The sequence below is a fragment of the Zea mays genome, chromosome 7 (genome assembly GCF_902167145.1).
Source record: "Zea mays cultivar B73 chromosome 7, Zm-B73-REFERENCE-NAM-5.0, whole genome shotgun sequence".
In the NCBI taxonomy this organism is placed as follows: domain Eukaryota; kingdom Viridiplantae; phylum Streptophyta; class Magnoliopsida; order Poales; family Poaceae; genus Zea; species Zea mays.
Window position 1 is genome coordinate 181783509 of NC_050102.1, and position 70770 is coordinate 181854278.

The window sequence follows — 70770 nt, forward strand, 5'->3', positions numbered from 1 at the left end:
AAATCATCCTATACCAGTATGCATATCGGGTAAACCTTTCGGGTATTCGGGTATCTATTGCCACATCTAGCTAAGACCGAGCGCTGAGTGGCTGATGCTGGATGACTGCACAATGCACACGCTGGGCTGGGCTGAGATCTACACCAGATGCAAAATACGGTAGATATTCTTCGGAAACGATACTTGGAAATTTCGTTTTTCGTTTTGGATGCACAATTTCGTTTTCGTTTCCGCTTTTTTATCGTTTCCATTTTCGTTTTTGCGGTTACCATTACCGTTTTCGTTTAGGCTAAAAATCGGCAAAATCTCAAAAATGGTCCTCGAAAATCGGAAATTGTCATTTGGTTTTCAGCCCTACTCCTCGGTCAAGCCACCCAAAATACATATGTCATATACATGCCCTTGTTGGAAGCCGGTTTCGTGGGAAATAGTTCATGTTGACAACACATATGCCTATGCATGAGCGTTGTGGTCGATCCAAGAAGCCTCATCCCAAAAGCATAAATGGATCATGGTCAACTAGTATAAATGGGTTAAATCAAGTAGGTCTTGTTGATTACGGACAAATTAGTACAATTTAGATTATGCATAAGATTATGAAGATGAGTGGCGGATCCAAAGGGGGGACTTGGAGTGCTCGAGCCCCTACAACCATAAAACTTTATGGGAGGAGGTGAAGTGTAGAGTAAAATAGAGGGTAAAGAAGGCGAAGAGAGAAAAAATGAGTCTCTATCAGTTCGTAGTACCCTACATTCATAGGACTGAATTGGATAAAATGGTAGATGTTATGAGAGAAGAAAAGAGAAAGAAACTTGTGTTGCCTCTATCAGTTGTCAATAGGAAATCAGCCTTTCCTTTAACTCATTTCTGGATTCACCACTAATTGAGATCATAGATTTGAATAGTGATTGTGTTTGGACAATCACTAGATTATTACAGTGAGTTATTATTGAGCAAAATGAGAAATACCTAATAATCACCCACAAAAAACAAGTCTCGCCCGAATTATATAGAAATATTGTAATTCGAGGTTTTGGTTATAATAATTCACCCTACAATCTCAAAAAGGGTAATTTAATCTGTGAATAGAGCCCACGTACTTGGCTGATCTTAGTCACCAGCAAAGCAACCGAGGCCATTTTGGTAAGAAATAGTAGTACATTGTTCTGGCCCCGTTTGGTTCGTTCCTTATTTGTAAAATCACATTTTAGAATTTCATTATTAACCAAATAACTCTTGAATTTTATATTGGAATTTATGCTAGAATCTCACACTAGTAAGGTCATATACAATCTAAACATTTGGACCGGTTTTCCAAGCATAAGAAATACCTAAACACGACTACATGAAATTCTAGTCTCTAGATCGTAGATACAGTCAAGTCGTGAAGACACAATATACATAGAGTCGTGCAGAGAAAGAGAAACTCTTCGCGAAGAGTCATCTCTTGATTTCTTTTCACTTAGCTATCTAGACCTCTCAATGGCTATTCATTTAATTGGATTGTACATACCCTAATCCCACTATAACTAGATAATAACGGAAGTTGCATTGGATTTTGTGTAGTATCCAAGTTGTCAAAATAAATCAGTGGGAACGAAACGCCACATACAGGTCGAGCTCGACATGGATGCTCGCTCGATCGCATGTTTGACAGGGATCAGCAAAGCTAGGACATGGATTTCAACAATCGGCAGCAGGCCGGGGCCTGCAGCTGTCTAGCTACCTACTGCTGCTGCGTCATCCATGGCCGTGCACAGTAAATTAACACAATGGAAACGGAGAAAGGGGAAAGGGACATTTTGTATCTGCATGCATATTATATTCTGAAATGATATGTACGCGATAAATTGTCATGTCAAACAATAATGCATGCAATTTGCTAATTTTTGGCTGGTAGGCGTTGAAGCGGGAGAATCGGCAATTTGACAAGATCGATCGAAGATGATGCATGTTTTTTCATGCATAGTGTCTTCAACTCTTCATTGGACACAGTATGAACTAGAACATATATGCCTAGCTCTACGTACAGGTACAGCATGAATGACAGTAAATGATCGGTAGTGCCGTAGTGCTCGCCAGTGATCACGAACTAGCATACCTTGGACCTTGCGATATCGATGTCGAACGGCGGCGACGGGTAGGCCGGGTACGCACCGGCCGGCAGGGGTAGGGGTCACTGAACCCACCACCGTACCAATAGCTAGCTTGTGACGATGATCGCGCGACGGGCCATGCTGTGGCAGCGAAGTGAGAAAGAACCGTGATGGAGAAGGAGACCACGTGCGTGCACAGCCAGCATGCATGAGCTCGCTAGCTTATTGCTTCTCCGATCGATCCAGTCCGAGCTACGTACATCCATCCATGGAGATAGCTAGATGCAGTAGTGGTGGAGAGGAGAGATCGAGAATGGCGTATGTGCATGCACGTGCCCTGCTTCTCCAGCGTGGTCCTTCTCACTCATATATATACACATATATCTCGACCTCTCGTCACCTCATCTCATACTCGCTCGTCGTCGGGAACTCGGAACGGTGTGGCAGTAGTGGAGGGAGGAGCAAGGAAGAAGAAGCAAGGTTGGAGGTTGGAGCCCGGCCTCTCCTTTTATGCACCGGGGAAAGGGAGAGAGAGAGAGTGCAGCCGTGTAGCGGTGTAGGTGTGAGGGTCCGTGGGAGTAGCTGATCAGAGGTATGGGCATGCATGGCGTGGGGTGGGCTGGGCCGTGGAGGCGATGGATGGGGTGGATTTGTACTGCTATAGTTATAATTTATAAAAATAAAATACTGTAAAAATAATAGAAATCGTGTATCAGACGAAGCATGGCATAGCCATGGTCTGTGAATTAATTATGCCATGGCCATGACCTGTGAATGAATTTACAACTTCTTTCCGTTTTGGATGTGGCTCGTACCTTGTGCAGCCTGATGTTTTGGTTACTAAATTCTCTTCATCTGCTATTTTTTATCATCGATGTTGTACACACATGACTTGAGCATGATTCTAAACTGACACCTTGACCCATTATTATAGGCTAGCTCAGATCATCGTCCATCATGACCCATTTTTAGGTAGCTTAAAAGCATCTGGCCTGCGGATTCATTCATGCCGCATCATTGGTGTGGCGCTTTCGCGCTTTGGGTTTGTTTGCAAGCTAGCCTGCTTGATGGTGCACTGCACTACGACCTGGTCGGAGAGTGCAAGTCAAGGACTAACCAAAGAGAGAGGGATATATAATAAAGGGAAAGGTCCAGATTACTCTCCCCGTATATGATGTCCAAATAAACCTGTAAAGTATTTTTCAGTTTAATTTATCCCTCCGCATGTTTGAGTTGGTTCAATCTACCTCTTAACAAATTTTTTCATTTTATTTATTTATATATAAACTGAGTTTTTAATTTAAATTTTGTAGGCCAGACTTAATGCCATAACTTAGCCAAAAAAATATATTGTGATTTTCTATAATTATTTTAATAAGAAAAACATAAGATAATAATTTTAATGGTGCAAAACTAAATGTGAAATAATGATAAAAATTCTTAATATATTTTCTAACATATATAAGTTATGGTGTTCTCAATCACCTCAAAAATATTAACTTCAAATTTAACTTTTGTCTTTTTTTTTCTCCACGTTAATGTTGAATTTATTTTTAGATAATTTAAGACATGATAACTTATGTTAGAAAAAATGTTAATATTTTTTTATCATTAATTTAAATTTAGTTGTATATTATTAAAGTTATTACCTTATATTATCTTTAGCCTAACAAAGTAATTATGAAAATCGTAATATAGTTTTCTAGACTAAGTTATAACATTAGCTACTAACTAATAAAATCTGAACCGAAAATTTAGTTTGTACGTACAGGAATAAAGAAGTTTTTTTAAGTGGTAGATTGAAGTATTGAACCAACTCAAACATATGGTGGATTAAATTAAACTAAAATATATTTTTGAGGAACCTATGAACATCGTTCATAGGCGGGGGATAGGGGATAATCTGGACGTTTTCTTATAATAAATACTATCTTCGTTCTTGAATATTGCAATGACGGAGACGAGTATAATTACAATTGTCCCTATTTACCTCTAACTAGTAGTCAATCATCCGAGCTGATGGAGCTAGAACCGACGTCAAACCAAACACGGGATTGATACTAGAACGCCATCCAAAAGCCACGGTAAAACAAACTTTGGCAGCTCTAACATGATCAACGCGCGCATATATCGAAACATAAACATGGTGATGTCACGGATGCGCGCGCAAGAGAGGCAGAGAGGGAGACAAGCAACCATGAGGACCCGTTGCTATCGCTACCTAGGCTGTCCTGTTTGGTTGCAAATATTTTTGTGTGTGTGTGTGTGTGTGTTGTTGATGCGTCGGCATCCATGTGTATTCAAGCAAAATTTGCGCGCGCGAGGGTAGCGAATGAAACCCTGGTGTGGTGGAGGTGGATTTCACTTCACTTGGACGCACACGCAAACACGACAGATTTGATGAATGGGTTGGGTTGCGTATCCGCCCGGCGACGCAAAAGCCATTGACGGACGTGCAATTGATGGACGGACGGACAGCGAGAGTGGGTGTGGAAAACGGCAGGCCCGGCGGAGGAAAAGGGGCAGCAAAGCAAAAGCAGAGCGCGCGCCACCAGCGGATGGATGATGTGGTGAGCGTGATGGACCGACAGTCAGTGGAGCTAATCCCATCCCATCCAATTTATGACCCTCTCATCCAGCAAATTTATGACCGTTTACCCGACGCCATCAAATCAAATCAAACCAAAATCCTTGTGATTCTCGCCAATGCCTCCACAACTCACGATAGCTACAGCCCGGCCCTGGTAGATTAGATTAGCTCAGCCCAGTCCTTAGCAGCTTGCAGTACATTCTCTGGGGGGGTGTCCGTTCAGGCTCAGATTCTACACTGATGCTCTTCTCCTTTAATCACCGCAGTGTAGCTGAAAATGCTGTTGTAATGGTAGACACAAAGAGCATGCATGCATGCATCGCCGTTCAACTCGGTGAGCGCAGACAAAAAATATGCACAAGCACAGGGTTAACAATTGGGTGTAAGCTAGAGGTAGGGTGTGGCGGTGTGCTTAGGGTCTGTTTGGTTGGGCTGTGGCTGTGAAAAAAGTTACTGTGGGCTGTGAGCTGTGGAAAAAGGTGCTGTATGTTGTAATCTGTTAAAAAGCTAAAAACCGTTTGGTGGAAACCACTAAAAGTCGTTAAAAATTCTTCGATATATGTTTTCACAGTTCCATCCGAAAAGCCACTAAAAGCAGGTCCAGGGGTGCTTTCAGATTTGCACTACGAGAAAATCGGCTTTTAGAAAAAGCTGCTTCCTGGATCCAGCCCTTTGGTTGGCTTTTGGCTTTTAAGGGAGCAAAAGCCAAAACCAAAAGTCAAACCAAACACACCTTTAGTTGCTCTGTTCAAGCATGGAAATTGCTAGTGTACGCTGCGACAAAAGCTATGTATGCTCTCGCAGTCTCTCTCTCTCTCTCTCTAAAAAAAGGATATAGATCGTTTGGTTAAAATAACTGTAAAACATATGTACTTCATCTCTATATCTCTCTTGAAACAATTATAAAGACCGTTTTCATCTATTTCATAAAACATGAAAGCTAAAAGCAGGTACCTAGCTATCTAGAAGGCTTCACCTCTAAGAGATCCCAAGAGGGTACCTATGTCCTTCAAAGTTTCAGTGTTGATCAATGATCGGTTCCATGTTACAAGCCAAATTCGAAGCAAAGGCAATTTGGTGTGCAATTTCTTCCGTGACTAAAGTTTAGTCAGTGTCACATCAAATACTTGAATATCAAATATGAGTATTAAATATAGCCTTAATTATGTTTAATAGATTCGTCTCGTCTTTTAGCCTTCTTCTTTGTAATTTATTTCATAATTCAACTATATTAAATATCTGTAATTATCACTCAAATATTCAATATGACAGAGATTAAATTTTAGTTGAGTGGAACCGAACAGCCGTGAAGTTGAGCGATTGCCTGTTTGTTGGTTTGGGGACTGCTAAGATCTCTATTCGGTTAGCGCGAGTCTAGCTCGTTGGATTATGACTGATTCTTGGTCCTTGGTGAAGACCTGCTCTGCTGCTGTGCATAGGCGGGGGTCGTTGGTGACTAGGAATGAAATGGAAGCCCACCAATGTTCGGTTATTAGCAGGCCCCGCAGATTGATGCACATTGAACGTCCAGGCCCTGCTGGCTAATGAACGAATATTTCATGTTGGTTTTGGCCCAGCCCAGCTAATGGAAAATTTGGCCCAGTTTTTTCTCAAGAAAATAAAAATGGCCAGCCCATCTACCTTGGCCATCATCGGCCCCGTATTTAAGTTCTCTGTACGCTCCCATCACTCTCTAGAACCCTAGCGCCCCGCCCGTCCTGCCGCCGCCGCAGCCGCCATCGCACGGCCATGGTAATCTATCTCATCACCTCCTCTTCCTCGTCGTCGTCCTCGGAATCCGCCACTAACTTACACGATGATGTCCTCCTCCTCCGCAGGGTATCGATCTCGTAGCCGGCGGCCGCAACAAGAAGACCAAGCGCACGGCGCCCAAGTCCGACGATGTCTACCTCAAGCTCCTCGTCAAGGTGAGCCCCCTATTTCCCCCCTTTCCGACCCAGTCCTCTCACGCTGTCGCCGTTCAATTGGTGTTCGCGTGTTCAGATTTGACGCGATTCGCTCCTCGCATGCAGCTCTACCGCTTCCTTGTGCGCAGGACAAAGAGCAACTTCAACGCCGTGATCCTCAAGCGCCTCTTCATGAGCAAGACCAACCGCCCGCCGCTCTCGATGCGCCGCCTCGTCAGGTTCATGGAGGGGAAGGTAGGTACCTTGGAATGCAATTTCGGTCTTGGCCAGCACCCTTTTGATGATGTGATGGTTAAATGTGGGAGGCTAATTTCGATCCATGTGCCTTGTGGGGCTGCAGGGTGATCAGATCGCCGTGATTGTGGGCACCGTGACCGACGACAAGAGGATCAGCGAGGTGCCGGCGATGAAGGTCTGCGCGCTCAGGTTCACTGAGACAGCGAGGGCCAGGATCATCAATGCTGGCGGAGAGTGCCTCACCTTCGACCAGCTCGCGCTCCGTGCCCCACTTGGGCAAAACACGGTATGGCTAACTCGTGTTGGAAATTCACCTGTTTTTTTGCTGACGGTAATGCTTGATACAGTACATCGAAGACGTGTAGATAGCAGAATATAATTCTGTCTAGTCTGGTTGTGTTTTGCTGTACTAAAATATGTCTGGAGTATTCTGATGAACCTGTAGATGCTGTTTAATAGGTTGTAAACACTGAATGCTCTGTCCTGGTGCGATGCAATGGCAGCCGCAAATCCCTTGTGATTCTAAAAAAAAGAAATTTAGTTGCGGTAGGAGGCTTTGTTCTTGTCATCATTTGGCTATGAAATAGTTATGTTGTGACCAGAGATTGCATCTGTTACCCTCTTCTTTGGGCTCCTTTCCAAGCCAAGGAGATAAAACTGGTGCATAGACCTACATGGTTGGCTTACCAGCCCATTGCATATTCATTGTGTTGCCCTGGTGCCAAATGGTCCAACCAATATTAGTTTTAGTTTGCTGACTGAAACTGTGCTAGTGGTTGAATAGGAACACAAACATGCTTGTTTGATTACGAAGTTTTTTTTTTTCAAATGTTACTGCCTTGTTTGTCGTTACATTGAAATCGCTGCCCAACGCCCACTACGATAGACTTTTGAAGGCTTGAAGTTCAATGGGAACTTGGCAGGAAAGTTCTTCTCGTTTCTCAGGTTACTTCTAAATTTTCACACTAGACGATACGCTCACTTATGGTGCATATATCATGGTTAACATGTGATCCTGGGTCGCCCTGGTCTCAAATGGCTTGGACCACAATGTGTTTTCTTATGGTCTGTGCAATGTCCGTTTAACCTAGCGGCAGGATAGAAGTACTAATTGATTTTGAACCGTTGGGAGGAGGGTCATTTCACATATCATTTTTGTTATGATTGTAGTGTAGGCTACCAACTACGTTATGTTTTCAGAAGAGGCTGTTTCACCTTTGAACTTGCGCCATGCATATTCAACATTGATGAGATGGTAGTATTCCGTATACTGATGCCATGCATATTCCACACAAGGCGTGCCAGCTAATGCTACTACTCCATGTGTATTGACCGACATGATCATTAGCATTTCCCATCTTTTACTCCTCTAAAGATGAAGAGGCATTTTCTATTGTTATGAAATCATATTATGGTCCCTTGATTTCGTTCCAAGTTCTGGAATTCCCACTGTGCCTCTGTATACTATATTATTAAAAAAATCGGTCATCTTGATTAGGAAAGTTGAGAGTTGTGTAACTGTCCTAATCATTGTCTATGATTTCTTGGCAGGTTCTGCTGAGGGGTCCTAAGAACGCTAGGGAAGCTGTCAGGCACTTCGGGCCTGCACCAGGAGTGCCTCACAGCCACACCAAGCCTTATGTTCGCTCGAAGGGTAGGAAGTTTGAGAAGGCGAGAGGAAGGAGGAACAGCAGGGGCTTCAAGGTCTAAGTGGCCACTGCCTTGCCAATCTAGTGCCGTTTTGCTCGTGTCAGCTCAATATTACCGTTTTGGTGTCATAGTTGTAATGTTTTAGTTGTCGGAATCTCGTGTCATTATCGGATATCGAACCAATCAAATTTCGCTCCTTTTTTGTTTTTGCCATGAGACTTGCCCGTCACGAAGATGCTCACATATCATTGTGGGCCGTAACTATGTGAAAGTCTAGCTGCCCTTTTGCTTTGCTCGTCTATCTTCACTTGTCAGCTGTTCATTTTAATCCAGCGCCTTCACAATTTTTTAACAGTGAGGCCGCCTGAAACGAACTATACTGATACAGTGACATTATAGTCCGTTATTTTGGTTGCACAGCACAATAAATGAGCCGGTGGTAAAATAAAATGGGACTTAATCCACGGCAATTTATTACTGGAGAATTCATCTTTGCGCAAGAACCGCTAGGGCAGGAAGGGAAAGTGTTTGTGAGATGCTAGAGTTGGACTTGGACCCCTAGTATTACATGGGCAGATAAATTGCTCCTATACTAATATATTGCAGGTATAGAAAGCTTGCAACGAATATAAATAAATATTGGAAAGTAGCAACATGTTCATTCATAAGAAGCACAAAGCAGGCCGCACAGCAGCTAGCATATCCGCCCGTTGCCCTGTCGATCACATCACATGGGCACGGGCGTGTTGATGGCGTCGAACGTCCACATGTCCATCCCGGCAGCGCCCTGCGGTTGCTGCGGCGGCGGCTGGTGGTGCACGTACGCGACCGTGGGCACCTGCTCCTGCTGCGCCACGGCGTCGGGCACGTACGCGTGGTGCTGGAAGAAGCCGCCCATGCCCATGACGTCGACGACGTCGTAGTCGACTAGGTGGTCGTCCCTGCCTCCGCCGGCGGACATGGCGAGCATCCCCTGCGCCGCGGCGGCGTGGGCGTGGGCGTGGCCGTCGTCGTCGTCGTCGTACTCGGGCGGCGGGTCCTCGTTGGGGAAGTTGACCTTGGCCTTGGCCCCGCGGATGCGGCGCGCGGCGCGGTCGTAGGCGCGCGCGGCGGCCTCGGCGGTGGCGAAGGTGCCGAGCCAGACGCGCGCGCCCTTGGCCGGGTCCCGGATCTCCGCCGCCCACTTGCCCCAGGGGCGGCGCCGGATGCCGCGGTACATGGTCTTGCGCTCCCGCTTGCGGGCCGGCGGCTCTGCGGTGCAGTATGCATGCATGTCAGCTCTAGCTACGCTGCGTGCATGGCTGGTCGTCGTCGTTAGTTGAATTTACAGAAAGCAAGCGTACGTGCGTACCTTGGTCGGGATGGAAGGAGGCGGCGGCGGCGAAGTCGTCGTCGTCGTGGCCGTGCGCGTGCGCGTGCGCGTGGAGGAGGTCGTCGAAGTCGGCGGCCGCGTGCGGCCAGATGTCCTCGGCGCAGAGACCCCGCTTGGCGCCGCGATGCGGGATGAACTCGGAGATGATCGCGCCGCCGCACATGTTTCCTAGTCGATCTGCTGCGGCTGAGGAGGAAGAGCTAGGATGCCAAGGAAAAGCTAGGAGAGGCAAAGGTGGTGGGGGTGGAGTGGACAGTGGAGTGGGAGGTTGCTGTGTCTCGGAGCTGTGTGGCGGGCGCGCTGCCTTATATAGACAATAGAGGCGCGTCTGGCTGGCGACGAGTGCGTGTGCCGGGGCTGCGGTGGAGAGTGCTGACGCGGCAAAGGCAACGAACGGCGGCAGCTTCCTGACGAGAAGCCGTGGGCCGCTCCCAAATCCGGAGCCGTCGTTCAGTTCAGGCAGCGTGTGTTCCGAGCCTCGCTTCCGGAGCTGCGGTGGCGGTTTTTCAACGGCACAGGACCACCATTACGCTGCTGCTGGACGATGTGCGGACCACGGTTTGGGATCCGCCGGCGCCGATCCGGTCCGGCGGCCTCTGTTTTCGTTTTCTCCGTCGCCACGGCTGTTACTGCTAGCTTTGATGCACGCCTGCAGGTAGCCTGCCACGTGTGCCTAGCACTGTGGCACGTGCTAACCACACGCCCGCCGTTTGTTTTGCTTACCACGCAAACACGTAGTGCTTCATCTGTCAACAAAGAATACAACCCCTAAATTACCTATGGGTTAAAATAGTTTTATGTTTAGCCAACCTTCTAAGTAGTAAATAGTATATTCACAGCTATAGCTTTAAACTAATTTATTATCAAAAATGCAATTCATACTTTAATCTAATAGTATTATATTGTTTTAATACCGTACATACTAATATCTGTTCATATATTATTTACCAAACTTATGATATTCTTATACTATGGTACTACGCTTAAAATTGTATTCTTCCATGGAGTACCTGCTTATTTCACGTGACTGAAGAACCAACTTTTTCGTAGGTACTAGGTTTCTTTTTCACCTGAATACGACGCAGACGATTTAAGATACCAGAGATAACGATGACGTCACGTCGCCTTTTTTCCCCCTATTTGCTTTTGACTACATATATAATATAGTCAAGTTGGAGTATACTTATATATTATATATAGCCTACTTTGTCGTCGGCCGCCGGAAGAGACGGCGACTCTGAAATCTGAAAGAAATAAAACAGCGACGAAAGGAGGTAGCTCCCTCCCTACCTCTCCACTTGAAACGACCCTGTGATCCTCAAACATCGATGTTGTTCTTCAATGTATGCTCTACAACTTTCACTATAAGAGCAACACCAAAACATCAACAGATTTCGGAAGAGAGTAACTCAAATTTTGGTAAAAAAAAAGGACTGAAGTTTGAGTTCAGTTTTAGAGCTGGCAAACCAGTTTCGGTCAAGCAAATTTGAGAACTTAAACAAATGGTAATTACTGTTCCAACATCACAAATAAAGGTGCATAATCAAACCTCAAACTTGAAGCTCTCAAAGGGCACCGGGGTTGCACGAACTTCATGCATGAAAATAAGCTTATTTAAACTCAAAACATGGATCTTTCAAACTGTTCTTTTATGGACAGCCAGAATTTGGGTGTGGAAAACAGTGCTAAATTTTAATCTGGAATAAGTCTACGTAACCTCTGATATTTAGATATGATAAATCTTGCTTTAAAGGTATGAGAAGACACCAATCGGCTCCGATCTGAATATTCAAAGGTTTGTGAATTCAATTGTGGTATGTGCATGTAACTGTGAATTATTGTTTATTATATGGTTTTAAATATGATAAATCTTGCTTTATAGTAAGTGTGTAATATTGTGACATACGTAACCTTTGGCCATCAATAGTTGTGGACCTCAAAGCTGGCGGAGCGCGATTCGTCCACGAAGGGACGAAACAAATTATGTACTCTATCTGTTTTAATCGGTTCTTCTAGATTTATAGTTCTAGCTATACATCTAAGTATATTTATACAATAATATATCGTAATTCTTAGAATCCTAAAGTACTAATTCGTCTAAAATTTTGTACGCAGAAATGATGTCTTTTTTCGTTCATTTGTGCGTTATCTCATCCTGTTCGTTTGACTTTAATCCGTACCGGTTTATACTGCTTCTATATTATTTTTGTCTTTGTGGATTACAGCTGTAGCAGTCTAAACGATCGACTTTAATTCGAAGCAAATATGGTTATATTATTCATTAATCTAGACGATCATCACCCACTGTGAGTAAGTGAACAAAAATCACAAATAATTTAATAATTAATAAAATTTCGTTAAAACATTGTAGGGTGGTAAGGTGACGAATAGCATTATAAATGCTATTTATCATTCTAAGTGATAACCACTACTGTGCAATGACTTTAACAAAAAATCATAAATAAATTACCAATTAATGAAGATCTCTTTAGACCGCCTAGCTAGCCGTCGGTTTATATTTGAGTCGTTTGCTTTAGGTCCCTGGCCGTCGGTTTTATGCCACTTGCAAGTGTGGATGCACTCGATCAGGTGGTTTACTGGCTACTGTCATCCTTTATTTTTTTTCCTAAAAAAGTGTTTGGAGTAATATATTATAAAGAGTACATAAATGATGATGATAATTGGAATGAAGGTGTACCCTAGCAGTACTAAATCCATCCCAGCGATTGATATGAGTGTGCAAAACACTATTTTTTTATCGTAGATTATATTATTTATAAAGTGAAGTTTGAAATAGAAATTGGGATAAAGAGTATGATAGAGAAGCTACTAGAGATAGTCTAAGCCAATTCTCTCGCATAAATAGAATAAATGAATAATCCATGCATGGTTACTGGTCGGTCGGAGGAACGAACTGTGTAACCTAGTGGACGTGTGCCTTTTGACTTCATCATCTAGGGTGACGAGTGATGACACGATATAATTAAATAATCCCTATTATGGTGGGCGTACGGGCGACGACACCATGGCTATGTCTGCCCGGTTACCTGTGCCCCTCGACGCGCTCTGCCCACCGAGCATGCCCCCATACGTAGCCGCGATGCCCGCATATCCCTCCTTCCCCGCAACGACGACGTGATGCGCGAATCGACACGACGCGGGTACGTGATGTGCGGATCGACGCGCGTGGCGTGGGAGCTCGGACGCATGAGGTCCATTATTGACAGCGGCCTAGGGACGTGCCCTCGCCCCAATGCCCCCACCTCGTGTTGCCCACCCGTCGCCGGAGATAATGCCCCGCTCACGAAGTCGCCCCAGCCCCCCCGCATTAGAGCATGTACAGTGGTGTTTAATGTGGGGGCTCTTAAGGTGTTTTAGGGGGTTATTTGCAAAAAAATCTTAGAGCCGTCTCTCCGTGAAGAGACGTCTCTGGCTCGTAAACCAAGTAACAACAGACGCCTCACTTCCCACTGTACAAATTTGTCGTCTGTTCTATCGATCTGATGCTATACAAATACATTTAATTCTGTATTTATTAATAGACTACGTTTATAGACACTCCATTGTACAATAGAGTCTCTTAGTTGTCTCCTGTGCTTGGAGAACCGTTTTGGTGTCTCTCCATTGTACATGCCCTTAGGCCAACCAGAGACGACGCCACACTCGTGAAATCGCGATGCCCCGCTCCATGCCCGCCGCGGCGGGTGCAACCTCCACAAGTGTGGCTTCACTAGTGTCGTCTTCAGGGAGAAGGCCGCTAGGCTCGTGGCCATCATCGCCATCAGCTGCGCGTCAAAGCAATCCAAGGAATTCCAGGCAAGCAACGCCGCGTGAACCGTGAAGTCAACCTTCAAACTCGATCACTAGATACATACCTAAATTCTTTTTTATTGTTTGTTTGGCAACATAAGAACCTTATCCTTCAATTGGCTACCTCGAGGTTGATGGATGTTTGCGGCCTAGTACTGGTAGTTAGTGCCTTGTCATTACAAGGCTCCATTTTTATCTTGGCCAGGTGTCCTTGTTTATGTGATCCCATCGCGGGTCGCAAACTTGGCACATTCAATTTGTCATTTACTAGTTAACCAAAATATACCGGAATGCTCAAATGTTATTGGATCTGGATTAGATGGTTGTTTCAGATCAAATCCGAGCAGTAAAAGCTTCTAAGTTTACACTTCATTAGGACCAACTATTCAAGATTTAAATCATTGTTTAATCTTTACCTCCTTCCTGTAAGATCCACATCACTACATCCATAATTTTGATAATGGAACTATCAACTCGTGATCTGTAGTAACATGGGAAGTAGCATCCAGCAGTCTAATGAAATTCTGAATTTTTATCACCTGAGCTAGCAGCACTGTGATTTGTCAGAAACATTAGGGGTAATACCAAGCAATGGTGACCGAGTTATGAATTTTATGATCTGGTAAGCAGATGATGTATTCTGTATCATATCAGTTTATGTTGATGGCCTTAATATCATAGAAAATAAACTTGATATTGATGAAGCATGTCATTATTTATAGATGGAATTTGAGATGACGGATTTAGGTATAGGTCTTCAACTTAGCATTTACCTTCTAGAATCCTTGTACATCAAAGTACATATACCCAAAACCAACACACATTTAATGGACAGGCGGACGTTATGACTTTTTTTTGTGTGTACTGCAGTACTGCTCGTAGTTCGTGTGCTGCTTGTTGCATTGACACTGCTGGAGCTGCAGAGGGCTAGGATGTAATTAGAGCAAGTTTAATAATAAAATCTATTGTTGGCTCTAACTCTTTACCACGTCATCTATAGCCAACAATAAATACACTCATATAATGAAGCTGACTCTAAGGTTGGCACTTAGATGAATCATTTGTCTCTTTCTTTTTCATCCTTTTATAATGAAGCTCGTGTATCACCTATCTCTTCTACATAAGAAAAATACCATGTAAGCAGGTTTATAACTTATTATTGTACTTGCTCTTAGGCCTGCAACGTGTGCTTTTCTTGTACGGCTAGCGAAGGCGAACCAGAGCCTGCTTAAGCAGCTATCAGTGCGATGCCATTTACTTGCATACACGGTACACGGATGACTAGCCTTAGGCCGTTGTCGATCGTCGTTAAGCAAAGAATCATACAGTAGTAGAAGATGGATGCAGATCCAGCTCTCAGGATTACGTACAGCGAAAACCTGAGTGATCGATGGAGCTGGCAGAACACAGCAGTATACTAGTATTCCAGAAGAAGAACCCGAAGCAAAATCGAACGTTGTAGTACTAGCTAGCTATAGCTACGTAAATCCCAGCGTGTAGGGGAATGAGGTGGCGTTGAGCCAGATGTCTCCCTGGATGAAGTCGAGCGCGGTGAAGTTGGCGGCGTCGGCGGAGTCGTTGAGCACGTGGTATCCCGGCCACGGCACCCTGGCGGAGGTATCGGCGCCGGGCCCTCGGTTCATGTACTCGGCGTAGTAGAGCGTGTCGAGCGCGAAGGTGTCGTTCCACTCGAGCCAGCCGCGCGGGTGGACGAGCGCCTCCAACTTGGTCTGCGCGAAGACGGCGCGGGAGTAGCGCTTCCAGGGGCGGCCGAGGTAGGACGAGACGTTGGCGACGAGCGGGGCCAGGTCGGCGGCGGCCGCCACCTTGCCGCCCTGCACGACGATGCCCGTGCTCTGGTTGGGGTCCTCGCGGCCCTGCGCCGTGACCACGTTCTTCTGCCCCGGGGACGGGCGCCGCGCGTACAGGCTGCAGCCCTGCAGCACGGCGGCCGCGTCGCCGAACACGAAGTCGACGGTGCCGTACACGTCGCAGTCGCGGTAGAACTGGCGCAGCGAGTGCGCGTACAGCGTGTCCTGGTACCCCGCGAACGCGCAGCGGTAGAAGGCGGACAGGTCGGCGTTCACGCGCAGCGCCACCGCCTGGTGCTTGCTCGGCCCCGCCGCGTTCTCCACCGTCAGGTCGCGCGCCAGGAACCCCGTGCCGACCACAGCTGCAACATATTAGTTTTTTTAATTTTTTATTTTGTGGCATGCGACGAGATCTGTCAGTCCACTGTTTAGCTAGCCTATAGCCTCCGCACTTCCGCAGCATTATTATTGCAACTGCAATGTACTGTACGTGGCATCGTATAATGGTGATATGAATGGATGGCAGAGTAACAAATTATTAGAAAGTTGAAAGGAGCATCGAGCACGTACGTACGACGTATCGCTGGTGACGGGTGTACGTGTGCGTACTGCGTACATATATAAGTGGCATGTGGGCGGGCACGTACCGGCCATGCGACGCGCCATCATTGCGGGGTGAGTACTGTACGTGTTCCACCGACACGACACGCACCATCAAGAGGCGAAAGTGGCGTGCCAACCACAGCTGACAACCAGGAGAGCTATCTCGCTGGCAGTGGCTGTGTGTGTCTGCCTGCCTGCTAGTGCTAGCTACCACGACACAGACCGAGATCAACTTTGCAACGCACGCGCTCCCGTTCCCTCGATTTGGCAGTGGGCCAGTGGCCGGCACGGCAGCGTAGAGCCAGCCAGGCCCACGCGCGTTCCGGCGCTTGCTTGGCTCCTCCTCCATTAACCCAAAGCCATTCATTCCCGTGCTGCATAGCTCCAAACGCATGCATGCCAAAGGACAAGGAGAGCGTGTCCTGCACTGCTCCTCCTCCAGTTCTCGAGTGCAGCGCCGACCGCCTGCTTCAATCAATACAGCTAGTACTACCCAGCAGATGGCGTATTTATTTGCCAACACCCATGACCCATTGCATTTGCCTTATTATTATTATTATTATTATTATTATTATTATTATTATTATTATTATTATTATTATTATTATTATTGTTATTGTTGTTGTTGTTGTTGTTGTTGTTGTTGTTGTTGTTGTTGTTGTTGTTAAAGCTGCATAGCATATGGAGGGAGCTGGTATCAGGGGGACAGGGGGTGAGTTTTTTTGCTTTGCGTCGGCGGCAGCAGGGCAAAGGCAAAGGCAGGATCTTGTTCCATTCACCGGTCGCCACGCTCGTGCTCACCTCAACCAGCACTGCAGATAACTTTTTACTACTAGGCCGGGATCACGATGATCTACCGCTGCGCTGCGCGATCGGTACTAGTATTTGCCATCTTGGCAATGCATGCGACGACGTTTTAGGCGCTGACGTGGAGAGTGTATGTATATCACTGACCTAGCGTGGCGGAGCGGAAGGTGGTGGAGTTGTCGACCACGTTCCGGCTGGCCTTGATCACCGTCCTCCACATGCCGTCGCCGACGAACATCAGGTTCGTCTTCTCGCTCCCGACCTCCACGTTCTCGAAGTAGCCGCCCGCCTTGATGTAGATCACGAACCGCGTCTCGCTGTTGTTGGGGGCCGCCGCCACCGCCTCCCCCACCGTCGTGAAGTTGCCGCTCCCGTCCTTGGCCACCACCAGGTCCGGCCCCGGGACCACCTGCTGCTGCTGCAGCCGCCTCCGGTCCGCCCCCGACACCCACGACGGGAACCCGCGCCGCACGCGCCCGTACCCCTCCAGCTCCAGTGCCCCTCTGCCCTGGCGCCGCCGCCGGCGCTGCGGGAGACGCCGCAGCATCGCCAGGGAGTTGGACACGAGGTGGGCCACGTGGTACATGCGGCCCTGGATGTAGGGACGGACGCGGCCGTCCTCCGATGCCGACGGCCCCGCGAAGCCGTCCAGGCACGTGTACTGGTTGGTCAGGGCGGCCGACAGCACGGTCTGGACCGCCGCCAAGGACTCGGACTCCACCTCCGCCTCCGCCGCGGTGAAGTTCCCCGCCGACAGCTCCGCCTCCGCCGTGCCCAGCTGCGCCAGCGTGTGCCCCAGCAGCTCCACGCAGTCGGCCAGCGCCAGGCGGTCGCGCACCCGCAGCGCCCCCGCGGGCCGCCGGAGGTACGCGGAGCAGTTGGACGCCGACGCGCGCACCGCCGACGCCGCGCGCGCCACCACGGCCGAGATCACCTCGCGGGCCGGCTTCCGCGCCAGGTCCGGGATGCTGCCCAGCGTCGACGCGCACACGTCGCGGTGCAGCGTGCCCGCGCAGTGCCGCTCCACGGCGGCCGCGTGCTCGGCGCCGGCGCTGGCATTGGCTGCGGCTCCACGACTGGCACGGCCGTCGTCCTCGAGAAGAACACGCTTGGCTGCGGGCGTCGAGGCCGCGGAGACGACGCCGGAGAATGCCCTGTGGGTGGCGACGAAGCCGAGCGGCAGGAGGACGAGGGAGAGGAAGGTGGCGGTGAGGGGGAGGGGAAGCTTGGCCGCCGCCGCCACTCGCTTGGGCTTGGGCGGCCTTCGCATTTTGTGTGTACGGTGCGATCTGGGCGGTGACGTGACGGTGAGCCAGTGAGAGTGACAAGGACAGTGAGGAGCGTCAGATACTCGGATTGGATTGGAGGGAGCCCAACTTTTATAGTTTTTTTATAGCATAGTCTAGATACGGGACATACGGTATATCTCCTCTAAGAAATTAGAAATCGAATTTAATTGAAGAGTCATCTGTAGCTCTGATCAAATGTCGAATGAGGACACTTTTGGTGTGGCTGTGACCCGATTGCGCATCGCTCAGTATCCCGCGTGATGTTTTTGGATAGGACGACGTTGTTGATCACGACTCAATGGTATATGTGGAAGCACATCGGAAGACAAAATGATTATACAAGTTCGAGCCATCGAAATGCGTAATACCATACATCATATTGGTGCTGAGTACTGAGTTTGCTGATGATGCTCGGGTTACAAATGAGTAATGGATGGTGGTGGGTGAATTCTCTATGTCAATCTAATAGTAGTGAGGTTACTATGAGAGGGATGATCAGATGATGTCATTTTGTAGAGTACCCCCAGCCTTATATAGGTGACCGGAGATATATATCCCTTTACATATGAGACTACTATTGTGCGCCAGCTCTTTCATGGTTGTTACCCTCCGAGCTTGGCATGCAAACAATCCGCTATTTGTTCGTACGCAGGGCGCATTATTCAAAATCTTGTTGGCTCCTATTTGATACATTCACGTGGATAATGCCTTAATGTCGTGCTCTCCAGAATCCTTCTAGTGGAGTTATGTTATCTGCTTCCCTTGTGAGTCTGCTCTTCAGAATCCTTGATGTCGTGCTCTCTGAGGAGGTGCTTTCTTTTGGAAATACCAACCTGAGTTCTATGATAAAATTTGGCTTCTACTAATGATAATTACCTGTCCAACTAAAAGCAACTTCTCGATCTTAACCCCACATACAACTAGACCACTTTAGCCAAACGTGACATTTGCTGAGTACGTTGATGTGTACTCACGCTTGCTAAAACACCAAACACTAGATTATCCCATTGTAAACATTGATGGTAACAGAAGAGCGGCATCGGCGATGGCGACGGCGGTGGCGAGGCGCCACCGGCTTAGGTGGTAGGTGTAGTGTAGGGGGTGGGGTTGGTGGTTCTTTTGTCGGAGTCAGTTCATAATGGACTGATTCCATTTATGTAATGGTGCCCCTATATATAATAAAGTATCCAATTTCCACTTTTGTGTTCTGAGTTGCTTCTTTTTCCTGCATCTCATTTTGTGTTTTTAGGTCCGATGACTGGTAATAAGTTCTGTACTTTCCTTGGTTTCCTGTACCCTTGTGCTCTAGCCTTAACGCAATAACGCCTGACTCCTGTCGTCCGACTTATATGCTGGAAATGAGCTTTCTGCCCGACTCCGCCTAGCCGACTTAACTTGTCTAACTTATCTCCTCCCTTTTTATTCTAGAAAAATGTTTCCCTTGCACTGATGCGGTGATAGTTCGGGGGTACTTATATACACATGCCTGTTGTCGGATGGTTTCTAACAGAAAACCCTACTAGCACAACTTTTCTCCGCGTCTTTTCTCTTTGAAATTCCTGTGCCTCGGTGACTACGCTTGATTCCGTTCTTGCGGGAGGTCTCATGGCGCCCTGAAGAAAAAGCAGGGGGGTGCGGCGACAATCATCCCCCGATCGATCCCAACAGCCAACTCCCCTTCTATGGTAGCTGTGCCTCCGTTGTTTTCGAATCTGATCTGCTTCACCTGGTCCAGATGGTGTTCTCCGTATGAAGGAGTTGAGTTCATGGCACATTTACAACGAATACATGTTGTCTAAATCCTAGGCCGGCCCCGGATTCCAACCTCTCTAAGACCTTGTTCGTTTGTGTTGGATTGCACCCGGAGTCGTTTCAGCTAATCAAAGTTTATATAAATTAGAGAAGCAATCCGATTAGTAATCGTTCGGACTCTCCAATCCGGCACAAACGAACAAGACCTAAAGGGTCAAAAATACTGCACCAGAGTATCTATGCTCTTATTACAGGTCATGTGTGCCATATACTGGCATCATGGCATGTTATGGGTCCTAGCAATCGAGCTCCGTATAGTTATAGCGAGGACCTGTGATCTACTCACGGTCACGGCCGGAGTGTGTGCATTGTATTCCTGCTCTAATGTTGTATCGTACGTGTCTGTGCGTGAGAATGGATGTCGAGTAAATTTTTAGGTTTTAGCTAGATTCTCTGTTTAGCTTAGGCATCAACTCTCCAATGTGAGTATATGTTTAACCATTCTTTCAACATGCTAATACAATAATAGCCGGACATAAACACTGGCGTACATGTGCGCGCACTTGTATATGGATGGCGGATGGATTAACACACAAGACATATCCCGTGGCCTGCGTGTCGTCACGAGCCTTCGTACGTACGTGCAGCGCGCGATGATGTTGTTTGCCTTCAAAGTGGTAGTGCCCCCGTGCCGAATTATAATATTATTTTTTGAGGCAATTAATTATAACATTAATTTATATTATTATTAGTAGCTGGTATAGTATGGGAGTATCCTGTTTCGGTGCCCGAATCTTTTGACTTTGTTGGGTTTACATGTACACTACGCGTACACCAACGTCAGCACGGGCACGTGAAACGGCTTTGCATGCACCGCGCGCCCTGTACGCTGTGTGCCGATGCCGATGCAGCTCGTCGCGTCAAGCCATGCATGCAGGCTTTAGATCATCGTTCTGCGAGCAATGAGCAATTCTTTTAATTCTGTCTGCGACAAGTCCCCCTTCCCTCCTGTCGTGTCGTGTCGTATTATGTAGCAGTATACTCTTAGCAGTACGTGAGTTGTGAGATGACATTGTTCTTTTGTTTGTTTTGTTTTGACAGAGATGAGAGACGAGAGCAGTACGTACTGTTCAGCGCGGAGGTGCGTGCCAGTCACATTATTCATCGCATTGAATCCGCTGCAAATTATAAATAGCTGTAGTATGTTTTTGCTGTCGAGATGAGCTATAGTCCATTTTATGATTATGTACAGTATAGAGACTAGAGAGAGGGGAGGCACACTGTATACGCACTAGGACTGTCCTGCTACTGCCTCTGCCTGGACCAGCGTCAGGGGGGCAGTGCTTGCCCATGCACCACCGACGCACTTGCCTCGCAAATTGCAACTGCTCCAATCCAATCCAGGAAGGCTCATGAATGAGGCATGCAGTGCACAGCAAGAAAGCCTGGAACGCAGGCCGGAAAGCAACGCCACTGACACGTTACATTACGTGCTGTGCTGGTGGATGTGACGGTGTCGGTAACGTGACGCTGCACGTGCTGTTAACGTGGGCATGCCGCTGTGTTGGCCCATGGAAGCCTTTTCAGCCCGCATCGCGCCCATCGTCCCTCGTGACTAAGACAACACGGCCCGTCTTAAATGTTATTACAGCAGCCGCGTTTTTATCAGCCCAATACTACTTCGCTGGCCCAGGTTTCCTTTTTTTGGTAGTCACCCCAGCCCACATGCCCCCCCGCTTTGCCGCCACCACCGCCTCGAACGTTCCTGATGAAATGGCGCGTCTTTCTCCACGGAAGACTCGTGTCTTCCACCTCATTCGCGATTCTCCCCGGAGCCCGCCACGCGTCCACCACCCTCCCGCTCCGGCACACCTCTAGACGATCTTCTCGCCGCCGGGCGGCGGATATGACTATATATATACGTATGTAACCTATCGCCGCCGCAGGCAGGGTAATGTAGTTGTCCCTAGCACCGCCGAGCTGATCCATCGGAAGGAACTAGTCTTGCAACTTGCAAGCAGACAAGTCAGGTGGTCCTAGACTCCTAGTACTAGGATGGCAACGGCACGAGCACTCCGCCTGGTACTCACGAGTTCGTCGGTCCCAGCCGCCAAAGACGGCTTCCTGGTTGCCGCGCGCCGCCGCCTGCTGTCCGCCTCGACGGAAGCCGGCGGCGCGGGCGACGCGGCAGTGCAGTCCGGAGACGCGCCGAGTGACGACTACACGGACCGGCCGCCGCGGTTCTCCGGCGCCGAGGAGGCCACCAGCGCGGGGGGTCGCGTTGGCAAGCACCCGGGGGGAAAAGCGGCGGAGCGCGTCCCGCCGTTCGCGCCCTCGGGGAAGAAGCCGCCACTGGCCGGGTCCGAACACGAGCTCGCGGACCCGGCGGGAGCCGCGTCGTTCACGCAGAAACGGCGGTTGTCTTGCTCCTCCTCCTCCTCCTCGCGGGAGCGGGAGCCGCGCGAGGCGGCGACGCCCGGCGGGCCCGAGTCCGCGGCGCGCAAGGTGAGGGAGGAGGACAGGGAGTACTACCGGACGCACAAGCCGTCGCCGCTGGCGGAGGTGGAGTTCGCGGACACGAGGAAGCCCATCACGCGCGCCACCGACGGCAGCGCCGCGGACCGGTACGCGGACGCGCAGGGGCGGACGGTGGAGGACACGGTGGACGACTCGCTCGCGCGCGCCGAGGCCATGTTCAGGGAGGCCGCGGCGCGCGGAAATCCCGAGTGGCCGCACTCCCGCGCGCTCGCCGAGATGCTGGCGCGACGCGAGCTGGGGAAGGACGCTGCTGCCACTGCCAGCGGCCACCCCTGCTGGGGCAGCTGAATGGACACGGCCCACGCAGAAGCAGTGTTGACGGTTGACGCGCACGTACGTGGTACATGCACAGTTTGTTTTTGTGATATCTCTATACTTTTTTTATCCGTTCGTAATGTACACATAATATATTTTGTGTACTACTTCATAAAAGTTTAAATCTTCATAATGTACTTAAGAATTAGACGAGGCATAGTACAGTAACTATTACAAATTTGTATGGTTGAGTATTTACGTGCTATGTTAGTGTAGTGCCCGCCCCAATGACCATATGCGGGCAGGCCATATAGACCATCGTACGTGCCAAGATTGACGTTAGTTTGGTTTATTTGGTAATTGAGTGCAACTATAGACTCACGCTTTTACTGAGTATATAGTTTCTTAGAGTCTTACTCCAAGATGATCAACAAAGGTATAACATGATAGAGATAGAGATCATACAAAAGTTCCTCAAATGATAAGAAGTTGAAGGAAAAATGAATTATAAGGCAAAAGCGTATGATAGGGCTGCATTGTATAGTGTATTATTGAATTTAGGATAGAAGACTATACTATAAAACCATAAATATGAGCTTCTACTATGTTTAATAACATGACGAGGTGAATGAAAAAAAAAACTATTTTTTATGTAAAATATCTCAAGTGACAATTGCTTTGGTCCTTTTGGTTGAGGTAGCACTTGAAAAGGGAGTGAAAAGGAGAAATTAGATCATATATTATAGATTAATATTATATATTATAATCTGTTAACATTATAATTTATAATTCGTATATAGTTGTTTGGATGACCAATTTTGTAGTTGTCTTGATGACCAGATTATATAATTGAAGATTATTGATTTTTGAGACAAAGTAAAGCAACAGTATATCCTGTGATTTGGGGAAAGAACAAAAATGTCTGACATAATTTTGTGAACATGACTGATTTGGGGAAAGAACATAATTGGCAGACATAATTTAATTTTGTGAACATAACATAATGGTTGTTTTTCCAAAAATAATAAGCTATTTTGAGGAGATTATGATATTATGATAAGCTGGATTTTAGATTATATATCATGAATACCTGATTATCATAATATGGACTTCAGATATATAATCTGAATACCTGCTGAATTATTTATGAGTATTATAGGATCTAGACAGATTATAATATAAAATAAAATAAACAGGGTCTTAGGCTTACTATTGGTTTTTTCGACCCACTGGCCAAGAAATTCCGGGTCAGACAATTGGACCGTCTCGGTCCAGTATTTTCGGGCCCAAGTCAGGAGAGATCGAGGTGCACCTGCAGAGAGAAAACGCGCGCGGCAGGCACGTGCGTTGCGTTGGCGTGCTTTCCTGGCGCGCGAGAAATTTACCCGCCCCAGAAATTCACTCAGGGTTTGATTGAGATTAGATGTGTTTAAATTTCAAACAAGTCAATTTTTTCTTAATTTTTTAAAATCTCATCTAATCCATATATAATTAATTGGAATAATCGAAAAAGGTCTTAGTTTTTTCGGCAGTGCGTTGACCGCCGTTGCCTCGCTCAAATAGCTAGCTGATGTAGATGTAGTGCTGAGAGAAGAATAAAGATAGTACTGTGTCTCCATTTTCGATCGAATATGTGTCGTCGACACTACAAATAAAAACGAATGTGTCGTCGACTAGTTTATTTTTAAAGTTTATTTTTAAACTAAAACGTGACAAATAAAAAAATAGAGGGAATAATTTATTTCACCAGGTTCAACATCTAATACACTCTATTTCTCAGAATACGTTGTTTTTTCTATATTTTTTTATCTACGTAGAAAAGCCTCTAGTTATTGTTGTTTTCCTTGTATTTTTTATCTACGTTGAAAAGAGAGTGAATTTAGTGCCCTTACCGTGTGTGTGATTGCTGAGCCGTTCCGACCGTTGATCTCGATCTTGTGACCGTTGGCGCAGGCTCTTGGAATGGCCGCCAAATGGGTCGGAATTTCCGGTACGGAGCCGCCAGCTGGGCCAGACCTTCTTGGGCTGTCGAAGAAGCCCACATATTTTCTTTTCTATTTGGGTTGTTTTTTCCACTCGAGTATACAGCACTTTCTGTTATACAAACAAACAGGTCTAGACCCACACGTGTCAAAATTAAGAGAACCGATAAGGCGAGGCCAAAGGTTTCTCTAGACTTAAAATTGGATCATTTTATTTTATCTTGCGTGTAGCTTTTCACCTTACGCATATGCGTATAGCGATGAGATGCTTTTGTCTTAAAACTAACAATTTAACTCATCAGAGTTCCTTAGTAACACCAACCGAGACTAAAGTATCAACGTTCTTAGTCTGAATTATTACTAAAGTATCAACGTTATTTAGTCTGAATTGTTAACATCAATCGTGACTAAAATCGTGCCTGTGTGGTTAAATGTAACTTATGCTTACTTTAATGCTAATGCTATTTTACCATTTTTTCTAAACACATCCACTGTAATTTGTTACCTGAAGCACATGACCGTTATATACTAACGACTGCGCGTGCTGTGGAGCACAGAAATTATGATGAAAGAATCTGCTTATGGTCTTCTATTCTAAGAATTTTCCAATTCATGTGATGCATTTCTCATTGGCTAAGATGTAACGTTCTGATCATTTTCCATTTGCCATTTTTTTCTTGACCTTGTGATACAAATTACAAATATATCCATCGCTCAAAGGATACGATTTTAAAGCACTCTAGTCAATTACCCCCTCCGTTTGTTTTTTATTAGTACAAAATTGAACTATAAGTGACGTCAAATAAATAAAAATAGAGGTAGTACTTATTAATAAAGTTACAAGAGACTACCTTCTTGACGGATGATGTACTCCGATCTCTCCGTTCCATATGCCCCTGATATGATGCACATCTCTTTGGCAGGAGGCAACGATCGGGCCAACGTACGACGACAACTCTTGTTTGCGCGCGCGATCGAACGGACCAAAACTGGCATGCCAGCAGGCTACTGCATGCATATGCGTGCTCTCGACGTCGACGTCAACGGGCGGATATATACCAGCTACAGCACTGTGCATGCTGCTGACCTGCTGTACGTGTGCCCTGCCGCCTGCGCGTGCATGCGTTTCTTCAGGGAGCAGGCCGGAGCCAGGGACGCGGCACCGGCACGGGCATGCACCGCGCGCACGGCACGGCACAGCACCCTAGGTAGCTACTATGCGCTCGTGAACATGCAGGCCAGCCACTCCTATTTTTCTCTTGTATGTCTGCATTACGAATCCTATCCTTACTACATATTTTCTTTCATGCATGTTCTTTCACCTTTGGATTGGGCTACCAATATGTGCATGTGCATTTCCACCCTATTTTGGATCGATTTTCTCAAAAGCAGAGAGATTGGGAGTTAAAGATAAGGAGTAAATTGTTGGAGAACGCTTTTCCAGTCTTACCAAAAAAAGTTAAGAGTGAGAGTGAGTTTTGGAAACTCTTGCGAAGTTCTAATGTAACCAATTATGAGAATCCACAAGGTCCAACCCAACTAGTTTGTTCGTTCTCATATTTCCAGTTCCATTTGAAATAAGATCTCAATTTATCTTAAGTAAAAGTATTTTAATTTTAAACGAGTTTATATAAAATAATATTAATGGTTACAATATTAAATAGGTAAAGTACGAAGTATAATTTGATCAAGGACATGTTAATACTCTATTATTGTCCTAAAACAACAATATTTTTATTGTAAACTTTAACAATAAGTGTAACTATTAGATTCATCGAAACTAAGGTTTTACTTAATAAAATAGAACTAAAAAATTAATCTAATGCACTAAAATCGTAAAATCACAAAGTCATAATCCAAATTTGGATAACGACCAATAAGATAGCAATGGGCTGGAATGGATCGATCGCATGACTGCCCCAAGTGTGGTGCACAAACAGAGTTTATGCATCAGCCCATTTGCTATGGGGTTTTAGGTCTAATCCCAATACATAATTCTCCACTGGGAGGGTTCGGAGTCCGGATCGGGGATCTGCGACAACTACGTTGTTTAACAAGGTACATGTTAGAGTTATTTAATAATCAGGTTGAAAATGAGTCGCCCTCGACTCGCTAGATGACTGAGCTTGGCTTGATTCAGCTCACTCAATGAGCTATAAATAGAGATTCGGCTCGACTCGACTCGCGAGCTGCATTTTCATAAATAATATTGTACTATATTAGGATTTAATAGTCTATAAATGTGAAATATAGATTATAATGCAACATTATAAATAATATAAATTAGAAATTATCATATATACATCATTAAATGCTAAGAAATGAGCCGGATATCTATATAATTATCCAATATTTATCATTATTGTATAGCTTGATTAACCTAGTGCAGCTTGCGAGCCGACTCGGCCCGCCTCGTTGCACCAATGAGCTCGAAAACCTTGTTTGGCTCGGCTCGCGAGCCTAGAGCTAGCCCTAATAGCGTGTGTGGATATCTCTCGGTGCATTTCAAAGTTGTAGTGCTCGACAAGATTTTAAACTTTGTAGGTAAAAGTATTTTTTTGAGTTTGTTTAGTAGCCAAAACATTCAATATAAGATGATGAAATGTTGATATAAAATGTTTGCATATTCTATAGTCACAGGTAAGTTTCTAGTGGAGTGGTAGAGTGATCTTAATTAGTGCTATAAAGGCATGTTGCAGGTTTGGTTCCTCAAAGATGTTTTTTTGGGATAGCGGAGACGTGCATGTTAAAGTGTCTACTTCCGTGCCCGTCTCTGTTAATGGTATTGATGGTGACAACATGTTAATACGTCTCTGAAAAGCTCGATTAAGGAAGACGCCGTATCCAATATTAATGGTATTGCTTGCCTCTGTTAATAAAAAAAAGATTGTCTCCAAAAGTATTTTCGTATTGATGACAACAAACTAAATCTATACTTTTAATATAAAATATATACACAACAATCGTAGCCCAAAAGAAAAATTGAATTTTAGTCATCTGAATTTTAGCAAAAGCTTTTATTATTACAAGTCCAGTGGGCCGATATATTTGTAGAGGAGTTCCATTGCCAAGGCCCACGGAGAGAATTTACGCATGCTACGCAGGAAAAAGGGTCGACAAGAAGAGAGCGTAGAGATGTCAATGGAAAATTCCCCATCAGGTTATAGCATCCTATACCCATTCTCATCATGTTTGATCCATCTCCATACCCATCATAGGTGCAAAACTCATCCCATACCCATCCCCATTCGGGTTTCGGGTCCCCAATGGGTCCCCATCCCCAATTAAGGGATAACTAGGTACTAACAGGTAGCACAAACAATCTAGATTTCAGACATCACCACATCGGCAAGCACTCATCCATGAACCGTGATTCATTCATCCATCCATCAGAAAAGAAATAAGTACTTCGGGACCGATAGAAGAAATGGAGAAATGGCGTAGCATATGACTGGTTATTTTAGAGTATTGTTTTTTGCTAGTCTGCTAGTTGCCTTGCCGTGTTGCCTTATTGGGCTAGGACCTAGGGTCTGGTGCGCTGTCGTGCTGGGTTGTGGCTGGCTCGGCCTCAACTCATTCATACAAACACGGCAGGTATACACGTATGAAATACCCATGAGTAATCGGGTTCGGATTATTGCTTTCCAAACCCATACCCGTTTACCCAATGGGTGGAGATTTTGTCCCATATCCATACCCATGGGTACAATTTTTGTTCCATACCCGTACCCTAATAGGGGAATTCCCCACGGGTTGGCGGGTATCGGGTCCCCATTGACATCTCTAAGAGAGCGTGAGCAGGACAAGCTCAGCTCGACTAGTTTAACTGATCTTATACTTTTGGTCTAGTTTTTCTCATAAACTGGATCGATCATCTATTTCTTCTTAATGAATTGAAAGTTAGAGCTGCCATTGCCTTAAAAAAAACTGATCACGTACGATATTTTTTTTTAAAAAAAATGCGCCATTCGCGCCGTGCAGCGGCACTGCCGCAAGTCTCGCAGCGATTATTCCACAGAAACTTGAAACCAAGCCGCCGGCCGAACAGAGCTAGTCGTCGGTCGCGGAGATGCTCTATGGAGCTCAACGACCCAACCGATCGTCGTCGCTGTCAGCCGGGCCGCGATTCGCTAGCCAGCTAGCTAGTGTCTAGTGCTCTAGTGGAAGCAAGGGGTGCCGGCGGCGCCCCGGCATATGCTAGTAGCAAGCAGCTCCGTCTTCCTCAAACTGAGAACGACGTGTGTCCAAACCAAACTGTTAAATTTAAAAGTACTATTACAATGCTTGTGCATGACACACTAATCATATTTGTCACGAAAAATAAATTTAAAATTAAAATTGACTCTTCCCACAAACTAAATAAATTTTAAATTAAAGTAGACATACGGTAAATATTTAAGAACGGAGGTGGTATTAAATTACAAATACTATATTTTATTTTAGCCAAAATGCAGAGAAAGGTGTGAGTTAAAGGTGTGAGTTTGAGGACCTAAGTGGTATAACATACATGCCTAGTTCAGGAACTGCTGATGTATTTTACCTAATATATTGAGGAGACCCATCAGCAAAAGCCAAGGAAGGATGACATTGTAGTGACTCAAAAGAATAAGAGATAGAGGACTGCAAAGTTTTATGGTGATGAATATATTATGTACACGAAGAAGCATATTCCTCTTCTAATACTGACTTGTAAAAAAACAGTAAAGGGTGTTTTATTTTAGACGTAGATTTGAAAGGGTACTTGATCTAATTACTCTACTTTTAAAAATAAACTATGGTTACCTAGATTTGGACGGATATTTTACAGAACGGCTAATATAAATGCCCTATTATTATTATCAACAATTTGTCCGGACCCAACATGCATGCTGTAGATTCCGACTTGAATTAATCCTCTCTTTAGCTAATCGATGAACGCAAGCTGCACGCAGCATCCACTGGCTGTGGCAAGCACACGACCGAACTCTTTTGTACGTATGCATGTACCTGCTACGCGCAACATCACCGGCCGGCGCACTACTACTAGTCAGCCAGCTGCAAGTAGCTCATCCAGAGACGACAGTTTTTGACCATGTGCGTCACGCACGTCTCGCCTTCGTCGCCACACCCGCTGGTAGCTGCAAGAGGACGCCGAAAACGATGCGCGCTAGCTAGATGTTGCTTTTTTTTGCTAGTAGACATTGGATGCATCCATGTTCGGTGCCAAATAGACATCACCTTTGAAGTTTCGAATGGATTCGTCGATCCGTCTGCAAGAACTTTGCGACGCAAGATGTGAGCGCGCCCTGTCAGCATTTCTGATCATGCATGGGAAAAATAAAAAGGGCATCTCGATCGAATTCCCGCCGAAATCGTAGAGTCAGGCTACTCCCCCGGCCCACATGCATAGTGCACGATCATTCAGAGTAGTAGTAACTAGCAAGCTGGCAAATCTGGCATATTGTGCAGATTTTCTTGAGACGCCTGTACTGTCTTCTGACTGCCGTTGACACAAGTGACAGCGAAACGCGCGCCGCTAGCTAGCTAGCTGCTGCGTGCGGCGGCAGCAACTCTACAGCACACGCACTGTCAAAATTCAGCACGTCGCGTCGTCGTCGCTGTCTGCTTCATCGACAAGGCTTGACTGCATACTGTTTGGTAACTGACAGACGACAGTAACCTGGGGTGGCCGGCTTCAGATCGAGCAGAGTCGCAAGAACAGCTCTGCAGATACTACGTCGTGATCAGGCAGATCAGTATTGGTCTCCTCCTCCTCAGCCACTTGCGCAATCACTCGATCGGGCTAGCTAGCGACGACGTTTCTCGGTTCTCGTCACACAGGGTTTCAGCGCCAGACAAGTTCTGCATGGCTGGCAAAACCACGCATGTACATGTGTGTGTGTTCAGCCTTCATCAGTGGAGGCTGGAGAAGCTGATATTTTCTTTTTGATGCATATATACTGTACTGATATTTTTCTTTTACCTTCAGGCTTCATGTCTCCCTACCCTTCTTAGTGATCGATACAGGTGAATTATTATTGAGAAATATTGTAAATCTTGTCGCCCCGCCCCGCCCCCCCCCCCCCCCCCCCCCCCCCCCCCCCCCCCCCTGGAATTTCATGTCTATACATATATAGCTTTCTGTGCATTTCAAGCAAAAGTGCATGCATGGTGGGAATGCTCTTGTATCTCTTTCCGCACCGAACCATAAACCGACCAGCAAGAAAGCCAAATTCTGGTTCGAACCGGTAGGTATGTTCGTTCCTATATGTTATATAAAGCTTTATCTCTGACAGGGGACCGCGGTCGGCTAACATTAATGTTCTTTTCTTCTTCTTTTCTGAAAAGGACCAGCTATATATTATGTTAAAAAATACGTAGGACAACGATCGCCATGTCCCTAACCATACATTTATACCATCGTCCCTGGCCTGCAAGCACTTGATCCACTCGCCCTTCATTATTCGTCGTCGATTTGGACGCGAACCATATCTTCATAATTAATGCATGGCAAAACCATTCTATATACCAATAATGGCCAGCAAGCATGCAGCGTCACACTAGCTATCAAACACACGGCATGGCATGTTACCAACAGACTGTCGTCACGGGGGGCGAAACTAACCAATATATGCAAATTAAACGTGCATGAAACACTGCTATATAAACGCAGATATGCATTGCCTGTTATATATGCAGGCTAGCCATCATCAAGTCAAGGAACACTTAACCTGAAGAAAACCACTATTGCAGCAGCAGTATAGTCAACGGTGTAGCAGTAGCTGCATTGCGTTATTGGGGTAGTAGTGTGGCAGTGTTGGACTGCTGGTCATCAGGTCATGGCTTCTTCTTCTTTTACTTCCTTGTCAGTGATGGTGCTCTTGTGCCTAGCGGCGGCGGCGGTGGCCTCGGCGCAACTGTCGCCGACATTCTACTCCAGGTCGTGTCCCAGAGCTCTGGCCACCATCAAGGCCGCCGTGACGGCCGCGGTTGCGCAGGAGGCTCGCATGGGGGCCTCCCTGCTCAGGCTCCACTTCCATGACTGCTTTGTCCAAGCAAGTCCCTCTCAAGTCGATCTCATTATATTCTCGCCTACTTAAATTTGACTACACATCTAGTTCCACCCATCAGCATGCAATGTGACCACTGGTTAGAAATTACAGTATGTACGGTATGGCATTGCATCATCGATCTTTAGCTGCCTCCAGTTTTTACCACTGTTGTCAGACTTTCTGAGAGATCGTGCGAAACTAGCTATTTTAATTTAGAGTCACTAGCTAGCTCTTTGGTCTTGCTCCTTGACAGCCAATAGAATTCCCTAAAACACAACTCGTAGCCATACTACTTCAGTCGCCTGCAGAACACAATGAACAGTTTTGACACTTGAAACATATGCCCAACGCTTATTTTACACATTGGTATCCGTATGAAACTTAACAAATATTTACTCCTTTGAAAATATGTATTTTTTTTAAAAAAAAAATTGGTTAGCACACAATCTCTATGAGCTAGATGGTTTTTAATACTCCCTCTGTCTCAAAATAAAATTCGTTCTACCCTTTAGTTAATTCATACAATAATTGATGTATTTGTTTTATATGTGTGTTTTTTATAATCATCATCATCCAATTGAACAAAGACATACAAATCAAAAGCTGAAAACTAATATTCTAGAACGGGTGGAGTATTAAATCACGTTATAAAAAATCATGTAACTACTTATTTTGATTTTCTTTATTATATGTATGTACATCTATGCTGGTCCAAAAAATAAAGTAAAAACACTTTTCTACTTGATCCACGTGCAGGGTTGCGATGGGTCGGTGCTGCTGAATGACACGGCCACCTTCACCGGCGAGCAGACCGCTAATCCGAACGTCGGCTCCATCAGAGGCTTCGGCGTCGTCGACAACATCAAGGCGCAGGTGGAGGCGGTGTGCCCGGGCGTCGTCTCCTGCGCCGACATCCTCGCCGTCGCCGCCCGCGACTCCGTCGTCGCGGTAATAAGAAACGGACCCCGGACGGCCGGCCGGCGCGGCCGTAGTTACACGGATCCTCAGCCTTTTAATTCCGTGTACGTACGTTCATATGTGTGCTCTGCTGTGCAGCTGGGAGGGCCTTCGTGGAGGGTGCTTCTCGGGCGGAGGGACTCGACGACGGCGAGCCTAACTCTAGCCAACAGCGACCTGCCAGCGCCGTCCCTGGACCTCGCCAACCTCACCGCTGCGTTCGCCAAGAAGCGGCTCAGCAGGACCGACCTGGTCGCTCTCTCAGGCGCGCACACGATCGGGCTGGCACAGTGCAAGAACTTCCGGGCGCACATATACAACGACACCAACGTGAACGCGGCGTTCGCGACGCTGCGCAGGGCCAACTGCCCCGCGGCGGCCGGCAACGGCGACGGCAACCTGGCGCCGCTGGACACCGCCACGCCCACCGCGTTCGACAACGCCTACTACACCAACCTGCTGGCGCAGAGAGGGCTGCTACACTCCGACCAGCAGCTCTTCAACGGCGGCGCCACGGACGGCCTGGTCCGCACGTACGCGTCCACGCCGAGGAGGTTCAGCGGGGACTTCGCGGCGGCCATGATCAGGATGGGCAACATCAGCCCGCTCACCGGGACGCAGGGCCAGATCAGGCGCGCCTGTTCCAGGGTCAACTAGCTAGCTACGTACTCGCGGCTATAGCTACCTGTGCGTACGTCCCAAGTGATCCGACGATCCAACGGTTCCCATCAGTGATTATCACTGTAATAAGGCCGGTTGTGCCATTGTCAGTTGCGCCTCTGTTTTGCTTGTACTGGTTCAAGAACTCCTCTTTCTCGAGTCAGCAAAGGTGGGTGTGATATGACTCGGAAGGAAAGTGGCGACTAGCCTACCCATCACCACACCATATTTATGCCTTGTTCGTTTACGTCGGATTGCACCCGGAATCGTTCCAGTTGATCAAAGTTTATATAAATTAGTGAAGCAATCCGGCTAGGAATCGTTCCGACCCACCAATCCGACACAAACGAACAAGTCCTTAATAATATTCTATGGTTGTTTACAAACTTTTTAAGGCATTTGATTCCAAATAACTCATCTAGACACAAATTGACTAGTTTTATCAAGGTTTTAAATCTTCCGCTAGAGGTGCTGCTATCTCCGGTCATAGCTGTTTGTAGAGAATGAAGTTTTTAGCTCATATGTATAATTGAACTGCTAATAGCCTGATTTACTTCACTATTAGCTGTTTGAAAAGAGAGACAACTAAATGACTTAGTCCTCTATTAAATACTACATTCTATATACGATAGATAATATGCGGGGTACGACAGTTGATGGAGGGCGTTAATACCATCAAGTATTGTCTCTTTAATCTCATAAAACCAGCAACTTCGAACTCTGTGAGAAATAACGAGGAACCATTGTTGAATGTTGGTGAGAGCCTCACCCTATCCCATATAAGACACTAGTGTCTAAGTGGAGTAACCTCTGATTGTGGTGCCTGAGCAAGAAGTGCATCTGAGTCAATCCATATACAACTACCTCTCCCACAAATGGTGGCATGGAGGATCTATGCGACTAGGGTGAAATCAACTAGAGTGCGGCATAATCCATCCCCAAATGGTGGCCTAAAGAGCCTTGCCACATGGGTTATATGTGGTATGTCTCTGTCATGAGGGCACCTGGGTGGATTACCTGCCATAGCATAGATTGAGAGTTGGTGTCTAAGAAGTTGGAAACCCAAACAACTATTTGATATCACGAGTATATAGCTTGTAGTCTCTGCCCCTAAATCGAAACCAAAACCACTCGTGATCAAGATTGAACCATATTGTGGCATAGAAGACCCTGACCCACTAATCACACATGTATACATATGTCTATTAACAGTCTCTGGAGTCTCATAAGGTATATCAAGTGCTCCTCGAACTCCGGAAAAGAAACTTTTGCGGAAAAATATTTGTCGAGTATTCTTTGCCGAGTGTAAAATGGTCTTTGTCAGACACTCGGCAAAAAAACGCGATTAGTGTAAAATGCATTTTGTGCAACAAAAATGATTGCTTCAAATGGGCTTTAACTGTTGTGTATGGTCCTGCTCAGAATGATAGGAAAGATGCTTTCTTGACAGAGCTTGTTCAATTAGTGAGTCGTGAGACCTTGCCTATAGTAATAGGTGGTGATTTTAATATTCTTAGATGTCCAAAGGACAAGAATAAAGACAATTTTCAAAGTAGATGGCCTTTTATGTTTAATGCAGTAATTGATAGTTTAAACCTGAAAGAGATTGAGATGTCTGGAAGGCAGTTCACGTGGGCTAACAGGTTACCTAATCCGACATATGAAAAGCTGGATCGTGTCCTAGTAGCTACTGAATGGGACAATAAATATCCTTTATCTACAGTAGTAGCTCTGAACAGGGATATTTCCGATCACACGCCCTTGTTGTTGAACACTGGAGAATCTAATGATTGTGCACATCCACATCCTTTCAAATTTGAATTAGGATGGTTACTTCGTAATGGTTTCTTAGATATGGTAAAGACTACTTGGGCTTCAGTTACAGTGGGAAATACCCCGTTGGAAAGGTGGCAGGCCAAGATTAGACGGGTGAGGCAACACCTTAGGGGTTGGGCAAAAAATTCCAGCGGAGCGTACAAAAAAGTGAAGAAAGATATTCTGAATAAACTAGATTTCTTGGATAAAAAGGCAGAGGGGGTTGGTCTGGCAGTTGATGAAATTGATTTGAAACAATTTCTTCAGAATAAGTTAGCCCATATGCTTAGAGAGGAAGAAATCAAGTGGTATCAAAGAGCGAAAACTAAGGAACTTCTTCAAGGTGATTCTAATACTAAGTATTTCCACCTTGTTGCTAGTGGGAAACATAGGAAGTCTAGGATTTACCAATTGCGGGATGGAGACAATGTCATACATGGGGAAGAAGCTTTGAGGAAGCATATAACGTCCTATTACAAAAGGTTGTTCGGTCCACCGGAGGAAACAGATGCGGGTCTAGATGAGAGCCATAGACAAGACATACCTTAGGTCTCGGAAGTAGAAAATGATCTTTTGATTTCACCTTTTACTGAGGACGAAATTCGTAAGGCTCTATTCCCACTACAGGAAACGCCTAAATTTTCGTGGGCCGAGATATTTTCGTCGGCCGGCCCACGAAAATACTGACGTTATTTTCGTCGGTCCCTAGGCCGACGAAAATAATGCGTATTTTCGTGGGCCCATCGACCTGCCGACGAAAATACAAAAACGTATTTTCGTCGGTCACTAGGCCGACGAAAATAACGCTTATTTTCGTGGGCCATGGCCAAACCGACGAAAATACATCATTAACCGTACTCTATTTTCGTCGGCCTAGTGAGGCCGACGAAAATAGAGGCCCAACATCGTCGTCCTCGGCCCCGCTCGTTTCAATCGCGCGTCACTCGTTTCACCCAACGCCGCCGCCCCACGCTCGCCCTCCCCTCGCCGCGCCACCGCCCGCCGCCCGCCGGTGCCCGCGCCGACGCGCCACGCCGCCGCCCCGCGCGCTAAGGGAGCCCGCCGGTGCCCGCGCCGCCGGTGCCACCCCGCCCGCCGGTGCCCGCGCCCGCCCGCCGGTGCCCGCGCCGCCGGTGCCACGCCGCCGCCCCGCGCGCTAAGGGAGCCCGCGCCACCGAGCCCACGCTCACCGCGCCCCTGCACGCCGCCGAGGCCCACGCCCGCCCCTGCACGCCGTGCCCCTACCCCTACACGCTGCGCCCCTCGCCCGTGCACGCCTGCCGAGCCCCACGCCCGCCCCGCCGAGCCCCACGCCGCTGCCCGCACGCCCGTCGTCCGAGGCACCCCGCCCGTCCCTCGCCGCGCCGTCGTCCCGCCCGAGGCGCGCTGCACCGCATCGCGACGGCCTCCCTGCGCCGTGCCGCCGCCCACACGCCCGCCCGCTCCGTCGCGAAGGTCTCCCAGCTGCGTCGTCGCCCGCCTCGACTCGCCCGCATTTGCGCCATCAGGCAAGTATAATTGCCGAGGCTCCGAGGTCATTAATTTATATTAGTCATCTTGTCGTGTTGTGATTAGTTTAACTGTTTATTGCTTTAATTCAAATTCATATTTTGTCTCCGAGTTATGTTTTAATGTTTAGAGTTTAGTTTTAATCGTTAACCGTAGCGAACCGTATGCGTCACCCGTTCGGGAACGGCGAACGTCACATTGGCTTGTGAGGTTTGCCGCTCCGGAATTGTCCACGTATTTTGGACAGCCTGAGAGTGTAGGCCGATGCTTGTGATTTGTGATATGTGTCTTACGATTTACGCGGAATTTCGGTTGTGTAACTCAGTTGTTCTCCAACACACCATGTTCAGGCGTGTGCTTGGAGAGCAGCGGGGTTATGCTGCCGAAATTTAGCGACAATCGTAGGCTACACGTCATAAATCACAAGCATCAGCCTACACTCTTGGGTGGGTTTAGGGCCTTTACCTAATAGGGAGTTCACCTAATTAAGCCACGGACGATCGTTGATGTTCTTTGACTTTTGTTTAGCCTTTAAAATGGACGGTGATCGAAGGGTGATGTATGACGGGTGGAGAAAGGATGGGGCACATTCAAATGAATGGATGGGTGTAACAAAGGCTTTTCTTGAGCACGCTTTCAAAGATGCAACTGGTCGTCTAGTGAAGTGTCCTTGCAATCGCTGCGAGAACAAGTGGCCTCAGAAGAAGGAAGAAATGGAGAAACACCTTTGCAAAAGTGGGTTTATGCCGAACTACCTTGTATGGTACCGGCATGGAGAGTCTATTAGACACGTTGACGCGGAGGTGGAGCTTGATGACGATCATGATAGGATGGACGATATGTTGCATGATCTTGGTAGGGAGGTTGAAATGAACGCTGAGGAGCCGGGGCAGCTTCCACGCGATGCTCAAGAATTCTTCCGGCTACTCGCCGCGGGAGAAGAGAGACTGCACGAGCACACTCAGATGTCAGTTCTTGGGACTCTCACAAGACTAATGGCGATAAAGTCGAAGCACAACATTTCAAACAGTGCTTACAACGACATCGTCCAACTTATGGGCGAGGTTCTCCCGGAGAATCATAAGTTGCCAAAGAATATGTACTTCGCAAAGAAGATGTTGGCTGGTCTTGGGATGACATATGAGAAGATCGACGTGTGTCCCAATAGTTGCATGCTATTCTTTGAGGATGATGACAAGCTTGACCGTTGTAAGCATTGTGAAGCTTCTAGATATGTCGAGGTGACAAATGATGAGGGTGAATTGGTAGTTACGAAGGTCGCAGCTAAGCAACTTCGTCGGTTGCCTATCATTCCTCGGCTTTCAAGGCTGTTCCTCAACAAGGAAATAGCTCTGCATATGACGTGGCCAAAGAATGGTGTACGTCTCGTCACTGATCCAGACATAATGGTCCATCCGTCGGACGGTGATGCGTGGAAGGCATTTGACGAGTTTGATCCCGAATTTGCAAACGACCCTAGGAGTGTACGGCTTGGTCTATCGACGGACGGATTCACACCTTTCAATACCAGTGCAAGCCCTTACTCGTGTTGGCCTGTCTTCATTGTGCCATATAATCTTCCTCCTGAGTTGGTCAATAAAGAAGAGTTCATGTTCCTTGCACTAGTCATCCCAGGCCCCGAGCATCCAGGGCCAAAGCTGAATATGTTTGTTCGCCCTTTAATCGAAGAGCTGAAACAGTTGTGGAGAGGTGTGAAGGCTTATGACAGCCATACTGAAAAGGAGTTTACCATGCGCGCTGCTTATTTGTGGTCAGTGCATGATCTGCTGGCGTATGGAGATTGGTCTGGATGGTGCGTCCATGGTCGGTTGTGCTGTCCCATATGTATGAATGATACGGATGCATTCAGATTGAAGCATGGTGGGAAAGTGTCATTCTTTGATGCTCATCGACGTTGGACTCCATTCAAGCATGATTTTAGGAATTCGCTTACTGCATTCAGAGGTGGAGCCAAAATCAGAAATGGGCCACCAAAGAGGCAAACTGCACCGCAGATAATGGCATGGCATGCTTGTCTGAAGCAAGGAGAAAATGATAGGTTCCAAGGCTACGGGGAGGACCATAACTGGACCCATATTTCATCAATATGGGAGCTTCCGTATGCAAAAGCCTTGATCATGCCGCACAACATAGACTTGATGCACCAAGAGCGTAACGTTGCTGAAAGCATCATAAGCACATGTTTCGATGTGACTGATAAAACGAAAGATAATATGAAGGCAAGAAAAGACATGGCTGAAATTTGTAAGAGGCCGATGCTCGAGTTGAAAGTAAGCGATAAAGGGCATGAAAGTAGGCCGCGAGCTGATTACTGCCTCAAGCCGGATGAAAGGAAAGAAATATTTAAGTGGTTGAAGAATCTGAAATTTCCAGATCGGTATGCGGCAAATCTGAAACGGGCAGTCAATCTGAAGACCGGTAAATTGATCGGTTTGAAAAGCCATGACTACCATATTATTATGGAGAGGCTGATGCCCGTGATGTTTCGAGGCTATTTTAAGGATGAGCTTTGGAGCATATTTGCAGAGTTGAGTTACTTCTATAGGGAAGTATGCGCAAAGACGGTATCGAAGAGGTTGATGCAGAAATTTGAGAAAGAAATTCCAATTCTTATTTGTAAATTTGAAAAGGTTTTCCCGCCAGGATTCTTCAATGTGATGCAACATCTAATTGTGCATTTGCCTTGGGAAGCTTTGGTAGGCGGACCAGTGCAATTCAGGTGGATGTATCCTATAGAAAGGGCGTTGAAAAAGCTCAGGGCGTCTGTTCGGAACAAGGCTAGAGTCGAAGGGTGTATTGCGGAGGCTTTTGCCCTTAAGGAGATATCTCAATTCTCAACCAGGTATTTCGCTCGAGCCAACAATGTGTTTGCGCCTTCAGTGCGACTTCATGTCGATAATGAATCACCCCAAAGCACCCTTCAAATTTTTGCGAATCCGGGTAAAGCAGTTGGAAAAGGGAGTGTACGTCACATTGAAGCATCAGATTTGAACACGCTAATGCTATATATGTATAGCAATATTGACAGCACACAGGAGGCGTTCGAGTAAGTTTTCCTCATAATTACGTCCATTTTCTCATCTCATAATTTCTATAGTGTGTAATCTCCATGTTTGTAATATGTCCAGCATGTTTGATGAAGAATGTTGGAAATCTACTAGTAAACCTACGGCCATCCAATTAGAAAATCTTCGACGTGATGGGTTGAAAGGTGGACCAAACTTCGTGCAGTGGTTTCGTAATTATGTTAGTAATTGTCATTCTCTCATTGTCCATACTTAATCTTTGAATTTTGGACTTGGAAGATATAATGCATATACTAATTACTTGTATAGGTTTCCAAAAACTCTGTGCACCCGGACTTGCAGCAAATGGCACATACCTCTGTGTCCGTCCGAAACTATACTCGCTATGATGTAAATGGATATCGCTTCCGAACCGTGAAATTGGAGAAGAGTCGACCATTGGTAGCCACCACCAATAGTGGTGTGTTGGCAAGTTCATATGTTGACGATGACAAAGTAGTGGACTATTACGGTGTTCTTCAAAACATTGTAGAGTTGATTTTCGATGGCCCCAAAGAACTTAAAGTCGTGTTTTTCGAGTGCGACTGGTTTGATGCTCATAGTGGGACTCGTGTCGACAAGTATGGTAATGTCGAGGTGAAGCATAGCTCTAGGATTCCGAGCAGTATGAGCGATGTTGTCCTTGCAAATCAGGCAAAACAGGTGTACTACCTGCCATATCCTCACCCAAGCCTTAGGGCTTGGTGGGTTGCAATCAAAGTCAACCCACAAGTCGTCGCTCCAGAGAGTGCTGACTACGTGAGTATAATCAGGGACAACGATGATGCTGTTTTTCAACCAGAAGCGGCGTCGAATCAAGACATAGCTCACCGATTCCATGTGACCAATGGAGAAGGACTTGAAAATCTCTGTTGCAATTCAAGCGACTTAATTGAAGAACCTAGGTCAAAGCGCAAACGACCTGTCGTCGTTAGAAGATCAGTAAGGATCCAACGAAATCAAGAGCGTATGAATAAACAACGAGCCGAAGAAGCATCATCGGATGCGGATGACTTTTGATTAGTATGTTTCTTTTAGCTATGTATTCCAATTTCCACATTATTAATTTTCATATTATTTGTTTCATATACTGTGGTTTGACATTAATTTATCTACAGTTGAACATGTTCAAGCATAGGAGATCGAGGAGGAGTGGGGGCAGCGCGGCCAGCGAGGACAGCTCGGGCAGTGGGCTTTTTCAGGGCACCTCACAGAGCCGACAGAGGCAGCAACAACTTCTCGACTGTCTAGACGAAGTGCAGGGTGAGGAGGGTGAGCAGGAGACTCCTCAGCAGGATGCTCATGTGCAGGGTGAGGAGGGTGAGCAGGATGACGAGGGTGAGCAGGATGAGGAGGTTGACCCAATGGGGGCAGGCAGCGCGGGCGACGCGTTAGATGGTTCTACGTCCTTCAGGTATTATTATGCATATTACTTTAATTGATATTAGTTTCTAATCATTTCATCATATTGAATTTACTTGTATACTTAGGTATAAGAAGAGCAATGCGCTTGGTCCGAGACCTGCCGAGAGGAGGCTCATCCGGCCGCATGGAGAATGGTGGGGCTTATTTCTGTTTTGTTAATTTTTTAATGTGAACGTGATTGCACTAGTTTACTTGTTTTATTAATTTTTGTAGGTCATGGGAAGACTTGACTTGGGACGGTACAGGCAGACGTCCTAAGGTGAACGCGGTGTTGGGTAGCCTCTGTCGCTTCTACTACCCTGGCATGGTGGAGCTCAATGGCGAGAGGTTCGCGGCTATGCAGTGGGCTGACTGGGGTCTAAAGGACTATGTCGAGCCAGGGGAGTCAGGGGAAAGCAGTAGCGGAGGGGGAAGTTCGGAAAAAAAACGAAGGACTTGTCAGGTGGCTGTGTGGGACGAGTTCTGGGTGAGTTTACTTTCGTATATAAGCAATTCATTGAATTATTGCTTCACCTAATCTTACTTTAACTTAACTTCTCCATTGATATGTAGGGGAGGACGCAGGCTCGAGCAGCACAGGAGCAGGCTCGAGCAGCGCAGGAGCAGGTTGGACAGCTGACGCAATATATGGCTTCTTATTTTCAGGTAATTTGTCTATCTCATCACGTGTCGTCATTGAATTCAAAGTATAATGTTGTGATTCTAACGTTGCATCCATTTGCAGGAAATGACTACTCGACTCGGCCCTGATATGAACTTGCCCGCTTTTCGCCCTCCCCAGGTAACACTTTCTGAACACTTTAATTCCATAGCAACTTTTTCTTTATTATCAAAAATGGCTCGCAGGCACAAGGATGGGGACAGTGGCCAGGACAAGCTCCAGCGTCGCAGCCACAGTGGACCGGTGTTGGGTGGACGCAGGCACCTCCAGGCACTTGGACGCCTCCACCACCCCAAGGATCGCAGCCAGTCCCGGGATGGGTGCCACCGGTCTCCCAGCCACCGGCGGGCTCTCAGCCATATCAAGCGTGGATGGCACCGCCACCGACGGGGTGGGTGCCACCACCTCTGGGGTGGCCACCACAACAGTACCCGTGGATGCATGCACAACCTCCTCCTCACCATGGATCACAGGTGATGTTCCATGTTTAGTTTTACGCAAATATTGACCAAACACAACAATGTATATGTATACAGCCTTATTTGAATGATTGATGAATTGCAGGGTTCAGCGTCACATGCTCATGGATCGGAGGGTGGTGTCAACGTCCAAGACTTCCTCGTCCATGGTGCTGGAGGGAGTGGCCACCTTCCTGGTGGCGGAGGAGGGAGTGGCCAAAACTCCCACAGCCCGCCGGAGTGAGGAGTGAGTAGTGAGTGTGTACTATGGACTGTTTATGGACTTATGGACTATTTATGGACTCTGGACTGGACTTATTTGAATGGACTATGGAATGTGTTTTGTGAATTATGTGAATGTGTTTTGTTAATTATGTATTTTGCTTGTGAATGTGTATATGTTAATTGTGATAATGTTTATTTTGCTGTGAATTATTAATAGGTGCAGAAAAATCTGTTTTTGGGGGGGAAACATCAATTTTCGTCGGCCTCGGTGTGGCCGACGAAAATAAGTTCCCAGGCTATTTTCGTCGGTCTTAGTGTTGGCCGACGAAAATAACCTGGGAACTTATTTTCGTCGGCCACCATCGGGCCGACGAAAATAGTTGGTCCACTCACTATTTTCGTCGGCCTTGGGAAAGCCGACGAAAATAGCTATTTTTCGTCGGGACCGACGAAAATAGTTGCCTAATTTCGTCGAATTTATTTTCGGCGGCTATTTTCGTCGGCCTGCCGACGAAAATATTCTATTTTCGTCGGTTTAGGCTTATTTTCGTGGGTTTTTGGCCCACGAAAATTTAGGCGTTTCCTGTAGTGTCCAGATGGAGCATAATAAAGCTCCTGGTCCGGATGGATTCCCTGCGGAGTTTTACCAAGTGTTTTGGTCTACAGTAAAAGATGATCTAGTTGCTATCTTCCAGGACTTTCATAGAGGCGACCTACCTCTTTATAGTCTGAATTTTGGCACGATCATACTTTTACCGAAATGTAGGGAGGCGGAGACGATTCAGCAATATAGACCTATCTGTTTACTTAATGTAAGTTTTAAAATCTTTACAAAGGTGATGACAAATAGGCTCTCTTCGGTTGCTTCGAAAGTAATTTCTCCGACCCAAACAGCTTTTATCCCTGGCAGGAACATTATGGAAGGGTGGTAGTTTTGCATGAGACGATTCACGAACTTCATAGAAGGAAAAAGAGTGGGGTAATATTTAAAATTGATTTTGAAAAGGCATATGACAATGTTAAATGGAACTTTGTGCAGCAGACCTTACGTATGAAAGGTTTCTCCAGTACTTGGTGTTCATGGATTAATTCTATTATGACAGGAGGCCATGTCGGCATTAAGGTAAACGATCGAATTGGGGCAAATTTTCAAACTAAAAAGGGATTAAGGCAGGGGGATCCGTTGTCCCCTATTCTCTTTAATATAGTGGTGGACATGCTTGGTATTCTAATTAAAAGAGCAAAAGAGGAGGAACAAGTTGTGGGATTGGTGCCTCATTTAGTGGAGGACGGTTTATCTATCTTGCAATATGCAGATGATACTGTCCTATTTTTGGAGCATGACTTGGAGAAAGCCAAGAATATGAAATTACTTCTCCTGGCCTTTGAGCAAGTCTCAGGGTTAAAAATTAACTATCACAAAAGCGAGATTTTCTGCTTTGGTCAGGCCTCCGATGTTAAGGATCAATATCAACTGTTGTTCGGTTGCAGAAATGGGGACTATCCGTTTAAATATTTAGGGATACCAATGCATTATCGGAAGTTAAACAATAGTGATTGGAAAATAGTAGAGGCAAAATTCGAAAAGAAGCTCAGTGGATGGAAAGGGAAGCTTATGTCTGTTGGAGGCAGATTAGTACTAATAAATTCAGTGCTTACCAGCTTAGTTATGTTTATGATATCTTTCTTCGAGATACCCAGAGCGGTTCTCGAGAGAATAGACTGCTTTCGGTCTAGGTTCTTTTGGCAAGGAGGGAATCATAAGAAGAAGTACAGACTTGCCAAATGGAACATCCTATGCCAACCTAAGGATCAAGGAGGGTTAGGAATTCAGAACATAGAAGTTCAAAATAAATGCTTGCTAAGCAAATGGCCTTTTAAGCTTATTAATGAGGATGGGATGTGGCAACAATTGGTGCGTAACAAATATCTTAAGAGATATCCGTTGTCGAATGTGAAACTTAAACATGGTGATTCACATTTTTGGTCGGGGTTAATAAAAGTAAAGGACACCTTCCTTAACCTAGGAAGTTTCATTATTAAAAATGGAGAACAAATAAGGTTCTGGCAGGATATTTGGATGGGTACTCAATCCTTTATGATTTGTTACCCGTCTCTTTATCATATTGTAAGACATAAAAGTGCCACGGTTGCTACAGTTTTGGCTACAGTACCTTTAAACGTATCATTCCGTAGGGCGCTTGTCGGTCAAAACCTCACTTTGTGGTATAATTTAGTGGCGAGTATATTACATGTTCAGTTGAGTGTCGATAGGGACATTTTTAAATGGAGTTTAACTAATTCTGGGCAGTTTACAGTTCAATCTATGTATATGAGTATTATTAATAATGGGAATGTTTTTAATCATAAGGAAATCTGGAAACTTAAACTGCCACTTAAGATTAATATCTTTATGTGGTACTTATTAAAAGGAGTAGTGCTGACGAAAGATAATTTAGCAAAACGCAACTGGCAAGGTAGCAGTAAGTGTGGCTTTTGTAATTTGGATGAAACCAATCAGCATTTATTTATTAACTGTCATGTTGCTCACTTTATGTGGCGGTTGATATCAATCTGTTTTGGTTTACCAGGACCTAGATCTGTTAAACATTTCTTTGGGAACTGGTTGATGGGAGTGGATTTAAATACTAAGAATCTCATTATTACAGGTGTCTCAGCATTGTGTTGGGCTATCTGGATAAGTAGAAATGACTTAGTATTTAATAGAGCACAAATGTTTACTTATTTGCAGGTTCTATTCAGAGGAACTCATTGGCTCAGACTTTGGGCGCAGCTGCAAAGAAGTGACGATTCAGCGGATCTGTTAAGAAGAGTTTGTCGACATCTGGAGACGATGGCCATGCACTTTTTTGCTTATCGGGGTTGGAGATTTTCTAATAGGATTACGTTGTATTGATCATTTTTCGTTTTTTAAGTGAGTGTTGAATCGGTGAGGAGTAAGAGAGAGTTTAAGTCTTTTAGGCTAAATGTTTTGGCCTTATTTTGCGAGTACTTAGAGTTGTTATTTGGTGTCTGACCTTGGCCCTACCCTCGAAAGAGGCGAAAGCCGGATTTTGTTCCATTATCTAAAAAAAATATAATTCCAAAATGCCATGCATGGTGGAAAAGATCGCTACAATATATGCAGCAGCTGCATATTTTGGTGTTTTCAATAAAAGACGGCCACGGCCCACGGCCACAATTGTTGACCCTGTAGTCGCGCAAAAATTCAGAATAGTCAACTGTGTGGCCCTACACAGAAACTGGAAAGAAGGACCCCAAACATGGCGCCATACTGAACGGATTGATTGCGATCGATGTGGGAGTTGAGACAGTGCATGCGTGACAAGGATATATATACCATGCAAACAATTAAATAATGAACAAGCGTGCAGTGGGAAAAAAAACAGTCAGTGCCTACTCGTTTTTCTTCCAGCTTATTAGGATGCATGGAGCGCAGTTAACTGGTATTTAGTAGCCATGCATGTATAATGAATCGATCAAACATGATGTCGTAGCTAACTTTCAGACTAAAAAAAAGCATGCATGGATCGATATGGATTGATCAAACAGTTCGTACGTCTTTGACTATGAGCTGACAGTTAGTTAGGACCCTTTTAATTTGCTTGGTCGTCCAGAAAAGAAGCATAAACAACTGAGCATTATTCCTTACTGCATGCAGATAACTGTTACGTCCTGCAAGTTGCAACGTGCGTACGCACCCACCGCGCGCTGATGGGCTACTTGCGCGCATGCATGTCGCGATCGTGCCATTTTTAACTATACACGAGACAGATTTTATATATGCATGCTGGTCTAATTTCAAGGCAAGACAATAATTCGGCTTGGTGGTATCCTTTGTGTAGGGCACTTAACGGTTAAGAGTTAAGACCCACGTGTGTGCAGTGCATGATCGAGATATATAAAGAATTTTCCCTTGCTCGCATGCATGCATGGAGCTATCCATAATAATGCACTAGTGCTTGCTTATATATCATGTTTCGCTTTCTAGCTAGCTGTTTATAGCCTATTTGAAACCGGCCTGTAGAGATAATATTGTTAGAACATCTTCAAGAGCTACCTAGAAAATGACACTCTTCAAAATCAGTTTTAATAGACATCTAAAAAATTAGTAGGGGTAGATTTTTATACTTTCTCCAACAAATCCCTTAAAGCGACAAATTGTTTCTGTGGAGCCAAAAAAACCCATCATTTGTAGCTACAAATGAGGTAGTTTTAAGAGCTATGAAAAAGTTGAGAGCGTTTTAGGGGAACTGTTGGAGACACGTTTTTGTCTTTTTTTTTTCCAAAAAACTTGATTTAGGAGAGACTACTTGGAAGTTGTAGGGGTTGCATAATCCAGCTAAAGTCTCATCTAACTGTTAGCTCTAACAATTCGCTCATTACATGGGTTGGGCGACTAAAGTTTGCTAAAACTTGACAAAAGATAGCATTACTCCTTACCCTTTCAGCGCAGCCCTCTCTCGATCTCCACTTGACACTTATATTAGGGGCGCTTACAGAAATCCAATAGGTCAACCTACCTAGCTCAAAATTAGCTATCTAATAGTTAGCTAATCTATTCCATCTAATAGTTTGTTAGCTGACTAACTATTAGCTCTAGGGTTTATCCCTTATGCCTTAGCCTCTTCATGTATCATGCGCTTGAATGTTTGCATGCCTTCAACAAAATCTTGAGTACAGTATACATTTTTTAGATGATGGAATAAAAAAGCATTTCATCTAGAATGTGTCGTTGCCGACAGTTATATATTATAGACGCTCAAATCAATAAATATACAGGCAACCAAGTCTAAGTAAACAACACAAAATAGACGATGCTTATATTATATATGGAGCCAGATATATATCGTTCATGATGTGAGGATAGAAGATGCATGAAGAGCATTCTTATCCTATATATGTTACTAAACTTTCTGGCCATATTTGGCGAATATATATAGGGGCTAGCTGCAATAAACAATATAAAATTTCTAGATCTTTTTTTTAAAAAAAAAAAGCTATTCTATCTTCTTTTGTACGTGTTGCATGTTAGATAGTTCTATTCTACGCTAAATTCGAGGCTCATATCTAGCCAGAAACTAAGGAAATTCAACGAAGCCAGAGTAGGGAAATCTGAGAGGGACGTGTACGTACGTACATGTTCAGCTGACAAGTCGAAGCTATCCTGAAGCAAGCACCACCCGTTGATAAACGTGTGCATTGTACATGCACTTTGCTGCGGCCCTGCCGACTTTGCCATCGTTTTTTGGCTCCATACGTGTGCACTCATGTATAGAATAATCCGCAGAAAATGCAGCATGGCAGGACTGATGGAGAAAAAAAGTGAATCACGGCGTGTGCCTATATATATCTGCATGCAATGCAGCGCATTCCACACCCATCTCAGCAATAGAGCTCGATCGGCGATCTGTAGTAGCAGCACTAGCACTAGCTACGTAGTACATTGCATCGTCGTCTCTTTGCTAGTAGTAGCTATCTCCTGGCCGCCATGGCGTCTTCCTCGGTCTCATCCTGCCTGCTGCTTCTCCTGTGCTTGGCGGCGGTGGCGTCCGCGCAGCTCTCGCCGACGTTCTACGACTCGTCGTGCCCCAACGCGCTGTCCACCATCAAGAGCGCCGTGAACGCCGCCGTGCAGAAGGAGAACCGCATGGGGGCCTCCTTGCTCAGGCTGCACTTCCATGACTGCTTTGTCCAGGCAAGCTCAGCTCATTCATTCATTCATTCCCTAGCTTCGATCGCTTCCTTATGCAGTTTATCTGTACACGGCCATCACTTACTAACTGCATGCACTTCACTCACTGTGTTTAAGAGCGCTCCTGTTTGCATGAGCAGTAAGAATTTTTTACACCCCCGATGTGACAGTTAGTTCCTATTAATTAAATTAATGTTCTCGATGACATCAGGGGTGCGACGCGTCGGTGCTGCTTGCCGACAACGCCGCCACGGGCTTCACCGGCGAGCAGGGTGCTGCGCCCAACGCCGGGTCGCTGAGGGGCTTCGACGTCATCGCCAACATCAAGGCACAGGTGGAGGCAGTCTGCAAGCAGACCGTCTCCTGCGCCGACATCCTCGCCGTCGCCGCCCGTGATTCCGTCGTCGCGGTAAGCAAAGAAAGACCACGACTGCATGCGTAGAGAGGGGCTTGGTAATGATCCACACCATGCATGCAGCTGCTGCATCAAATCGATTTCTGACGCATATGCTGACGTGCAGTTGGGCGGGCCGTCATGGACGGTTCCTCTGGGGCGGAGGGACTCGACGACGGCGAGCCTGTCCCTGGCGAACAGCGACCTGCCGCCTCCCTTCTTCAACCTCGGCCAGCTCATAACAGCGTTCGGCAACAAGGGTTTCACCGCGACCGAGATGGCCACGCTCTCCGGCGCGCACACCATCGGGCAGGCGCAGTGCAAGAACTTCAGGGACCACATCTACAACGACACCAACATCAACCAGGGCTTCGCGAGCTCGCTCAAGGCCAACTGCCCCCGGCCCACCGGCTCCGGCGACGGCAACCTGGCGCCGCTCGACACCACCACGCCGTACAGCTTCGACAACGCCTACTACAGCAACCTGCTGAGCCAGAAGGGGCTCCTGCACTCGGACCAGGAGCTCTTCAACGGCGGCAGCACCGACAACACCGTCAGGAACTTCGCGTCCAACTCGGCCGCCTTCAGCAGCGCCTTCGCCGCGGCCATGGTGAAGATGGGCAACCTCAGCCCGCTCACCGGATCTCAGGGCCAGATCAGGCTTACCTGCTCCACAGTGAACTAAGATTAATAATAATCACCATACGCAAAAAAGAGTGGTATATTCACATGCGAATAATAAGGCTAAGCCACCATGTGACTAGCTAGTGGTATATTCAACGAATCGTTTGAAAGGGACGAGTGCGACTTTAATTTTAGATACTAGCTGCAAAAGCGGCATATATGTATCAGCCCGATCAATTGCTCAAAGAAAAGATGCACGTCATACATTTCAGAGCTAGGCTTTATGCAAAGGACTCCCTGGCTTAACTGTGTGCTTCTCTATGCTTGTCTGCTTATTAAATATCCCACCTGTCCAACAGTTATTTCGTGGTACTGTCATCAGTGTGTTTAATACCATGTTACTAACTAAATATGAAATTTGAAGGATAGTAGTAGATTTGGCACTAAAAGATATTCCCTCCTGTTCGTTTTAGACATCGTTCTGTCGTTTTCCCCTCTTTTCTAAGTAGAAGCCGTCCGCACGGTTTCGGACGTACGTGTTTGCCCCGCGTGGCCGCCTGGGAATCGGCCATTAGGGCGCAATTTCTACGAAGCTAAGTCAAAAAAAATACAAAAGACAGATTTTTCACGAAGAATATAACTTTTCACGACTCTCTATACATATTGTCTATTAGTTATATTTATTATTTAGAGTCTTAGATTTGTATGATACAATCTTTTAGTTATCTCTTCTAATTAGAACTGGAGGGAGAACCTTTAACTTTATGGCAAGTTGATCTCGGTTAGCTGAGATCACATCTAATAATTACTAACGACCACTTCTAGCTTTTGCGCCACACAAACAAATCTGTTTCAATGAAATGATTGATCAAACGTTAGCTAGTTCATCAATCTAGCATAGTGTTTTCTTCAAATCAAAGTGCTTTCATGAATCCCACAAAAAACCATTTGATTTTATAAGTATATATTCTAAAAGAAAAATATGAGCGAAGGCACATAAATTAAATACCGTGAAAATGCTGACAACGTCAAGTGTGCCATACCTGTGTGTAGGCCTAGCTATATGGTGCCTAACTGCATAGCTACTAGCCCTTTAACAAAAACAAATTTAAGTTGCTCAAGTGTCTCAATGTCATTTCCTTTTGAATTATATCATCCTTACTGTCATGAACCATCTTCCTCGCCAACAATACGGTGTGACATATGGTCTTGTTGGTCATGCTAATATATTTGTAGTTAGGTACGCTAGGAACTTCAACATGTACTACCGATTTGAGCTGCCTTAACTCCTCGGTCCACTACCGGAATCGTGTTCTTTGCCGAGTGTCTAAGACACTTGGTAAAGACCATTTTACACACAATAAATCCTTTGTCGAGTGTTACAGTCGGCAAAGAATATTCAGCAAACATTTTATCGACAAAGGGTTCTTTGCCAAATATTTTTTTCGGATACTCGGCAAAAACTTTGCCGAGTGTAAATCGCAAAACCCCCAAAAATAGCAAAACATTTTTTAACTTATACGAACAAGTCCCCAACACTATCCCATTAACATACCCACATCGCCCTATCATTTTCATATTATTTTGAATTTGAATTAAATTTTACATGTTTTTTGAATGGTGAGATTCGAATTCGCAAACCTCTCTCGCGCATACCCTCCTCTACCACTACACTACTACATCAATTTTGTTCATACTACGTTTTCATTCCTCATGTAATATAATAAACCGAGAGTAATTTGATTATTTAAGACACTAAATGAATTCATTTGAAAATGTGACCAACTATAAAGTTTCATAACTTTTCAAGATCTACAAGTTCTATTTTGATAGTTTCTACGTCCAAGGTTGTTTACAAAATTTGAATTTCAAATTTGAAAAATTCACACGATTTTTTCAATGATTAGATGATCTCAAATCAAAAAATTGTCAATTACAAAGTTTCATTATATTTTTAGACCTATAACTTTTATTTTGGTGTTTTTTCCATCCGAAGTAGTTTCAAAATTTCAAATTTTAAAATTCAAACATAGTTTTGCATGACAAGATGATTTCAAACCAAAACATTGTCAATTACAAAGTTTTATAACTCTTCAATACCCACAACTTTCATGTTGGTGGTTTTTTCTTTCGATGTCGTTTTTAAAATACAAATTTTTAAATTTTTAAATTCAGACGTAGTTTTAATTGACAAGACGACTTCAGATGAAAAGGTTGCCAACTACAAAATTCTATAACTTCTCAAGATCTACAAAGTTTATTTTGATTGTTTGGTCAAGTTCATCTCACATGATGGTTCTAACAATATGCACAAATCTAATACATCTCTCTCGTAGTTTCATAAACTACGAGAGAGATATAGGTTTTATGAATAAATTTACTTTTGTTTTGTCATACGAAGAAATGTTCAAAATATAAATTGTACATCATGATGAGTTATATAAATTTGTAGTTAAAAACGTTTTCATTTGAATTAATTTACTGCTTTAAAATGTGATTTTTAAATTGTCTTTGTCTAGTGTTGAAAAAAACACATGGCAAAGAAGCTCTTTGCCGAGTGTTATATATTTTACACTCGGCAAAGAAGCTCTTTGCTGAGTGTTAAAAAAAGCACTCGGCAAAGAAACTCTTTGCCGAGTGTCAAAAATAAAACACTCGGCAAAGAGCTTCTTTCCCGAGTGTTTTCTTTTACCGAGGGTTTTTACTTGGCTTTCGGCAAAGAGTTTCTTTGCCGAGTGCAAAATAACACTTGGCAAAACATTTGTTACTTGGAAAAGAGCCGAATTCCGGTAGTTGTCGTGTACTTGTACATTAACACTCTTGTATCAACTCAACGGCTAAACCATGGATTTCCATGAACCTCATCATATATCCATCCTACTTATACCGTGTCCAGAAGTTCACCCATATAATCACCGAAAACATTGTTTTGCACTATTTTGTATTGTATACTGAATTATTCGTAGAGTAAAGTTTCAATATGGGGTATGGAGATGGGTAAGCTGCTAAAGATAGCCTTACCCATCTTCATAATGTCCTTCTCCATCTGCTTTTGCTTGTTCTTCATCTGAACAAATTAAAGGGAAAATATCAACATGGTCCTTTTGTCATTGGCCTCCTCCAACTCAAATGTTCTAGCATCAAAGTTATTGTTAGAAATGACATTTGTAGAAGCCATCACGTTCTCCCCTAAACTCCATCCTCAACCACTAACACATAGATTCTTGAGTAAGCTCTCCAGCTGGCTCAACTTCCTCCACCTCTCACTACTGGAATCAGTGTAGGCCACTCGACAAAGCTAGAAATACACTCGTCAAAGGGTACACGACAAAAACGTTATCGACAAAGGGTTTTTTATCGAGTATTTTTTGTCAGACACTCGACTAAGATTTTTACCGAATGACGGGACTCGACAAAAAATAAACCTGCCCAAAAATATCATTTTTTTAAATCATGGGAGGCACCCATCAGCAAGGGCAAGTCGTGACACTTTTCGCACAAACTACACATGCCGAACTGATGAGTTTCCTCTTTTGTGTAATCTGTTCTAGCACTCCACCCCTATATAAATTATGCCTATATTACGTTATCTTTTCCACATATCATAACAAGCTGGCTGTAAATTGATTGTTTGAGACACTAAATGAATTAAAATGAAAAGTTATCAACTACCAAGTTGCACAAATTTTTGAGATCTACAAATTTCAATTGATGATTTTTTATGAAACACGGTCACTTTTGGAGGGTGTTTTGTGGTCCTAAGCCCTATATTTTATAATACAACCTAGTTTAGGGTCCTCTTAAAGATCCTCTTAAATACAGTGAAAATTTTATCTACCTGTCGAGTTTATCTATTTAAAATTCTACCAATAATAAAAACACAATTATTAAAAGTATGCACGCAAATACAGCATAAATTAAATTACCACCTCTTCGTCTAGCTCACAAACACCTTACACATTACAAGCCCAAAATAGAACTCTCCTAGCTCGGAACAAGGTTAACGGTGCTAGCTCCACAAGCTTGACTTTTACTAGGTACGTACGGTACAACGAGTTGACAACACTAGGTTGTGCTTTTTTTTGACAATTAAAATCAAGTCGATGTCAGCATCGTTGGTTAATCATGTTGATGCTTACTGATAACGCTTTCATAATGCGAGAATGCATGGCTGAACGGGTCAGGCAAAGGTTGATTCCCTTTGGACATTTGCTGACTTTGCGCCTAATCATCCAACACACTCGTCCAAGCTGTTTCGTCCCGTGCCACTCATGTGGACCCATATGGTCAATGTCGAGCTAGCTAGATGAGAATGACGTGTTGAGAGGCTACATATATACCACTAGTAGTCATCACTGAATGAATGGTACTGCTATAGCAGAGTAGTTTTTCTTAATAACCATATCTGCTCCCTTCCATCTCATTAGCAGATCAAACGCGAGAAATTGTGTAAGACCCGTTTATCTTTCCAGAAGCACCACAGGAAAACTCACAAGACATAGGATGTAGGGTTGGACATCTGACATCTTTCTCTTTTATTCATTATAAGAGGATACATGTTTTATATATAGAGACATGTGACCCCAAGAGGTAAAATCGTTATTTGCCAACATAATCCATTATTCTTAAAATCCTCCTTGGGTAAATACCGCCCAAGTGCCTCGTTAAAACTCCCAAAAACCTAGTGGGAAAATGTGCAAATTGCGTTTGCACTTTATTGTTTCGTTTAAAACCTCATTTGAGAAACTTCAGAAAAACTCACTAAGAAGAAAAAGGGTACAACTACTGTTATTAGGACAAATTTCGATCTTCTCGATATGGATTGCATCGAATCTTCTACCAGGGATAACTATAGAAATGTGCTCCCCTGATCCTTAAAAAACCTTCTCAAGGGAAAAAACAACTTCTTCTAGAAGTATATGAACATAAAGATTTAGCAAACGAATTGCATATTGTTGCAAGGATTATTTCAGGAACTTCACATCAACTCACTTCTGGGTATGCGAGGTAAGTGCACATATCAACATATAAAAAATCCACTTTGACTGGTGGTGTTCGATTGACTGGATCTACATATTTGATAGAAACTTCCATAAATGTTCATATATTGATCATCAAGCTAACTCCTTCAGAGCATACAATATGAAATTTAGTGTCTCACAATTGTGATCAATATTAAGCATTTGTTCCCCCTGACGATGACTTTTGTCAAGATTGTTATCCTTCATCACTCGAACATATTCTTCAAGATGTGTCTCATCGCTCATCTATAACAATGAGGATGGATGTGGTTGAGGCGCTACACTTTTAATTCTATCATACACCACAATATATATAGTAGTGCAAAGCAAATAATTTGTCCTTCCAGAGGACTTAAGGGATACATAGTCACAATAATACACACTTCAGATAAGATTAATCACTCCTGGCATTCATTCTTTGAAACTGCTATGTAACATAAGTCTATCAAAGATCATAATCCATCAAGGGTTCTTCATCAATCAGATACATCGATATAGTCGATCATTGGTACAATAGGGATATTTCGCTGGTAACACCTAAACCTTCTGGGTTCCTACCATCAGGGCTTTAGAGGATACCACAATTCGACATCTGGTGGAATACACGAGTGTACATACATACTCCTAGTTAGAGATGGCAACGGGTACAAACCCGCTGGGTTTTGCCGTCCCAAACCCGTACCCGTGAAAAATATCTATGCCCATTAAAAAACCAGTACCCGTGACGGGTTTGAGATTTTGCCCAAACCCGTACCCATCGGGTTAACGGGTACCCATGGGTTACCCGCGGGTTTCATCTCCAATATAATTATCTTCTCATAATCAATAAGTATCATAATGATTAATGATATCATGATCCAAAATCTATGTAATGAACAACGAGTTCATGATTTGGTATAAAAATTATTAGTAGAGAGAATGAAATACAAATAATAAGTTGTATAATTAAGTGACCTTGCACTAAGTTATCCATCCACCACATATATAACGCTAGTAAAAACTATAATAGCAAGCAAGCAACACTCTCACCGATTACTGATACATTCACCAATTGTTAAAAATTATGAAGCAAATAAGGAATAACAAGTTTGTTGTTCGTTTATAAAATAAAATGACAATATGCACTAGGTTTGGTCGGGTTTAAAAAACCCACGGGTTCACGGGTTTGGGTACTATAGGAACAAACCCGTACCCATAAACCCGCTGGGTACAGATTTATGCCCATTAACAAACCCATGGGTATGAAAATTGGCCCAAACCCGTACCCTAATGGGGTAAAAACCCATCGGGTTTCGGGTTTCGGGTACCCATTGCCATCTCTACTCCTAGTAAAACTCATGACATACACACGTGCTTATCAGGCGAACTTCAAGTCCTTTGGTAGCTTATCTTATTTTTTCTCAGTTCTATATGTGTCTTTGTCCCTTTATAGGGATTATCAAAATTTTGGTGTTCAACTCATACTTTATTTCTTCTAGAAAGGTTTCATCAGGGAATTATAATCTCAACTAGGATATATTCTCTCTACACAATAGAGCGATCATTCGTCGAGAATGTATTATCTAGTATAAGATTTATATGTTGCATATTTATAATTCAAGAATATGAGTCATCCTCTTAGGATCTCATTATAGGTCTTCAGGATCCTTCTAAATGTATATTTTAAATCATGTCATTTGTTAGATATATTACATAGTGAAACAGTGTTTATTCAACACACATGTGGGGATGAGTCTCTATCAAAACCACTTGAATCATCACAATATTTTGATAGTGCACATAAATATCTGAACTTCAGACTCACAACTTTCACTCTATGATTATTGGTTCAACCTCGATTACATTTATAAATGACCTAATAAGAGAGCTCCAAACACTCATGCTGTTGGAGCGAAGGCCGAGCCCAACCTCGATCAGACTACGCTGGCCAGAGCTAACCACGTTTGGGTCTAGGGCTCCATGCGACTTGAGACTTCGTCGTATCAGCAAAGAGGCCCTCGGTCGTTCCTGCCAAGGGCGACCACGCAGAGACCCACACAAGAAAGCCGGCTCATCGTCATTCAAGCCACCACGAACAAAGGCCCCTCGGCAAGTGAAGGCAAGATCCTGGGGAGGCATAATCAACGATTTTTGGCAAACTCCATATACACATGAGTACACACCGGATGAGAGGTTTAGTTCGATTTTTGTGCATTTTATAGAATATTTATGCATTACACAATATGTCATTTCTTTCCCTAATGTTGAGATGTTTATAAAAGCATACCAACAAAATCACCAACCAGAATCGTCCAATTGTGGCCAATGTATGTTATTGTGGTGATTTATTTGGGAAATATTACGCACATTACAGATAGAGGATTTATGCAGTGAGCTATGGACTTATATTAATGTAGTAGCATGAATACTACATTTTTTCTTCAACGTGAAAGGATAGCCTCAACTTCCAGTGAGACACGCAACGACAACTGCAACTTATTGTGATTATTGCCAAATACAATAGTTAGCCATAAAAAACTTCAGGGGCTCATGCACACCATTCGTCGTTTGGAGCAAGTAGTTGACTTCATTTCAACAAGTAAAATGACAATCATGTCATATTGATTTTTTTTACAGAATAATCTTTCAGTATTCTCATAACTTCGTGTTGCTAGGGGGGTTATGTGTCCTTTTATCTCAGAGTTTGCTGCATGTCGTTCAACAACAAAAGGAGTATTGTGCCATTCTGGTCGAACAATACATGTCTGAGATTTCTAGCCTTTATTTATTTGATTTGGCCTTTTTGCTTACTAATAGAATCCTAATTTGTGATGTCATCTATGCCAGAAAACAAACATAATTAACTAGCTCTTGACTATGATATACGCATACTCCGATCATCGACGATGTGTCTCGACGTTTGCAGTTCTGTCTAGTTCTTTGTGGCGGCGACACCACGATAGGAATTATATTTTTGGATGTATTCTGCTCTGAGTCCTGACTTAGAAACGGGCTTATATATGCGAGTTGACCAGTAGCCGTTTCTGGCTTACGTTACGTGGACAAGGTAGTAGGTTGTAGCATTAGACGGATTAACCAATCCAACATTATTTGGACTGATTAAATAACTAAGTATTATAATTAAGTATATACTTGATGGGGCTCTAATATTTTAGGTCCCTGGACGGCCGCCCACCTCGACCCCGAGGTGCGGCGTTGGGTATACCGCTAAACGGTCCTCAACTCTCTCTCTCCTTTTCTTAATATTCTCTCTGTTTCTTTTTAGTTGTCGCTGGATAGTTTAATTTTACACTATCCAGCGACAACTAAAAAGAAACAGAGTGAGTACTAAGGAAGACTATATATTTTGTATATTAACGAGAAGAGATAGTTAGTTACAGCACATCCATTGGAGCGCCGGCCAAAGCAGATATATAGTGTCGTTACGTTTGTAATCATAGTTCTGGTTTTTCTACTATGTATAATTAAACATAATGCAACCTTCTTAAGACGGATGTATCAATTCGATGGGCTCATTCCCTTCTTTTTTTTATTTATCGCAATTTAGTTTAAAAAAGATCTAGCGGACGATAAATATTTAAGAATGAAGATAGTAATTATCTTCAGTCAATACAATAGTTTCTCAACAATATATAATATATATTTGCGCGCCTGTGGGGTGTGTGTTTTTACAACACAAACAACCGACAGGGAATTCTAACGCAAATGCTTCCGTTTGTACTTGATTATCAAGACATAAAGACGAAGATGGTTACGTTACGATGCTTCTAGTTGGCATCTGCACATAACATGCATGCATGCCCCGGGTTTAATGCATAATGCTGTGTACATACATTATTTGCAGCACACACGCGTATTGCTCATGTGACGTGCCGCCTGTCTGTCTATCCTTGACCGGCACTTGGTACCAACCATTATGTTCGTTGTATTGCGAGCTAGCTAGCTGCCTGTACTATATAACTGCAGAAAGGTACACTACAGAATGCAGATGCTGCGCCACTGGTTCGCATACACTATTCTATTCCACTGGCCACCTATAAACATATGCATGACAATTGACAAACAAGCTAGCGTCTCTAGAAAGTTGGTGCCGGCCATAGCAATTATTCCCGACTGGAGTGAAGAAAAGAAACTACCATTTCCATGTGGGTTTCCTTTGCATATCATAGAATCAAGATGTAAATATCTATGAGATACCATTATAGAATTTTGCTGACGTGGCTGCATTGTGTGATATAGTGTTGCGGACAGCCTCAGCAGCCAGCTGGAGCTGACAGGGGAGTTCAAAAGAAACACACGTACACCAACCAGCTAGTATCTCCTCAACGACATCGGCTAAATTATCTTGTCGGTATGCATACTTTTCTTCGCGCGCGGGGGGCCTTTCATTAGATGCTTGCACATAAAACTGCGCTAGCTGATGCTGAATCTCAGCCTAACATATATACTCCTATATATATATATTCTCTTGTATTTTATGCCAATTAATGTAACGCAATTCAGATGTGCTGGCTGGTCAACACACTGTGTGCATATGCTGGCTTTCGGAGACTAAACCTGGACCAAGTTTGGCGCCCGATTTGGATGGTTTCTGGTCCCCTAGCGGCATGCAGGCATCAGTGGGCCCTATAAATATGCATGGAGTAGAGCAACCTCTATGCACACCACACAACACAACACAATAATACAGCAAAGGAGGCTAGCAGAAGTGCAGGATTAATAAGCTAAGCTAGTAGAAATTAAGCAAAGCATAGGCACAGCCATGGCTACCTCCTCTGGTTCTTGCCTTATTATTAGCCTGTTGGTGGTGGTGGTGGCGGCGGCGCTGTCGGCCTCAACGGCGTCGGCACAGCTGTCGTCGACGTTCTACGACACGTCGTGCCCCAGCGCGATGTCCACCATCAGCAGCGGCGTGAACTCCGCCGTGGCGCAGCAGGCTCGTGTGGGGGCGTCGCTGCTCCGGCTCCACTTCCACGACTGCTTCGTCCAAGCAAGTCTAGCTGTCTCAGATGCATCTATCTATCTACTTATATATAAGCATGATTTCCTTTCTAGCTAGCTAGCATCGTCGTGCATTTTAATTTGAAGATAAAAGATTAGCACGTCGTATATGCATGCGATTAATTAACCAGGAGGCATCATGGTGAAATTTCTGGTGGTCCACCAGGGCTGCGACGCGTCCATTCTGCTGAACGACACGTCCGGGGAGCAGACCCAGCCGCCGAACCTAACTCTGAACCCGAGGGCCTTCGACGTCGTCAACAGCATCAAGGCGCAGGTGGAGGCGGCGTGCCCGGGCGTCGTCTCCTGCGCCGACATCCTCGCCGTCGCCGCCCGCGACGGAGTTGTCGCGGTACGTAGCTACATCACCGTGCCTATTAATTTGCTGGCTAGTAGCTTGTTGGTTTGCAAACTAACTAACTAATTCCGATCGTATGCGTGGTGCATATGCAGCTCGGCGGGCCTTCGTGGACCGTGCTTCTGGGCAGAAGGGACTCGACCGGTTCGTTCCCTAGCCAGACAAGCGACCTCCCACCTCCGACGTCGAGCCTCCAAGCACTGTTAGCCGCGTACAGCAAGAAGAACCTCGACGCGACCGACATGGTCGCTCTCTCAGGCGCTCACACAATCGGGCAGGCCCAGTGCTCGAGCTTCAACGGCCACATCTACAACGACACGAACATCAACGCGGCCTTCGCGACGTCGCTCAAGGCCAACTGCCCCATGTCCGGCGGCAGCAGCCTGGCGCCGCTGGACACCATGACCCCGACCGTGTTCGACAACGACTACTACAAGAACCTGCTGTCGCAGAAGGGGCTGCTGCACTCGGACCAGGAGCTGTTCAACAACGGCAGCACCGACAGCACGGTCAGCAACTTTGCGTCCAGCTCGGCCGCCTTCACCAGCGCCTTCACGGCGGCCATGGTGAAGATGGGGAACCTCGGCCCGCTCACCGGGACCAGTGGGCAGATCAGGCTCACCTGCTGGAAGCTCAACTCGTCCTAATAATTAAGGACGGACGTCCGATAGACGATCCTGCGCAATCGTATCGTACGTGCATGATACGCATACATCTGGAAACTACTATACCAATGCAAACAGAGATCTATACGTACGAGTATGTATAACGACGAGTGATGTTTGTATGGATCTACGTATGTAACAAGGACCTCTCGTAGCGCAAAGGCGCGCGTTGGGAGATTAATTAGGTACACAAGCTATTACCACATTATATATCACTCTCATTGTGGCTACATATCTATATCTCTGAGGCCAAATGCTTGGGTGTCCAGTACTAATTAATAATAATTCAGTGCGTATGCAAGATTTGTGGGCAAATATTGGTTTACGATTTCGGAAAAAACAAATTTCGGCCCCCGGCGAAAAACAAGAAATTTCCGAATTTTCGGAAATTCTAGGTCAAAATCAAATAGATTCAATACTTTTTAAAACAAAGAATGATATAATTTATATTAAAAATACCAATTTTGGAAGCATATATTTTTTCGGACCCCACCAAAATCAAGGCAATTTCGGAAATTTTCGTCCGAAATTGTAAACCCTGGCAAATAATAATATGGACCGCACTTCTTCAATTGTTAGAGGTGGATTGCGCTCTATATATGCATGGTCTTCCGGGTATGGGCATGTTTGTTTCAGCTTATAGATTATATAATCCGGATTATAATCTAAATTATAATCTATATATATTATAATCTATATGTAGTTGTTTGGTAGTTTAGATTATATAAATATAGATTATTCACAAAGACAACAATACCCTTATTGTTTATTTGAGGTGAGAAAAGAAGGATGACATATATTGTAATTTTTATTTACATTACCATGGGTAGTGGGTCTTTTGCCAAAATAATCTCAAATAAGCTAGTCTTGAGGAGATTATGAGATTATCATAATCTGAGGTTTAGATTATATAATCTGAACTCATAATCTCGTTGTTTGTTTACCTAATGGATTATTTGCGCTAGATTATATAATCTGGAGAGATTATAATCTAAAATAAACAGGACCTATGTTGGGACGACTTGGGAAGAAATGTTAGTTATATTGTGGGTTAGACAAATACCGAATTACATATACCATGATGGCCCATCGGTAATAATACGTACGAAAACTATCGGACACAATTGCTTTGCCAACTGCTTCTCGGCAAAGAGGTCATGCAATACGTCTAACATCCGTATACAATATGTTTAACAGGTGCAAATAATGAAAGCCTATACTATCCGTCAGTCAGTTCCATACCCTACATAGGATAAATCTGAAGATACCTTATTCATCAATAAGGAAAAAAAAGAGGGCTACTAATTCCAAAACGTACAATAATTATCTCTATAATATATATTAATTTTAGTATGTCAGGTGGACATCTCGATCGGTGGAGTACTGATCTTGTCGGGGCCAATATAATCCGCCATGCAGAGCTGGCTAGAACTAGAAGCTAGGCTTCTTCAATTCTACAGCGAGTGTGAAAATGACTGTACAACGGTCAGAGCACGACGGAAGTGCCTTGGACGAATGCTGACCGCCGGCTTTTTCGCTCGCTAAATCAGTGCAGTGCCATCGACGTCGATAGATTCTTTCTATCCCTGTCTCTCGTCGTCCACGTACTAGTGCGCAAAATTTCCACACAAAGACATGGGAGAGCATGAATATGATAGGCTTTGGGAGGCTGACGCGTTCAGCTAGCCTACGAAAATGGCGTCCTGCAAAGCTACAAACTATCAGTTAAAATACAGCTAGCTACAGTACAAGTTGCAAAGCTACAAAGTCTATATCTATCATATATTAAAGCACCAGTTTCAACGGTCGTCTCGTGTTATCTTTTTATAAATAACCTCTCGCATCTAGTTCAAATTAACCCGCTACACGTCTGTCCACTGCCCAAAATACACCCCCACATATAGATGGCCAAACCACGTCCCGACACGGGCTCGACGTCCGCGGGCCACAACTCTGACCCAGGCACGGCATGCCGGCCTACTGACTTTAGCTGGGTCGGTCCGTTAGCCCGTCGGGTTATTTGATTAAATCAGCGTAAAGTGTTAAAAAAACGATGCAGGAGGTGGGGTTCGAACCTATGCCCTGATGGAAAAAGGGTAGGAGACACTTGGTGAAACTGTCTAATCAGTAGAACATCATGCTCAGGTGTTTTTAATATTGAATATAAATTGTACATATGTATATATGTTTTTTTGTAAAATAAAAAAACATAATTGTGTCGGGTCGGGTTAGCACTACGCGCCGAGGCTACATCCCAATCACGTCAAGACGCTCATGTCGGGCTAGCCCAGACACTATTAAATGGGTCGTGCCTCGGACACAACTCATTTAGCCATCTATACATCCACACGATAATGATGGTCCTCGCCTCAGTTGCCGCTACCTCGTTCGTCATCTTCCGCGCCGCCCCATTCTCGGTAGAGGGCGTGGGAGCAGGCACCTCCTCCTCGTATTCGTCCAACACCAGCCCCGACACTGACCCACGCAGTGGCTATTGCACGTCCATGAGGACGTTTCACAGTATGTGCACCATCGTTTTCGTCGTCGTTTGACGTCCCGTTCGTCTTCCCGGCCTTCGCCCTGTTCTTCCTCCCCAATGCAACCTACTACCTCGCCCACGGTCGTAGCCGTGAGCCGACCGATGCTCTTCGATGCGGGTACGGGGCGAGTCGGTCTTGCTCCTGGCTTTTTCTTCGTGCGTGCCGCCGAGGAGGACACGATGGCGCCTGCCACGCTTAGGTTATCTTAATGATGAGGAGTCTAGGTCTGAGATATTGGACAACCAAGGCCCGTGGCGCGGTAGTAGTCTGCATATGCTATGGAGTTGGTGGTGGTGTTGTGTCGCCTCGGTAGGTCCAGGGCTGGGAAGGCACTCGCATTCTCTCGCCCTTCTCGGACCGATGCCTGGTGCGGGTGCCTCTTGGTTTGGAGCTGCTCCAGCTGGGCTTCTTTCTCCACTTGCGTGCTCTCTCACTATATGTATCTAGCGGTATACTACCTATGTCGCCTCTAGATGCCCAGATCTTCGTCGTGTCCTTCTCCAGCAATAATGAACAGGTATGCCGCCTCTTCTCTTTCCTTTTTGCTCTACGAAACCTTGTAAGTGGGGAGGCGAGGGATGGGGGGTCACTGATTTGCTGTCTATGATACCCGTTCAATGGCTTAGCATCACCTGTCTACATGGCCTTTTCCTTACCATGGTGTCGACTTGGTATGCTTCTACCGCTTCTATGTACCTATCACACATCCTTCTATCATTGCAAAAAAAATTATTGTGTTGTTCCTCTATTGTTTTGGGTGTTAGTTTTTTTGTTGTGCTAAGGACCGAACATAATTTGAGTGTGTTAATACTTTATTTATTGTCTGCACATGGTTTGTGTTCTTCTAATGATGGCTCATGGATCCAGCAAAATATGTGTAGGATTTAGATATCCATGCGGGCACTACCACAGGGTGCTCGTCCCTTATATTCTTGGTGCTTGCAAGCATTAGGTCATTTCTGAGACTACATTGGCGTAATGGACTCCATGGTGTTCGAGGTTGCTGAATTGGATGGAGAAACAATGATTTGTCAAACTAACAGTAAAAGGAAAGGTTATTTGTTGGTTTTAAACGTTAGTAATTGCTACGAAGTACCGTAATTTGTATGGAGTGCATCCAGTTTTTATTGATGCCTAACTTTAGCAACCACTCCATATTTCGATCTATCTTTTTTATAAGTTTGGGTTCATGTGACTTATTTTAGAAACTTGAGCTCACAAACTTTCTCTTATTTGGTCTTTGTATGGTGGAATTATGTCATTCTATAATCTTTGTTCGTTTAGTCAGTCCTTGTGAACTCTCTTCTACTTGCTCCCTCCATTGGTCGTGTTGTACCAAGACATATTGGATCGAGTAAACAACATCGGTTAGTCAAATAAAAAAATACAATACGAAAAGTAGAAACAATCAAATAAAAATCTTGAGATCTTTTTGTTGGATAGTTTACATGGATATTGCTGTGAACCGTCGCAACGCACGAACAACCGACTAGTATCAGTTAAATACGACTATGTGTGCCGCAATGTGTGGATGCATATGAGAGTGCAGGTGTGTTGTTCCACCACTCCAAGGCAGCGGCACGCACAGCACAGAGGTCGATCAATCTCACGCATGCTCCTGCGATTATTTATATATGTATATGTCGCGATTAGATTGACTCAGTTGATTATCTTTATCCCGTGTGTGGTTATCTATCTAATCACATGAGATTTATGGACTATCGCCTACGAACGAGTCCAGACCTCCTATATATATGAAAGGGTACGGTCGATTGACAACCCCGAACACATTCCAATCGAACCTATCTATTTTATTTATTTTTTCTGCTTTATGAGTAAATGTAACGTAGTTTTAGTTGTAGCCTTCCGCATATCCACCACCACCCCTATTCGACTCTACGTCGTCTAAATCTGTCCTGGGGTGGCCTGCCGACCCCGTGACAACCCTAGAATCTTACCCCTTCTGATAGATGAGATCTACTTTGTCTACTTCACTCAAAATCTTTCTCGAATTGATCTCTTAATATCTAGTCGACTCTACGTCATTTGAGGATGCCCCGGGTGACCTGCTGACCCAGAGCACCCTAAGGTCTCTCCCCAAAAGTGCAGGATCTAGGTCCAACGAGGAGAATAAGACGACCATGTGCTATCACGGACCATCCGGCCAAGAACACGGACCGTCCGGACAACGCATAGGGAAGAAGCCACTTATGTTGCCAGGTCACTGACCGTTCGGCCTAGAGCCGCGGACAGTCCGCACCGCCGCAGCGAGCACCGCTAGGTGACCCGTCGCGGACCGCCGCCACTGTTCACCTCGCAGAGCATTACCCAAGGTATTGCTCATCACGAGAAGGCCCTAGGGTTTGTTGTTGTTTGGTCTCAAATAGGTGGTGACCATCATAGAGGTGATTCAGTGCTCTAAAGATATTCAACTTTATTCGACCCTACATCATCTAAAGGTGCCAATTATCGCCAGGCAGTTCATTAGTGTTTGGTGACCAAATCGGCGCCAACACACTTTTTAGCGACTCCGTTGGGACAAAAAGATCAGATCTACCATATCTGATCTAATAGATTAGACCTATTAGATCAGCCACAATGGCCGATCACAAAGATCACAACAATATTGCCCAGATATCATCACAAGGCTATTTACCTTGTCGACCACTGAGGATGAGAAATTAGAGGACCACATAAAGATGTTTGATGAGGAGTTCTAGGGACAAAAGGCTCAGATAAGCAAGGTGGCGAAAAAGTGGTACCTCTCGCACTTGAAGATAGATCGCCACCAGAAGGTCGTCAAGGAGAGGAAAGTAATGATTCACTGTCAGCCTTGCTGCATCAGCTACCCATTGTAAGTAACACCACACCATTAGTCAATATTCAATCTGTTAAAATTTCTTTTGATAATCGAATTAAAATTATAATGGAGGATGTATAGAATATGACACATGTGTTAGAAAAAACAAGGTCGACGATCGGAGTCGAAAAGGCGATTTGTGCAAAAAAGAGGCCGACTGAACTAGCCCAAGAACTGGTGCAACCAAGATAGTCTAGTCATCCTCTTCCAGGGATGTCATGGTGTTGTCCAGTCTATTCATCACCGATGCGTTGTCCTACTTAAATGTGGGGTGGTACGGCGATGAATCCATATTACTAGTCGAATCCATTTACTTATTCGGGCTAGGGGCACCACAAGTTTTTGCTTATTGACATGTTGATCAGACAGACAAGGCCAACGGGGATGCAATCTGAAATGGCCTCTGTGCATCAAAGTTCTATCAAATATTTATATTATCTGATCACAAGATCTGATGACCTGCATCGAGCTGAGTCCTTACTTCAAGAACAAAATAACTCATGAGATCTATTGTTTTCCAAAGTGTGTTGGTGCTTTTGGTTCGCCAAGCTCCATCAAAAGACAGGGACATGTGTTGAACATCAAAAGTGGCGGACGGTCCGACCCTAGGCCCGGATGGTCCGCGCCACCGCGATCAGATTGAATCGGGTGATTATCCTTATCCCGTGTGTGGTTATCTATCTAATCACGTGAGATTTGTTGGCTGTCGCCTAGGAACGGGTCTAGACCTCCCCCTATATATATGAAGGGGTACGGTCGATTGAGAACCCCCGAACACATTCCAATCAAACCTATCTACTTTATTTACTTTTTTGCCTTAGGAGTAGATGTAACGTAGCTATAGTTATAGCCTTCCATATATCCACCTCCACCCCTATTCGACTTTACGTCATCTTGAATCCATCCTCGGGTGGCTTACCGATCCCAGGACCACCCTAGGATCTTACCCCTCTTGAGGGGCAAGATCTACTTCTACTTTGAAAGGGAATTAGGCTTACACCTAGTCCCTAATTAATTTTGGTGGTTGAATTGCCCAACACAAATATTTGGACTAACTAGTTTGCTCTAGTGTATAAGTTATACAGGTGCCAAAGGTTCACACTTAGCCAATAAAAAGACCAAGTATTGGGTTCAAATAAAGGAGCAAGGGTTAACCGAAGGCACCTCTGGTCTGGCGCACCGGACTGTCCGGTGTGCCACCGGACATGTCCGGTGCACCAGAGGACTCCAACTCCGAACTGCTCACCTTCGGGAATTTCTAGAGGCGACTCCGCTATAATTCACCGGACTGTCCGGTGCTCCAAGGAAGAGCGGCCTCCGGAACTCACCAGCCTCGGGAATTCACTTCGGCCACTCCGCTATAATTCACCGGACTGTCCGGTGTACACCGGACTGTCCGGTGTAACAGCGGGGCAACGACTATTTTGGCGCCAACGACTACCTGCGACGCATTAAATGCGCGCACTGCGCGCGCAGAGGTCAGGCACGCCCATGCTGGCGCACAGGACAATCTACAGTGCATGTCCGGTGCGCCACCGGACATCCAGGCGGGCCCAGAAGACAGAGCTCCAACGGTCGACCCCAACGGCTTTTGGTGACGTGGCTGTCGCACCGGACATGTCCGGTGTACACCGGACTGTCCGGTGCACCATCGAACAGACAACCTTCACCAACGACTAGATTTTGGTTGGTGGCTATAAATACCACCCCAACCGGCCACTTCAGGGCGTGGGAGCCCAAGCAACATTCCAAGTCATCTAGTTGACATACTCAAGCCCTCCCAACCACTTATATTCATTGATCCATCCTATACACAAGATTTAGACCACTACAACCAACACAAGTGCCACAAAAGAGAGAGCAAGCAAAAGAGAGCTACTCATTTGAGTTTAGCACTAGTGCCTTGTGAGATTCATCGAGAGATAGTGTGTGCTTCATCTTTGTGTTCATTTGCGCGTGGAGTTTTGACTCCCATTGAACTTCCTCCAAAGTTTTGGAGGCTTGTAAAAGCTAGCAAGAGACACCAAAGTGTGTGGTGGTCCTTGCGGGATCGAGAGTGATCCTTGAGAAGAAGAAGAGCTCGCCGATCCTTGTGTGATCGGGGGAGAGAGGGAAAGGGTTGAAAAAGACCCGTCCTTAAGTGGACTCCTCAACAGGGACTAGGCCTTCGAGGGCCGAACCTCGGTAAAACAAATCACCCGTGTCCATTGCATTTATTGCTTGTGATTTGTTTGTTTTCCCTTGCTCTAAGTTTTCTTGCACCATTATTTGCTAATATCATTTGGTGTTGCTTCAAGTTAAATTCTCATTTAGTGAAGCAACACGTTGCAAGAAAGAACTTGTCCTAGTGCTCTTCTCATCTAAGGATTCTTGCTTTGTTATTCTATAATTTATTAGTTGTATTGATTTATCTCTCCCGCATTATTTAGCAATACTCTTTTCAAGCAAGAACTTAGTTTCTATTCTCCGATATTTGTATATCTTGTTCTAACCACTAATCAAGGGATCTAGTTGGAGGATAAAGTTTTAATTTTTAGGTTCCGCCTATTCACCCCCCTCTAGGCGACTTTCAATTGGTATCAGAGCTAGGCACTTCATCTTGAGTCTAACAACTCGAAGTGATGGCTCGTAGAAGATCCCAAAAGAACAAGAAGACCCAGGAGAACAAGGAGGTAACTCTTGAGATATTACTTTCCGATTGTTCTAATTATGTTTCTTGGTCTACTAGAGTAATAAATGCTTTTAGAACCGTAGATCCACAATTAGAACAAATTTTAGACAAGAGTATCTTCCCTCCTAGTTATAACGGAAAAATTGTCTCCGAGGAGGATCAAAGATGTTTTCGCTTAAACTACCTAGCTTTTGACATCTTAAGCAATTCTCTTAGCAAAGAAGATTATCGTGCCTTCATATCAAATTATGACGAATCCATCCATGATGCGCACGATATTTGGACTAGAATTAAAAGCAAATTTAATGAGTCCAAACATGATAGTTCATTTTGTGTTTCTACTTCCTTTGGTATTTGTGATACTAACCCTTGCAAGGAAGAAGAAGAAAATGAACGGTGGAGACCAAACGATGAATCCACCTCTCCAAAAGGTTTGTCTTCCCATTTCGATTCCCACATGTGTTGTGTGGCTAATGCAAATGATAGCGGAAGCACAAATGAGGATGAGGAGGAAGAAAGAAGCTTTGTGCAACTCTACGCTCGCCTAAGCCAAGAAGATAAGACAGTCATGCTCAAACTTCTAGAAAGAGCAAGAGAGCAAAGTGAAGCTCGTCAAAGGATAGAAGATGTTCTCTCCATGAAAATGCTACACTTTGACGAATTGACTAAAAAACATGAGGAGCTAAAGTGCTCTCATGTTGATTTGGTCCAAAGGTATGAAACTATTTCAATTGAGCATGATAACACTTTACATTGTATCGCTCAATTAGTAAATAGGAATACCTTGCTTAAGGACCAAGTAGAAAAGCTAAAAGTTGAACATCTAGCTTTTCAAGAAAAATATGATATGCTTCTATGTTCTCATGAAAATCTTATGGATGATCATATCATATTAAACATTGCTCATGAGGTTGTGATAGAAAACTTAAAATCCCAACAACCTCACTCGTGCACATGTATTCAAATTGATACTATATTACCATGTGCTAATGCTTGTTGTTTGTCGACAAGCAAATCTTCCTTTGAGCTAGAATTTGCAGGAACAAATGATGATTCATATCAAAAGCTCAAAGAAGAAAATGAGAGGCTAAAGAAGAGCTTGACACAACTAAAAGGAAAATGCATTGCTCAACCTTCTCAAGATAACCGTGATCACATGGTGAAGAAGCTTGAGACGGGAACAACCATGGCATGCACTATATCCCTTGAAGAAAATGTCAAGGAGTTGAGGATTGCCAAGAGGAAGAAACAAAAGATGAAATTCAACACCTCCTCCAAAAGCTTCAACCACGCCTCCACAAAAGGTAACATCCAAGGTAATGATCAAGCCACACTTCACATTAAGAGGTGTAGTGAATGCTTTGAAGAGGGGCACTTGATTAGGTCATGTCCCTACATTAAAAATGGCTTGATTATTAACAAGGATGATAGACTTTGTTTTAAAAGCTCCAAGAAGGGACACTTGCTTAGATCTTGTCCCCATTTAAAACAAAAAGGTATAGGGTTAGAAAAGGAAGTTTTTACTAACCATGTAGCAAGCAACAAACAAGGAAAGAAGAAAACTTCAAAACTTGAAAAACGCCTGTGCTACACATGCCGAAAGAAGGGACATCAATGCAGGGATTGTCCCATTGGTAACAATTTCACTCCTAACTTGTCAATTGATTCTCATGTAACTAGGCAACCCAAAATTGCAACTTGTGCTAGAAAGGTAATGAGTTTACCTAGTGCTAACACAAAGGACTTTTGGGTTCCTAGATCTTTGTTGACTAACCATGATGGACCCATCAAGCAATGGGTACCAAAATATGATTGACAAGCTTTGCAGGAGAGGGAGATGATATGAAGCCTTGGGATGCTTGAGAGAATCCATTCAATCAACTCAAACTATCAATCTTCTATGATCTATATACATGATTGACCCAAGGTTATTTTTCAAATTACTATGTCCTAAACTCATATCATCTCGAGGAAGATATTATATGTTGTAGGAAGTGAATAGATATCATATGCGAAAAATCAAGGCCTACAACATGGAGGAAAGCCAAAGGATGGTAACACTTATCTTTTAAGTGCAAGTATTTTAGAATATCATTTCTTATGTGTCTTGTGTAGTCACATAGAAAAATTGAAGCACTTCAAATGCCTTTAATTTTATATTACCATTCTTTGAAGAATTTCCTCTCATATGGTAGTTTGCACATTCATCATTTCCATACTATGGCAATCTACATGCTTTAATTTATTGCTAGTTTGTCATGGCATGATTTTTGCTAGTCATTCTATTATTGCCATGATTCTAGATATAGAGAGATATTTCAAGTTCTTAAAAAGGATAAGGTGTCATGTAAGGAATTCAAATTCTTAGGACAC

General features: G+C 44.8%; 7 protein-coding genes, 1 long non-coding RNA gene and 1 other non-coding gene across 10 annotated transcripts; 5 read left to right on the plus strand and 4 right to left on the minus strand.

The window, feature by feature from the left end:
- Positions 1-1940: 1940 nt before the first annotated feature.
- LOC115029015 (MIR164dHG) lies at positions 1941-2575 on the minus strand. The gene has a single exon (NR_163701.1). It is a non-coding gene; the product is annotated as an MIR164dHG (long non-coding RNA).
- MIR164d (microRNA MIR164d) lies at positions 2248-2463 on the minus strand. The gene has a single exon (NR_121030.1). It is a non-coding gene; the product is annotated as a microRNA MIR164d (primary transcript).
- A 3802-nt stretch (positions 2576-6377) lies between the features above and the next one.
- Positions 6378-8854, plus strand: LOC100192878 (60S ribosomal protein L18-3). Its single transcript, NM_001138066.3, has 5 exons — positions 6378-6438; positions 6525-6614; positions 6720-6848; positions 6955-7137; positions 8403-8854. Exons 1-5 carry the CDS (start codon positions 6436-6438, stop codon positions 8559-8561), a joined length of 564 nt encoding a protein of 187 aa, NP_001131538.1. The 5' UTR covers positions 6378-6435; the 3' UTR covers positions 8562-8854.
- A 262-nt stretch (positions 8855-9116) lies between these two features.
- Positions 9117-10154, minus strand: LOC100286307 (ERF-like protein). Its single transcript, NM_001159194.1, is given in 2 exon segments — positions 9117-9752; positions 9853-10154. Coding segments are annotated over 2 exon segments (708 nt in total). The 5' UTR covers positions 10037-10154; the 3' UTR covers positions 9117-9228.
- A 4807-nt stretch (positions 10155-14961) lies between these two features.
- LOC103633554 (pectinesterase) lies at positions 14962-18871 on the minus strand. Its single transcript, XM_008655242.4, has 2 exons — positions 17052-18871; positions 14962-15856 (listed from the first exon to the last, which is right to left on the minus strand). Exons 1-2 carry the CDS (start codon positions 18172-18174, stop codon positions 15162-15164), a joined length of 1818 nt encoding a protein of 605 aa, XP_008653464.1. The 5' UTR covers positions 18175-18871; the 3' UTR covers positions 14962-15161.
- A 2963-nt stretch (positions 18872-21834) lies between these two features.
- LOC103633555 (uncharacterized) lies at positions 21835-22949 on the plus strand. Its single transcript, XM_020541762.3, has one exon. It carries the CDS (start codon positions 22001-22003, stop codon positions 22769-22771), a length of 771 nt encoding a protein of 256 aa, XP_020397351.2. The 5' UTR covers positions 21835-22000; the 3' UTR covers positions 22772-22949.
- An 8443-nt stretch (positions 22950-31392) lies between these two features.
- LOC100125639 (plasma membrane-bound peroxidase 2b) lies at positions 31393-33531 on the plus strand. The gene is made up of 3 exons (NM_001112570.2): positions 31393-31754; positions 32508-32699; positions 32808-33531. Exons 1-3 carry the CDS (start codon positions 31539-31541, stop codon positions 33363-33365), a joined length of 966 nt encoding a protein of 321 aa, NP_001106040.2. The 5' UTR covers positions 31393-31538; the 3' UTR covers positions 33366-33531.
- Positions 33532-47954: 14423 nt separating this feature from the next.
- Positions 47955-49551, plus strand: LOC100383323 (uncharacterized). The gene is given in 3 exon segments (NM_001175981.1): positions 47955-48266; positions 48475-48672; positions 48785-49551. Coding segments are annotated over 3 exon segments (963 nt in total). The 5' UTR covers positions 47955-48059; the 3' UTR covers positions 49343-49551.
- An 8740-nt stretch (positions 49552-58291) lies between these two features.
- On the plus strand, positions 58292-60627 carry PER42 (Peroxidase 42). 2 transcript variants are annotated; one of them, XM_035960329.1, is made up of 5 exons: positions 58292-58447; positions 58542-58653; positions 58806-59292; positions 59470-59655; positions 59757-60627. In XM_035960329.1, exons 3-5 carry the CDS (start codon positions 59065-59067, stop codon positions 60306-60308), a joined length of 966 nt encoding a protein of 321 aa, XP_035816222.1. In that variant the 5' UTR covers positions 58292-58447; positions 58542-58653; positions 58806-59064; the 3' UTR covers positions 60309-60627. The 2 variants fall into 2 exon arrangements, with proteins under 2 accessions (XP_035816222.1, NP_001241719.1); NM_001254790.2 differs by lacking the exons at positions 58292-58447; positions 58542-58653 and having other exon boundaries at positions 58982-59292.
- The last annotated feature ends 10143 nt before the right edge of the window (positions 60628-70770 follow it).

What these genes read in the sequence shown, in the direction of transcription:
- LOC100125639 (NM_001112570.2), top strand. Translation starts at nt 31,539, where the DNA reads ATGGCTTCTTCTTCTTTTACTTCCTTGTCAGTGATGGTGCTCTTGTGC. An exon ending in TCCATGACTGCTTTGTCCAA is followed by an intron (nt 31,755 to 32,507) that starts GCAAGTCCCTCT and finishes ATCCACGTGCAG; the next exon opens with GGTTGCGATGGGTCGGTGCT. An exon ending in CCCGCGACTCCGTCGTCGCG is followed by an intron (nt 32,700 to 32,807) that starts GTAATAAGAAAC and finishes TCTGCTGTGCAG; the next exon opens with CTGGGAGGGCCTTCGTGGAG.
- PER42 (XM_035960329.1), top strand. Translation starts at nt 59,065, where the DNA reads ATGGCTACCTCCTCTGGTTCTTGCCTTATTATTAGCCTGTTGGTGGTG. An exon ending in TCCACGACTGCTTCGTCCAA is followed by an intron (nt 59,293 to 59,469) that starts GCAAGTCTAGCT and finishes GTGGTCCACCAG; the next exon opens with GGCTGCGACGCGTCCATTCT. An exon ending in CCCGCGACGGAGTTGTCGCG is followed by an intron (nt 59,656 to 59,756) that starts GTACGTAGCTAC and finishes GTGCATATGCAG; the next exon opens with CTCGGCGGGCCTTCGTGGAC.
- LOC100192878 (NM_001138066.3), top strand. An exon ending in TCAGGTTCATGGAGGGGAAG is followed by an intron (nt 6,849 to 6,954) that starts GTAGGTACCTTG and finishes GTGGGGCTGCAG; the next exon opens with GGTGATCAGATCGCCGTGAT. An exon ending in CCCCACTTGGGCAAAACACG is followed by an intron (nt 7,138 to 8,402) that starts GTATGGCTAACT and finishes ATTTCTTGGCAG; the next exon opens with GTTCTGCTGAGGGGTCCTAA.
- LOC103633555 (XM_020541762.3), top strand. Translation starts at nt 22,001, where the DNA reads ATGGCAACGGCACGAGCACTCCGCCTGGTACTCACGAGTTCGTCGGTC.
- LOC103633554 (XM_008655242.4), bottom strand. Translation starts at nt 18,174, where the DNA reads ATGCGAAGGCCGCCCAAGCCCAAGCGAGTGGCGGCGGCGGCCAAGCTT. An exon ending in CTTCCGCTCCGCCACGCTAG is followed by an intron (nt 15,857 to 17,051) that starts GTCAGTGATATA and finishes AATATGTTGCAG; the next exon opens with CTGTGGTCGGCACGGGGTTC.